This window comes from Gossypium hirsutum, chromosome A08, assembly GCF_007990345.1.
Source record: "Gossypium hirsutum isolate 1008001.06 chromosome A08, Gossypium_hirsutum_v2.1, whole genome shotgun sequence".
Lineage (NCBI taxonomy): Eukaryota > Viridiplantae > Streptophyta > Magnoliopsida > Malvales > Malvaceae > Gossypium > Gossypium hirsutum.
Genome location: NC_053431.1, coordinates 114,118,683 through 114,190,771, shown reverse-complemented (window position 1 = coordinate 114,190,771; position 72,089 = coordinate 114,118,683). Strand labels below are relative to the sequence as shown.

Here is a 72,089-nt window from a genome sequence, read left to right as displayed (position 1 = left end):
ACATCAATTCAAGTTTATTCCCGTGTTTTGCAAATCCAATTATTCGATGGATCTTCTTTAGTAGTGTAGGTGTTAGGACTCTCATAAAAAATTATTCTGAAAATTAGATAATTGAAACATATTGACATATTTTATGAGTAACAAGCCGAATTATGGGTATCAAGAAATAGACTAAATTTGACTAGGGACCTAAACATTACTCAATTAGTGATAGAGTTAGTGATAGAAATACCATTATACATTTTATGACTATTGATACGGTTTCTAACATCCATTTATCTTCTTTGATCATTGATAGTTGAATACTCCTCCATAGTATGACTTTTAGGTTATTGAAGAACATATTCCGAAAAGGCAATAAGAGGATGCTTTAATTAGCATGTCTTGGAAGCAATTCTCAACATTACAACCCACAATATATTTTATTTATGTAGGACTATTCCTAGTTGTTTAATTTCCTTTTTTACTAATGATATGCAAGCAAGTGTATTATACCGAACAATTTAGTAATTTCGGTTATGGCATCTAGTTCCTTTATTGACCAAAAAATATATATTTTGGGGAATCAATAACACTATATTTGGTTCATTATAATGGAATAGAACTGTAATATAATAGGGTTATAATGGAATAGAACTATAATCAATGGAATGGAATAGAATTATTAATAGTATTCTTGTATTTGGTTGAATGAAATAGATAGTGTAATAGCACAAGGAAAAAAACTGAAATGATCAGAATACCTTTAGCAGAATATTTTTTAGGTTGATAATTATTGTTATTGTTATTAAATTTTAATATAATTATTATTAAAATATAATTTAATAAAAAATATTAAAAAATAATATATAGCCTACTTTATTATTTTTAAATTGCAATGCATATTTAATGTACTAGAATGTCATTAGCGAAACAAATAATTTAATTGTCCCCTAAACTAAAAAGCAAATATTAGAAGTAATAAATAGTTTGAGAATTATATTTTACATCCAAACATAATGTTCATACATTAACAAAAAGTTACATAATGTCATTAGCTTATATGTCATAATCTATATGTTAAATTTTACAGCATCAAAAAGTTACAACAGCATGTGATATTCTATCATGTCATTATACCATCCAAATATTACATATACTAAAAGTTACCAAAACATCACAAACACAATTCAACTCTTGCTACCACGAACCTATTGCTCGACTGATATTACATAATTGCAGTACCATTGTCCAAACTCTTTTAGAATGGTCAAACTCAAAGAATATGTGATTCCTTAATTCATTGGCACAACCACTGAACAAGCAACAAGTTTCCACACTCATGCCATGGGAAAGGAGTTTGTCTCAAGTAGGCAATCTATTAATTATATCCATCCAAGCAATAAGCAAGTGCTTTGGCACATGCAAAGTAAACCATAGAAGCTTATGCCAAGCCACTCTACTGCCTTTAGTTCTGATAACACCGCATAGTTTGGAGGTAGAAAGTTGTCCAGCATGGAGATTAAAAAGGGTAGAAAAAGCTAGCTCTTCTAACTTAAGCAGCTTTTTCCAATGCCAACCACTAGAGGGCTAAGTAAAAACATTCCAAAATTCCCTACCTTTCAAATTAAATAAGACATTTAAGCCACCTTTAAGGCCACCTTTAAGGAGCCTTTAGCAGCAAGTAAAGATAAATTTACTCTTTCTTATAAGAATGAAACTGCATGATTCACCGTCAATTACCATGAAGCATTTATCCAATACAATAACCATTTTTCAAGGAAAAAGATAAGTTTATTTATGTAGTAAAGGCATAAAGCCAGGTGAAGTAAGTAGAAAACTTAGTTTTTTGTAGTTCTTCTTGTGTCAAAGCTTGAAATACTAGGAACACGAATAAACATGAGAAAACCGTATATAACATGTCATATATCTTGAAAAGGATAAAAATCATATCCGACAGCCAAAAACCTGAGATTTAGGATTGGAAAAATGCATTTGGCCATAAAGTTAGTAACGCATCGACAACATGCTCTTCATTAATAACAGTATAATTCTCATCATCGATTCCATTCAGCTCTTCAACATTGCTCGAAACCATTTCATCAGTTACCCATACCCACCAACTCGATTCATTTTGGTTAACATTAATAAGAATTTCAACAGGATGCTTATCATCCCCTTATTTAAAATCAAATTAAAAAAAAACCCATGGTAACGAATCAATTAATATCAGCATTCTTAACAATAAATAAAAGGAAAACGAAAAAAATTGCATCAACATTATTGTCACATTTATTAATCCAACTTGATGCAGTGATAATTTATCAATTCGATTAAGAAATTCTTGTTGCATTCCCTTCATTCATGGAAAAAGTTATATAAGATGTCAGAAAGTTCAAATAATTGATATAAAAATAATAATATAAGAACCTATAGTTTCTTGGAAAGGAAACTCAATTTTAGTATTAGATCCATTAAAAGATTTGAGTCAAAGAAAAAAGTCATTAGATTCCATGGTAGATATCAATTAAGTATAGAGCTACAATTAATTAAATAATTAGGTCTAGAAATTAAAAAGAAAGAGAAAATCAAACATGAATAAAGGGTTATGAAATTTATGTACGTTAGGAGGATAATCATTTAAATAAGCAGGAGATTCATAGAGATTGTTGAAGAGTTTGAGGTTCTGATCCAAAAGATTATTGAGATGTTGATTTTCGAATTTTAGGGTTTTCAATTGTAACACCCTTAACCCGTTTCCGTTGCCGATCTAGGGTTATGGAGCATTACCGTAAAAATCATAACAATTAACATCTAAACAGTTTAATAATGGTATTTAATATTATTTATTTAAATCTTAACAAATCCAACAAACATACATATTTGGGCCTTAAATTGAACTTTTGAGGCATTATAAACAGTTCGAAATCAAAAAGGGACTAATTTAAAACAATTCAGAAAATCTAAGGTGTAACACCCCCTAACCCCAAGCCGTCACCGGAATAGGGCTACGAGGTATTACCGGACTTATACACTAACATTTATACAAAACCGAGTCATAAACTCTACATTCCAGATCAATATTCATCAAACTTCATCATAAAGTCCCTAATATGGGCCTACAGGGCCCAATATATGTTTTAGAAGTGATTCGGGACTAAACTGACAACTTTGGAAATTTTTCCTTGAAGACAGTGGCACACGCCCGTATGGCCTGGGACATGCCCGTGTGGCTTGGGACATGGCCGTGGGGCCAGGTCATGGGTAGATTCTGACTTATTCACACGGCCTGGGCACACGCCCATGTGACTTGGTCATTGAAAACATGATTTTTGACCATTTTTAAGCTATTTTCACATGCTAAACACATCTATTTCATGCCCAAACATTTACTAATAGTTCTTAAATCAAATATCATTCATTATTCCATTCAAACTTGGCAAATATTCATTCTTTCACATCAATACCTCAATTCATATCGAAATTATACTAAGTTATCATACTAGTCAAACTCATGTAAGTTTAACTTCCAAAATATTCATATTTCATACCATGTTTCAACATCTTTCATACTCATTCTTTTCAATTACAAAATAAAATCATATTCAGCCTAGGTACATGCCATTTTACTAGAAGAAAAGTACTTCACCACTTTGAGTTCGGGATTGGCTTGGATGCTGAGTCCTTAAATTTTTTTCGTGCCTAGTCCTGTGCACGGAAACAAACCGTACGCTGAGTATACACTCAGTGGTATTTCTATAAACTAATGTTTAAACAAATATTAAGTTATGTATATACATTGTAACTTAAACTTTTTACTTTCATAATCTTAATAGTTTCGTCTCTTACATTCAATTTATATCTTTTACATTTCATTCAATGTCTTTCAACATCGTATATCAGTCTCAGTTACACAAACAATAACAGTCAGTCTTCAGTACTTTTATTTACCCCTATTAACATGACTCGGACCTAAACGGATACACCGATCCAACCCAGACACCAGGGATAATATACAGTGTTTCATCAGCCGAAACCGGAATACATCGTAGGGTAATAGTAACAGTAACAGTAACAGTCATAGTCAGGTACGAAATACCTCTTCGAAACGAATCCGGAACAGTCACAGTAGTCGACACATATAATGTCTCATCGACACACAGTCGGAATATCCCTGAACACTTCCAATCCTATGGCATGCGAATTATATCCGACTAGCACGACACTGTTAATAGGGTATTCAAATCATATCATTATAATATAGAAACAGTAACAGTTTCTAGCATATCATTCATTATACATTCTAGCTATTAAAAATATCATTTACATTGTATTAAAAACATTAAGCATAGTTTATAGAAATACAAACCGAAATTCTCGAGTTTACTCGATATCCTCATTCACTTTCTCTTTTCCCCTTTTTGATGACGTTTCCAGTGCTACGTTAGCTACATAAAATTTAACATTTAAAATTATCAATATATATTATTTAATAACACACTCTTGTATTTCCATGTATCTTTTACTTAAATTTCAATTTAGTCCTTCTACCATAACCATTCTTTTTCTCCAAAATAAATCCTATATTTTCATTCAATTATCATTATAAACTATTCCAACTCTTAAATTTACAGCATAAAAAATTAATTATAACATCTTCTCAATTCAATCCCTATTATTGCAAGACCTATATTTTCTTTTACAATTTAATATTTCTCCCACTTCTAACTTGAATTTCCATCAAATTAACACTTAATTCTTCCATTTATTCAACTTAATCAACATCTAAAAATTCAATAACTTTCTAAAGTTCAATATAACCCAAAAAGTATTTCTTCCTAGGATTCCATAGACACCAAAATTACAAGAAAAGGGATCAAATTGACTTACCAATTAAGCTTGAAACCTCAAAGCCCTAATTTTTCCTTTCTTTTTCTTTCTTTCTTTCCCTGTTCTGTTTCGTCCCTTTCTCATTTCTTTTTCTTTATGTTTTATTCCTTTTATTTTCTTTATTCTATTATTATAACATATATATTATTATATTATTAAATTATTATAATTATTATTTCTTATTAAATAAGTAAATACTTATTTATACATACATTTGTACCAATTAAAATAATACAAATGTATTCATACATACCACACACTTGTCTCCTAAGGCTTATTTGCTAATTTAGTCCCTTGAATTTTATATAGTTTATAATTAAACTTTTACACTATATTCAGTCTAGTCCTTTTACTAAATTAGCCTTGATTAAGCTAAATTTACTTAATTAAAATCTAATTAAACTCTCACTTAACTTTATAAATATTTCTAATAAATATTTACGAATCTAATTTTCAAAATCGAAGACCCAAAAATTCACTTTTCCGATGACCTAAATATTTGGGTCATTACATAAGGAAAAATTAGAAATTTAGAAAACAGGGTTTACACGGCCGTGTGACATAGCGTAGACCGTGTAGCGTTCAAATAATGAGACACTCGGCTGTGTCCCAGCCCGTGTCTTAAACCGTGTAACTCTCTGACTTGATACACGCGATCTTGTCTTAAACCATGTGATAATTATACCTAAAATAAAAAGTGACACATGGTTGTGTAACTAGGCTGTGTGTGTCACACGACTGTATGACAGCTCGTGTCCCAAGCCGTGTGCTCCACAATTTAACCCTATAAACTGTAACACCCCTATCCCGTAACCGTTGCCGGAATAGGACAAGATGTTACCAGAAATTAGGAATCGGATCAGAACAGTAAAATTTTGAACCTTTTCTTAAACAAAAGATCATTTATTTATATAACTAATAGACACAAACAAAGATCGAATTTAAAACTTATAAAAGTAAACTTCCATAAGATGCCATATTCGCATGGCTTATATACAATAGTCAAAATATCATTCTACTTATAGTCTATCCCATACATGCCATAAGCTAAGTCCAAATCACATGATTACCACAATAGTAGATAGTGTGACGAAGTGTTGACGATCCCCGAGCTAATAGTAAGAGTCAACGATCTACAAAATAAACAGAGAAACATAACATTCAAAGTAAGCTTTCATAAACTTAGTAAGTCTTATGCAATTTAAACAGTTGAACTTAAAAAAAAAACAAACCAAATGTTCGAAATCACATAACACTTTCTGAGTACAACACTATTTGGCCGATTATGCACAAACACATATCATTTTACTCCGTTTATACTCAAACTCATATAAACATAGTATTTACAAGCTTCCGGATTAACTTTAATTCTTTCAAATTTCACTAGTGTATCACTTCTTACCCACACTTACTTTCAACATTCATAGTTAAATGGCATATCGAAAACTATCTTGTAACTTTGCATAATAACTGAATGCACACATATACAAATATACATATGAATTTACAACATCTTTTCATATGCTTCTCATTACACATTCTTAATTCCCATCAGATCAATCTCACATATATAATATATATATCACATACCTGAATCACTTAATGTGTAATACGAGTTCAATTTATCATTTTAGCATAGGATCTCGTAGTCATATACTTTATCAAATTCACTAGCACTTGGCCTGCGAGGTATAAAACCCGAACATAACACCAGCACGAAGCCTACGGAACTTTAAACCCGGATACAATCTCAGCACAATTTATTTTATATACTTTTTACTAACTTTGGCCTCATCAAATATCTAATAATACACACTTTTCACAATTGGTCATTCAGCCACATTATATACACATAAACATATGTACATTTCACACTTGCCCATTCGGTCACACCACATACGCAAGCACATATATAAGATAATGCTTTTATCATTACTTGCTAATACATCATATACTTTGCTTTCATTTAAATAACCACTTAGCCATATTACATTTCTAAGTAACCATTCGGCCTCACTATACAAAGAAGATAGCACACATTTTCATAAAGGCCATTCAAATAACTTGCACACATTTAATAATAGCCATTTCGGCCTCACCACATATACATATCTTGTACATCAATTTCGTCATATCAAAATCGACTAGATATACTAGTTATTCATGGCTTATAGCCTCATTTTAATATGGATTCTGTACTTTGATTACCAATATTCAATCAAACATGTTCTTAATTACAATTATTTAACATTTTATTTTACATTCGGCAATGACATGTTCATCTCCAATAATTCAATACTTATAAACTTATAATTTCACAAATTTTAACATCAAAGATCCATCTAACACTCATATATCATTTCCTAACGTCACAATTCAAAATTCACATATGGTTTTAATCAATATCTTATAAGCAATTCAAACAGTTTTATCAATGTTTACAACATAATCAGAAATTCACTACAAGCTATCTTCCTGAGCAATAGTCATTAAATTATTTATAATTGGAGCTACGAAACTCCAAATCAATTGCCATAAAATTTTTAGAATTTTTAGTTTGGCCAATCAATACCAGATTTTTCTTAAAGTTTCCCCTGTTTCATTGTTTGACTAGTCTGACCACCCTTTACTACGAATCAAATTTCTAATTGTACAGAAGTCAAAATATATTCTCATTGATTTCATTAGAAACTGGACTCATTAAGCTTTAATTACATAATTTATTCAGCTTCTAACTCCACTCCCACAATTTATGGTGATTTTCCAAAATCACATTATTGCTGCTGTCCCAAGCAGATCTATTACAATTTACTCTTAAATTTCCAAAAGTTCAAACACTTAAGAACTTACTAAGATCTCAATTTCCCTTCTTCAATTTCCTAATCACATTAATAGTTTCACTTACTTTGTAACATTAATCCACAATCCATCTCATAATTCATTCAGTAATTTCATCACATAATTTATTAAAATTCCATTTCCTTATATTGATTTCAAATGCATTCAAGAATTTAAAGCATAATTTCATAGCCAAATGTATTCACTATTCGGCATTTACAATAAATTCATAGTATTTTATTCACTTCTTAACTCATAATGCTTTCGGTTATTCCATCTTATCTCATGTATTCAAAATACCATTCACACATATTAGTTCATAAGACATTTGGCTATCACACATAGTCCTCACTAAATTCATACTCATTCTATTTACCATTACTTAACCGAAACATAGAGATCATATATCATTCTCTAAAACTCTTTTAGCGTATACCTCATTTCCATGCACAATTCAATCGAGTAAGGTAGCCATTTTCGGCTCATATTATGAACATTATTAATCATTCGAAAATATATATATTTATATATCACATATACTAAAACTTTATTCTATATTCATTTAATCTCTAAACAGATAAATTCAACTTAATCGTTTAAGAGCTTACCTCAAAAGTTATCGTACGGCTATATCGACTACACGACTACCTTCGTTTTTTCCTCGATCCGAGTTTGTCCCCTTAAGCTCTTGATGCTCAATCAACAATTTTAACTACTCAATTTACAAACGGCAATGTCATCACTTTACATAACAGAAATTAAATTTCATTACTTAAACTATCCACGGCAATCACCTTCCGAGCACCTTAATTTTCTTTAAGCTAAACCACCTCATAGCATACATATACACATTCGGCTAATTATAAAACAAAATCAGCACTCATAACCGAATCATTAACTAAAATCACATTTGGTAATATGCTTAAATAATCTTCAATATTTAATAACATCTAAAACTAATTTGCTTGAGGTGCCATGAATTATTCAAATTGGCCGAATATCATTGAATTTCTAAAATCATGCTTATAACCACTTGGCCGAATTTCACATATCAAAGTCACTTATATATATTATTCAAAGTATTTAACAACACTTAAAAGTCCAAAATCGAATGTTCATTATGCATTTCCTTAGTTCTAGATTCGGCAAACACATGTATAATTACTAAAACTTTATTATTATTATATTTTTTTATTTTTATTTTTTTTAAAAAAATCCAAAACCATAAAACTCAATTCATATAATACCAAACTCAATGCTAAATCACCCGAGGCACATTCGGCACTAGCACAAGCACACACACATTTAACTTTTATAAAATTCAACTTTTAACAAGCTCCCTATGCTTCCATGATAAAAACCGAATGCTCATCTTACCACCAACATGCATATTTAATTATCTCAAGCCTCTCTTAATCAATTTTATTCATAATAGCATGAACTCAACAATCCATTACTCATACAAAACAAACATAACCGAAAATCCCTTCATGAACTAATCACTCACATGTAACATACTTTTCAAAAACAAGCTCATAAACGTATGAATTTTGGTATCAAATTGTCCATTGAACATTCGTTTACTATCTTCTATCCTCAACTCAAATTTCCTCACTCATTTTCACTAAGGCCGAATCTAAAATGCCTCATAAACTAAATTTATCAAGTGGGTTTCAGCTAGAAAAAGAAGAGAAACACAAATTCATCAACAATTTACAAAACCACATCAAATTACCTTCAAATTTGCCTCCAATTGACCGAACGGTCCCAAAACCATCCTTTACTCTTCTTCTTTTTATGAATTTCAGCTAGGTGAAGAAACAAAGATGAGTTCTTGTTTTCTTCACCAAATTTTTATTTTATTTTTATCAATAAACTATATAATAATGAATATATCAATAAACTACTTAAAAAAAATATCAATTCATTATTATACATATAAAATATGCTTATTTTGCTCATCAAAACCATCATGGCCGGCCACTAACATTAAAAGTGGCAAATTGACATGCAAACCCACTTATTTGCATCATTCAATAATTAATCACTTAAAATAAGCCACACACATATTCAAAGCTTTTCACATAAGTCCTTTTTATTTAGAAACACATTCAAATTGACAAAAATCAAAGCATTCAAATTTCACACATGCATGATCACATATTTTACACATAAAATATTATATTCAATTATTTCTGCGACTTGGTTTAGCAGTCCCGAAACCACTTCCCGACTAGGGTCAGAATAGGGTTGTCACATAAACAAAACATTTTAAGTCCAAAACTATCCCAACCATCTACTCCATTTGTTCATACATTCAATGGACCTAAAAACATTTCAAACACATATAAACATGCCAATTCATTCAATCTAATTCTCCTAACCAGTATGCCATTCAAAGGCACCTCATTTATACCGTAACAACTTCAATGAAAACAAATCTATAGTGCCACAACTCAAGCACAAAACATAGTCAATTTAGCTACCTAATGGCATCAATTGTCAAACCATTCACCTTTCATAAAAACACACCAAAATAACCATATTCATATGGCTTTTAATATATAAACAAACCAATTACACCAAATATTACAATGTATTTGAAAGTGACAAAAGGACATAAACTTTCCAAAACACCATAAGTCCACACAAACAAAAAGCATACATAAAAGTCATATCCATACCAAATTGATCATTAGCATATTCAAAAACTAGCATTATATAAAATCCTACACGTGCCATTTATAACATTAGCCAAAATAACTCAAAAACTACCGAAATGATTGCTGGATAGTGTGATAGAACTCCGACAAGCTTCCAACTGATCGAGCTTTTGGCAATCTACAAAATAGAGGAAAATAACTACGTAAGCAACTAGTGCTATAAGCTCGTATAAACTCAAATATAAACTTACCCTTCTTAAACTTATTTTATGAAATATGCATAACATCATTACCATACTCATAAGCTTAATAAAATCCCATATACACCACCAAACTCACAAGTTAGTAAGCTCATGTATAACACATAGAAAATCAACCATATCATAAGTAAATCTCCATGTACACATCATTCGTCACACCCTTATTTTGTTTCATTCAAATCATTTGCATTCATCAAATTTACCTTTTTATAAGATTATGATCAATTATCCAATTGTATACATATCTTGCCATTAACCCTTACTTACCAGTTGAACCATCTAGAATTTCATTAGATACTCGAGAATGCTCACACATAGCGTGCCTTTCCAAATAACTGAAACCTTTCCTTTTCAATAGTGATCACACGAGCTGTGAAATGGGTCTGCTCACACGAGTTGTGGGTCGGAATGTTAGCTACATGATGCTGCTTACACAAGCTGTGGAGAATACGCAACAAATGCAAGACCTCAGTCATCGGTAAGACATTCAAGATCAGCACCCAAAACATGAAATCCCTAATGACATGTCATTCGTATCTTAAGAATTCTTAACGTTCGACGGGATTATTTAACCGTAAATTATTCAAAACAACTATATACATATTCAAGTCAGTTTATAACTAACATAATAAAAAAGATAATCAATCAAACTATCATTAATAAGATTATAATTCATTTTAACTTACCTCGATAACTATAGTCTCCAAAAGTAGAGTTGAAGACTATTCCAAGACTTTTTTTTCCCTGATTTAAGTCTGATTGTTGCTTATCTTAATCTAAATAGATAATTTTATTCAATTAAGTACTTCAAATAACCTCAAGTATTCAATTCAATCTATAATTCATATTATCATGAAATTACAAAATTACCCCCTATTTTAACTTTTTCACAACTTAGTCCTTAAGCTCGTAACTTGAAATTTAACCATTTTAACTTAAACCCATGATAACCAATTCTTCCCTAAGCTTAAATAATCTACATTTTTCCATTATTTCATACAATATACATGAAAATCTTCAACTAAGTAATTTAATCCCTAAACCTTACATTCATAAAAATCCATTTAACAAATCATGGTAATTTAAAAATCAAAATTAATAAAATATCAATTAACATCACAACCACATCAATTTTATTCATGGCATATCCCTCAACCTTAAATAATTTTGCAATTTAACCCCTGGGCTAAGTAGTTTAAGTTAAAACGAGCTCAAAAACATAAAAATTACTAAAAACTGGACTTGAATGCATACCATGCAAGTGAATTAAGAAAAAAAAGAAGCTTTTCTCCCCCCTTCAATAGTGTTTTCGGTTGAACAAGAACAAAAAAATAAAGAAGATGATAGGATTTGTTTTATTTATTTCATGCTTATTTAATTATATACTCTTTTGCTCATATGTTATAACTTGAATACTAGCATAAACATGTCCATAATTGTCCTCTATCAACATATATGATATAATTACCATCTAAGTTTATTAACTTTCCTTTCCATAGCCAAATAACCCATTAAACTAATAGAATTCAACTTTTACTTCTATTACGATTCAGTCTTTTTTACCTAATTAACTATTTAAACTTCAAAACTTTTTAAAGAAACTTTAATACAACTTTAATATAACCCCATAAACCTTAAATAAATATTAAAATACTTACTCACTCGTCGAAATCGTGGTCTCGAAACCACTATTTCTCACACCACTAAAAATGGGTTGTTACATCAATTCTTTTTCAAAATTGAAAGCGTCATGATTTTTAGAAGAATCATCGTCAGGCTTGTGAATGTAACACCCCCTAACCCTTATCCGTCCCTGGAATAGGATTGCGGGGCATTTCCAATCAAGACAATTCAATTACGGACATTAATTAATATAATTGTTTACACTTATCCTAAATTTAATGTATCGTCCCTTTAATAGGCCCTCGAAGTCCAATATGAATAGTAAAATCAATTCGGGACTAGTTTAAAATCACTACGAATTTTTCTCAAAATTTTAAAATTTTCCTATCGAACAGTACCTACACGCTCGTGTGGTCTAGGGGACATGTCCGTGTCCTTTACTCGTGTAACTCTCTGACTAATTACTTATGAACAAAATAGTTTCACACGGCCAAGACACACGCCCGTGTGTCAGGCCGTGTGGACTTAAAATGAGTCTTACAATTCAAGTTTACCAATCTTGCAAATCATAAACCACAAACAACATAATTTCTAATCTTTTAACTTACTCAAATTACGATCAAACACATCTAAAACATATTAAATTGACCATCTTAAGTGTCTAACCAATGTACCTTCATTGGTACCACAATTTTTATCAACAAAACCTAGCGTTAATTTACTAATCAAACCTATTTATAATTATTCCCAAATTTGCATCTTTATACCAAACTTAATTACGCTATGTACTCAACCATTATCATTTATACCAACATTTACAATAACTTTCCAAAATGACCACTTTTGACATCCTAGGTACATGACATTACCAATAATGAACATACTTCTCCACTTACAATTTGGGATCGGTCTGGGATGCTGATTCAACGATCTGACTTTAACTTATCCTGCGCACGGAAACAAACCATACATTAAGTATAAACTCAGTGGTATTTCTATAATCTAAACACTTAATAACATAACATACACTTAAAATTATATAATGATCATAAATATTCAATTATTCATTTCATGGATAAATTCTTTGTAACTCATTTAATCTTTATCATCTATTAACCCAATTAGCTTTTCAAAATAAATTCACAAATCATTTAAAACAATAATATTTTCCATTCATATGTCTCACTTACACTTCTGTTCACTATTCAATTTCAGTAAATAATATTCAACTATTACATTTCATTCAGTAACCCGTTTAATCCAAGCTCAATATTAGCCAATATTTTTCTGTGTCGCTCAATTTATCAGTTTCACTTAGTAACATTCAATTATTCAGTAGCAATTAGTTATTCAGTAATAATCATTTGCTCCGTAGCAATCAGTTATTCAGTAACTATAAATTATTTAGTAACAGTCAGTCATTCAGTACTTTTATTTACCTCTATTAACATGACTCGGACACTGACGGATACAAGGATCCAACCATCACACCAGTACAGTACGGCACATAGTGCCTCATTGGCCAAGCCGAAGTAAACAGTAACAGTACGGTACAGAGTACCTCATCGAAATTAATCCGAAACAGTAAAAGTAATAGTACGACACTTATAGTGCCTCATCGACTCAAGGTCGAAGTATCCCTGAACATTTTCAATCCTATGGCATGCTAACTATATCTGGCTTAGCCCGAATACTGTTAATAGGGTTTTCAATTCACTTTCAATTTTTCAACCAATACACATTTCAATTAATCACATATATTTTCAATTCAATACAATTCACTTTACTTTTCAATAAAAAATATTCAAATTTCATAATAATCACAAATTCATATCAATTTAATTTAATAATAATTACTAATACTTACCTTAATTACTTACCATAACATTTAATAAAAATAAAACAATTAATAATTAAATTCACCTTTCAATTCCAACCAATGTTTACTCCAATTCAAATAATCATCTCAATGCACTTAACATACATATTAAATAATAATTTCAACAATTATATATTAAGTTCAGATTATAGAAATACAAACCGTGAATTTTTCTCGAGTTTACTCCTCTTCCACCTTTTCTTTTTCTTTCTTCATAGATGCCTTGGGTGCGATGTTAGCTATGAAAAATTAAGATAATTTATACTATTAATACAACACTAATTTATATTGAATAATTGAATTTCTATTCAATTTATACCTTATTTTCAATTTGATCCTAACTAAGTTCACTTGCTTTTCTAACTCAATTCATACTTTATTTCTACTCAATTTTCTATCATATTCAACATAAATATCCAATGTTCATGATAAAACCCTAATTTCAAATTTATTCCAATTTAGTCCTTCAAACACAAAACTTATAGCTTACTTTACAATTTAATTTTTTAATCAATTCTAAATAAGAATTCTATCAATTTAATCCCCAATTCAATCATTTAATCAACTTGAACTATACTAAAAAACCTAAGAACTTTCAAAATCTCAACTTAATTTCTACAAAACTTTGTTCTAAAACTTCTAAAATATCAAAATTAAAAGAAAGGGCTTAATTGACTTACCTATTAAGGCTTAAAGCTCCCAAACCCTAGTTTTTCCTTTTCTTTTTTTCTTTCTCCCTTTCTTCCTTTCTTTCCCGTTTGTTTTTCTGTTTTTCTGTTCTTCTGTTCTATCTTTGTTTCTTATTTCTTTTATGCTTTATTATTTTTTTAACATAATATAATATTAATATCATATATTAAAACATCTTTGCTTTAATATTAAGTAAATTAATAATTATATAACAAGTGTACATATTTATATTTATTACAAATGTATGGTCTCATCACCAAACATTTGTCATATCTTAATTTATTTATTACATAAAAATCTTGTAATATAATTATTTAATTAATAAATATCTTTTACTTAATAATAAATATATATTTACTTAAATAAAAAGTAATTAAATAAATTTATCACAATTGTACAAATATAATTTTTACACATTTATATTTTTATTACCATACATTTTTCTTTACTTTAATTTATTTCATAATATAATATCAATTTAATAAAAATAACATTAATAAATATCAAATATAAAACCATAATAATAAATAATAATAATTTAATATACATATTTATGCATAAAAATCAAAGATTTTTATGCATTTGCCGCCTCACTTAGGACAAATGGCATAATTTTCATTTTAGTCCTTTTTATTTTCTTTTAATCTATAATTAAACTTTTACACTTTATTCAATTTAGTCATTTTTCTTAATTACTCTTAATTAAGTTAAATTCACTTAATTAAAGCCTAATTAACCACTTGATTAACTTCATAAATATTTTTAATAAATATTTACGAATCCATTTTTCAGAAACGGAGACCCGAAAATATATTTTTAGATAACGGTAAAATTCGAGTTGTTACAGTGAAGGTGGTGGAAGTGGTGCAACATTCCATGGTGGTCCAAGTGATGTCGGCGACTTCGAGAACTGTCTTGGCAACCTCCACAGCTTCATGGCCAACCGTCTAGGAGGAACTAATGGCTTTAAGGTAATATCAAGTGAGGAAAGAAAATGAAGAAAGAACAGAGGATGATAACTTCAATCGACTGACGTGAAAGTGCGGAGGAATGAAAGTGGCTGGAGGCGAATCAAATAAGGGAGGCTGGGTGAGAAGGGCTATCGTGTTGAGGTGAGGTTAAAGACTAAAAAGGGAAAAGACTCATATTCAATGCGTATTCAGTGGTGAGGAAAGGGAATGGCCATGCAGCCTCTTCCCTGAATAGGAATGGATTCAATGTAGGTCGTAATAGGCCATTATAGACAACCAAACTTTAGTTTGATGGTGAGCCTGCCGAATTAGGCTGTAATTTATTTCTATTCCCCCAACTAAAAATGATATAAGTGTCACGTGTAGAATGAAGGCACATTACACTCACACGAAAAGAATTCAAATTGAAATACTAAAAATGATATTGTTAAAAAATATAACTACAAACCCCGAATAAATTAATTTTCATTTAACATAAAACGAATATAGAAAATACATTTATCATATCAGTTTTTTTTATATTAAAGAGAAAACTTACAATTTCTCTTTCAATAAGTAACAACCTACCGTAGCCTTTTGAATATATCTTATGAAGTTTTTTTCAACCGTAGTAGACCATGTGAATTCTTCCAAAAAAATCCCTTAATTCCTCTAAAAATATTATTTTGATTTCTGGGTTTCCATTACAACCGATTTATAATTCTTTCCTTTTATCCATTTTAATTAATTTACTAAAGTAATCATCTAATTACGTTCCATCCCAGCGTTTTCTTAATTTTCCTATTTAACTTATTCAAATTCTACGAGAATATTTTGCAGCTTTCTTCAACCCAAAACTTTCCAATTTTCCTAATTTCTTATAGGTAAGATATGAAAATAAATTTAACCTTTTATTTTTATACATTTATTTAAATTAACTTCTATTCTTTTATTAAAAGCAAATTAAAAATTTATTAAATTAACTTAATAACCAAAAAAATATTTTAAAATATTAAAAAAATTATTAAAAATTTGTATTTTATAAAAAAAATAACAATATCGACCCATTAAATTTTAATGGTTATAAACTCTTTTATAGAGTCAGTATTGATATTATTTAATAAATATTTTATAACCATTTTGTACATATAATTGCCTATATTCAACCTTTCTATTCTTAATTCCATGAAACCGAAGTTATACCCTCTTAAATATGCACATGCAAATAGATGATGATGATCATGTGGAGAATGACATATGCATTTAATATTAATTATTTTGTCGGTACAGATATTTAATACATTACTATATGAGGATGATCATCTTTCACGTCAAGGTTTGAAAGTTGAAGTTTTGAAAAACAGTCAAAATAATGAATAAAAAAAGAAAAAAGAAAAAAAGGAGAGAGAGCGCAGATTCCTTACGGGTGCATTTAAGTAGCAATAGATTGACATGAAGCAATTAGCAGACAAATTCTTTAGTTTTAATTTAACTACAAATCTTTTGCATTAGTTGGTCATGGATTCTGTGTTGTTTAATCCATTCAAAGTTCAATAATAAAATTATAACCATTTGAAAATTAATGTTTAGTCTAGGCCGCAATTTTTGAGACCATGGATTACCAGCTTCTTGCTTTAAGCCTTTTTCGTTTTAATACAAACGTAATGCAGCTGTTAATTTCTTCATTTCAAGATTAACGGCTGATTCACACCTGAAATTTATTCATCAAATCGAAATCCATAAATAAAATAAAATAAAATTTCATTCTGCATTTCCTATTAATCTATATTATTTAAAAAAAAATTTAGTCTTAATTGAACAAATTTAGCCCTCAACATTTATACATTTTGTCAACTTGGTCTTAGTTTAACAAATTTACACATTTTATCAATATTTACCCAAAATATGTAAACATCAAAAACTAAATTTGTTATTATATCAATTAAAATTAAGTATAATTGACATAAAATATTAACATTATGATTACTTATTTTTATTTACTTATTTTTAAAAGTGATAGAAATTAAGTTATTCCAATTTTTTTTAAGAATGATCAATTTACTCAAATTTAAAATTGATACAACTATTTAATCCTTAAATAATATAGCATTAATGTACTAAAAACCTCAACAAATGACATCAAAATTCAGTCCATACATGTAAACATCACGTCATAATTTACAATAGTTATATGAAATTGATAAACTATACTGTTCATATTATTTACTTTTGGAAATCTTTCATTCAGTTGCAAATTAATGGGAAGAAGTTTAGTCATCGGTCACGGGTCATGACCAATGATAAGATCAAAATATAAATATATAATTTAATCAGCATTTAATATATATATATATGAAAAAAAGAAATGCAACTTAGTTTTTTTTTAAAAAGAAAAATTAAAGAACATGCACAACTTGATGATTAAATAAAAAAATGTTAAGCCAAAAATCTAGATTAGAATTGTATTCAAAATAATAAATAGAATGCATGTGTGTATTTTAAAGTATTATAGCTAATGTGTAATTTCAAAGACAAAGAAGGATGCTGTTTTTGTCGTGACATAACATAAATAGCAGACTCAAACATTGCGGTGTGGAATGTAGAAACCCGCACGTGGGGATGTCTGGCACGTGGTGGCCACATAGAATGCTTCAAAGGTTAAGATATAATGGAAAGCGGAGATAAAGTTAGAACAAATTTTTAGATTTTAATTTTTTATAGTTTATATTTTTATAATTTGTAAAAGATTAAATCGAAATTTTATAATTTTAAGAGGATTTAAAGTATAATTTTATTTTCACTAATTTAAAATTTTTAAAAAAATTTAAAGACAAAAATAATTTAGGGCTAGGCTCATGCCATGCCCTGGCTTCGCCCTTGATGGAAAGCAGACTTTTCTTGTTGTCAATGGTCTGTGTTATGACCGAACAAAGTTTGGTCAATATCAAAGGTTATATTTGTAGTTTGGTAGACGAGGTGGGCGTTGCCACTGTGAATAATCCATAGTCTCAATTCCCATATAAAAATATCTTTACACTACTTTGCAATGAATGATACAGTGAAATCCCTTTTTTCTTTCTACTTAACTTCAACTATTTTAATTATTTATTTTAACTAAAAATACAAAATTGGAATGAAATTTTTTATTATCAACATAAAAATTACTAAAGTGGTAATGCCAAACCAAACTAAATCTTATATCAACACATTAAAGTATATCTAACTCAATTACTTATGTTATAAAGATTTTATAATCTAATTTCTTTTATATTCTATATTTCTTAGCAATATCAGATGAATCTAACGTTTTAAACTTGAATATGTTTTCAACCATTATCAATATTTAAATATCACATTTATATTTAAGTTTATAATTCGAGTAAATTCCATTCGATTGAAGTTTACATTAGACCTAATTGTGAGTCGGGCTAGATCGATGCTAAAATTTAGTCTTGTTTTTTAAGCTTAGATGGACTCAAAAAATAGGCATAAAATTTTATCCAAACTTAGCCCAAATAAAAAATACTAAACTTGAGTCCACTCTTCTCACCCGTAATAAATTTTTTTAGATTATTATTATTTTTATATAAAATCATATTTAAAAAATATAATACATCAAATATACTAGAAATATTAAAATAAGTTTTTCTCAACAAATTAAAAGTACATTAAAAAAGTCTTTATACTTAAGATAGTTACTTGTTAGTAGATACATGCCTCTAAAATAGTAGCAAAATTAACAATAAAATAATAACAACAAGATAGTAGCAATATAATAGCAAAATGACAACAAAATAATAACAAACATTAATAAGGAAAAAAATTAGACAAATTCAAGACGAGTCGAGTCAAGATAAAAAAATCTTATCCGAAAGCTAACCCATTTAAAAAACAAATTTTAATTTTTGTTTAAGCTCATTTTTTATCTATATTTCTACTTTAAATACTCTTTATTTTTCAAATAAATTTTCGAGTGGTGACACCAGAGTTGTCTAAACACATAGCCGAGCATAAAGGGATAAAAGATGGGGTTGTCTATATCTTAGATTCTTGGGTAGTACTAGTTGGCATCAGTAAAAAGGCAATCACATTTTAGATCCATTGGTGCACAATAAATCTATATAAAATGATGCTAATCCCATTAATCATCAATACATCAGCAGCCAATGGGCAATCAAAAGTATCTCAAAAAGAAAATGAAAATTTTAAATAAAGTGGAGATTAATTAAGAGAGAATGCTTAATTAAGTGTAGCCACAGTATAAACTCACCTTCCTAGAAGGAACACACAAAGGGAAAAGGGAATTAGTAGTGCAAATTGAGGAATAGTGGGTCCGTTTCTAATATTTCTTATTGACTTATCCAATCTTATTATTATTTTCTATTATTTTACCATTTGTTTTGTCTAAGACCAATGTATCAGTTTTGGACAAGGAAAGTCAAATCTCAATCTTGTCCTGTCATTTTGTCCTTTATGCTCCTTCATTATAATCAATAAATTTAAGTTTTCATCTTACAAACTTTTAATTTTTTTATATTATTTTTCTATATCTTCTATGTTCCATTTATTCATAGAAATCAATGTTTCATTTACTAGTTCTTTTATAAAAAAAAAAATACAAGTGCAATTTTTAACATCCTTTAAGTTATTTGGTTTAAAATCTTTGAAGTTGCCCAATCTTCAATTTTTTTTTTCAGAATTAAAATTGATTGATTTTTGTTTTGTAATTTTGTATTTAGTATATTTTTTTAAAAATTTTTATAACGCACGGCTATTATCAGCCCATCAACTTGAAGAGGGAAGAGCAAGTGGGCAATTAGGCATGACAATGGATAGCCAACAATTTGTTGCTATCAAAAGGATGACGTCATGGATTTTTGGAAGTGAGCAAATAAACTTTTATTTATTAAGTAAATTATGTTAATAGTGATTGGATTATGATCACTTAATTATTCATTCAACTTTATTTTTTTTCACCAATTGATTAAATGTAACAGCTTTTAAAATTGACATTATTTTAACTTTAACCCTCAATATTTATATAGTGTGTCAATTTAGTCTTAAATTTAAAAAATTAACCTTCAACGTTTACACACCTTGTAATTTGATTTATTTTTTTACAATTTTTTTTTATAACACTTTCACCTAAAAAGATTAAAAAATAATTTAGCTGATAAATTTGATTGAAAATATACAAAAAATAAAAACAACAAAAAATTCAAGTTTATCTCTTCTCATTCTTTTAAAATTAGTCTTTAACGTCATTAAAAAACAAAACTGAAAAAAAGTACACAATGTGTTATGTTGAGGATTAATTTTTTTAAAAAAATTAAAATTAAATTAACTAAATTGACATAATTTATAAATGTTGAGAGATAAAATTACTATTATGCTAATTTTAAAAAAATAAAATTAAATAATTAAATAATTATATTGTAACTATAAAAAATTAAATAATAAAAAAATTTACTAATTACATTATAGACAATTATTTATCACGTGTATGAAATGAAGTTTCAAGGAAGTTCGTCCCTTAAAGGTATCAATCAACAATTTTGAAAAATAACAAATAAAACCCACTATTATCAAATGAAGGAAATAAAACCCCATTATTATTGTAATAAAATAAAAATTAATAATAACAAAAAGGAAAAATCCGCCAACCCAAATTCATGCATCTGATTTCCCTATATAAACCCACTTCCCCTTTGCCGTACGAAGATTCAAACTCCTCATTTCTCACATTTCCTCTTTTTTTTTTTCTTTCTTTCATTTAATCTTTTACCTAAAACAAAACAAAACGAACTCCAAATCCCACGATCACAAACTTACTCAAGATTTAACAGGTTACGTTATGGAGATGTATCCGAGTAGCAATGATTCCGACTTAGCAATGTTGGACTCAATTCGGCGACACTTACTCGGCGAGCCATCAGACTTCCGACTCGATGCATCCACTGATTGTACCACTACTACCACAACCACGGCTCCCCCCATGGTTTGTAGGAGCTCAAGCTTCAACCGCTTGTACCCTTGTTTGACTGAAACCTGGGGTGACCTCCCTCTTAAAGAAAACGATTCTGAAGACATGCTCGTTTTCGGGTTCCTCCGAGATGCTTTAACCGTGGGATGGGCACCCTCCGATAACTCTTCCATGAATTTCCTGCCTATAAAACCAGAGCCGCAAGAGATTTCATTTGAGGCACCGGTAAGGAAAGTAGATAGGGCTGTGAACACGGTTGTTCCGGCAGCGGTTCCCGCCAAAGCGAGGCATTACAGAGGAGTTAGGCAAAGGCCATGGGGGAAGTTCGCAGCTGAGATAAGGGACCCGGCTAAAAATGGGGCTCGTGTTTGGTTAGGTACATTTGAAACAGCTGAGGATGCGGCTTTGGCTTATGATAAAGCAGCTTATAGGATGCGCGGCTCCAAGGCTTTGTTGAATTTTCCATTGAGGGTCAATTCCGGAGAGCCTGATCCAGTGAGGGTAACATCAAAGAGGACATCACCTGAGCCGTCTAATTCTTCATCCTCCGGCTCAGAGAACGGATCGCCGAAAAGGAGGAGAAAAGTGGCTCCCTCGGCTTCAGTTGTGGCCCAAGCCGGGTTAGATATGGGATCAGGAGTAGAAATGAAGTATGAAATTGGATCGTGTACACATGACAATCAAGTGTTATTCAGTTAATGCTGACGTGGTAGTTGATTAATGAAAACACGTGTAAGTTACATACACTCCCCAATTTAGGAAAGAGAAAAAGGGAGGTTTCAAAGCATGATGAGCATTGAGACTTGTTGGCCTTAGTGTATACAAAGAATTTGTCATTATTTCATGGATGTTTTGTTAAATGGAAATTTTTGTTTGTTTTTGGTTGGAGTAAGCACATTTTAATGGAAAATGTGACCTCTTTTTTTTTTTTAAATACCAATATTTCTCTCCATTTCTTAAATTAGAAAAATAAGCATATGTGGAAAATTGAGCTAATTTTTTTTTTAAGATTTAAGAATGTGTACAACTTCATGATTAAATACAAAGTTGGATATTCAAACTTGAGAGCCGAAATATATATATATATATATATATTTTAATTTTAGGGAGATTTTAACCATTAGGTGGGACAAAACCTACAATAGGTTAAGCTCCTACCTACCCATTACCTATGTTCTCGTTTTAAAAGGCATCAGAATCATGTGCAGATTAATATTTGATATACCGACCAATATACAATTTTTTATTTTTTAAGCTGTCTTAAATATTACTTATGAAATTTATGGTTAAATTAGTCATATATGTCAAAAAAAAAGCTTATTGGTCGAATAGGCTTTTCTTTTTAAATTAGAAAAATATGTCGTCTTTGAAAGAGAGTGAAAGCGCTTGTCTAACTAGATACACTTTTCCTTTAAGTTGCATTTTCTAATTTTTTTTAAATATAATTATTTTATTTAGTCAAATGGTTAAATATTAGTGATTTTACCATTAAATCTCAAGTTTAATTCTTCTCACACTTACATTTATATATTCTTTATTTAATTTTGTTTTAAGTGTTTTATATTTTTAATTAATGTTTTTAATATATTAGTTCGTTTGGTTAAATGGTTAAATAATAATGATTTCATCCTTAAGACCCTGATTCAATTATCCTCTTTTAAACACATTTTTAATTTTTATTTCACGGTGTTTTAAGTTTTTTTAATTGATAAATATATTTTTTTTTTCAATTTTTTATTTTCAATTCAACTTTTTAATTAGTAATTCTTTTATTCATAAAATCAAATAATAAATATGTAATTATATAATAAATATATATTTTACATATATCATTATATTAAAAAAATTTGAAATTAATAACTCCTTTATATATAATATAAACATCAACTAATTTTTTTGATATATTTTTCTTTATATATAATATTTTTATATGTCAAATATATATTTTCTCCACATATATTGTGGGTATAATGATTTCTAATAATATAAAATGAAATAATTATTTCAAATATAATTATTTTAAATACACATACAAAAATATATAATACTAAAATTTATTATAGTCATGATATGGATTGAAAAATAAATATACACATATAAAAAATATATTTACTAAAAATAATCATATTTTTAATAATTATTTGATTTTATGAATAAAATAATTATTAATTAAAAATATGAATTAAAAATAAAAAACTGAAAACTATATATTTATTAATTAATTAAAAATAAAAAAAGTTTGAAACAACATGAAATAAAAATTACAAATGTGTTTAGATTAGGGGAATTGAACCTAGGTCTTAAAGATTAAATCATTATTATTTAACCATTTAACTAAAAAAACTAATATATTAAAACATTAATTAAAAATATAAATAGCTTAAAACAAAATGAAATAAAAAATATAAATATGAGTGAGAGAGGAATCAAACTTGTGACTCAATGACAAAACTACTAATATTTAATCATTTAACTAAAAAACTAATTATATTAAAAAATTCAGAAAATACAATTTAAAAGAAAAACGTGTCCTGAGTGCGCTTTACCACACTTTCTCCAAAAATGACATATTTTTCTAAATTTTCAAAAAAATCAACTTATTTGACGAATACATTTTTTTTGACATAAATAACTAATTTAGCTTAAATCTAAAAACTCTATTAATAATATACCAAATATTTTTTTTATTATGCGAACAAAAATTTAATATTTTTTAAATACTTAGTAACTAATTTATACCGTTGAATAAATTAATGGGTTGAATTAAAAATGTTTTAGGCTTGCACCTCCATTCGCTTGTCATCTTTTGCGTTATTGACAAATTGAAACTTCCTAACTGATGATTTTCGCTACTAGATTTGCTGGTATTGTCGAACTATTCATCTCTCATTCGTGCAACTTTTTCACATTTTTTGTGATTGTTTTGTTAAAATTAATAATTTTTTTAATCGAGCTATGAGCTCGGGCTTGATGCACAAACGAGTTTAAGCTTAAATATATTGACTTTATTTTGAGTTTGAGTATAAATATAAATAAAAAAATTTAATTAAGCTCGAATTTAATTATAATTGTCTGATCAAGCTCGAGTCGAGTATCAAGTGTTGAATTTCGAGTTGAACTTAAATTTTGTAGTATTCGAGTTTAACTCCACTCGGCTCAATTACATCCCTTACTACAAATATGACTAATGAATTTGAAACTTGGAATGAAGATGAGCGTGAGAATGTAGATACTAATTTTGAGAATATTGGTACTATACACGTTGAGCATAATAATATTGGTTTGGACAAACTAATAGACGAAATTACTAGTGGTTTGTTTTTTAATCTTTTTGCTTGAGAAGTAAGAAATCTTTCTTCTCCAACTTTTCTTAATTAAAATATATAGGTTGAGTAAAGTGAAAAGAAAATAGTTTGCTAAGGTACCACCAGTTGGATTTGGTGCCTTAAGTATAGTATATTCGTTTGTAAATTTATAAATTTTCAAATAGTTTGGTTTAATAAAATTATTCATGAATTACATTAATAGCCTTTGTATATTGTCCTCGATAATTTTTGCATGCAAAGCAAAATAGAGGTAAATATTAACTCACCAGTTATCTAATGTTTAGCTAATACTAAGCAGTATTACATAGTTAAATCGTAATACGGAAAGACAATTTATATTAGTAGATGAACCTAAACATATCCTTACACAAATCGAAAATGAGCAAACCGATTGAAAGACTAATATGCCGTCTATCAAGTCTAATTGGGGAAATGCTTTGTCTTAAACATCAGAGCGGATGACTCCAAGAAGATAGAGACATAGATGTGATTGACTATAATGACAATACATCGGACAGGACCCAAGTAGAATAGATCCTGAATCTGTTTATGGATTTATTCACTTGCGACGTTTATAGTGCAGCATACCTTAATCCTCAGTGGATGATAGACTATGTATGCATGACTCATATACTTTAGTGTAAATAAAAGTCTAAGTTCAAATAGATAAGGAACCAAAAGATGGTGCGTTGGGTTTAAGACTTTTGCAATATGTAGCATCATTCATAATAGTAGAATACATAGCCCAAGATATGGATAAATGATATCTTCTCATTGGCATTACATGATAAATGAGAACTAAACATGGCTACGGGTCCTTTGTCTTTGTGATGAATGACTTAATTACTATTTGATAGTATTTGACTTTTCAGGAAGAAAGATGTAATGGTTACCATGAGATAAAATATGATCATATTGGGAGAATAGATTTATCCAAAAAATATTAAATATATCCTATAAGAGTAACACACTTATGACAAGGTCATTGGACGAGCACTAATCGAGTAACTTTCGTAATAGTATGTAATTGGAGAAAGCTCAGTCGCGATACTATAGTGGAATGACTTCATGATTAAATGAGTTTCTAATTAATAGGTGAAAATCTGGAACTTAATTATAATTCATTTGAAACTTAATTACATATGTTCAATCAATCCCTTTGCTAGCTTGTTGAAACCAGAAATCAATTGCATGTTGAATTAAATGAACAGAAAGGATAGAAATGCTAAAATTTCTAATAATTAATTTAATTTTTTCGAATTATTATTTAATTAACTGAAGTTCGAAATGAAATTAAATTAATTGATCATTGTGAATCCGTTGAATGTAGAAATTAAATATGTTTTCTTATAGATTATATTACAGTAAAGTTGTCATAATTTTAGCGGAATTAGAATTGAGTTGAGAAAATTATTTAATTAAAAAATTAATTTAATAAATAATATTTATTTTTGGAAATAGAAAAACATGTATTGAGTTTGATTGAAGTATAAAATGTTGAGTTAGAAGTCCAGGAAGCAAAAATAATTGGAGACAATATAGGAGAGACACAAATCCCCTCATGATGTCTATAGGGGATCACAAATTTAATATTTTTTGCTAGGGTTTGTCGCCCCTTTGTCTTAGTAGTAGTAGGACACTTGTTTTTCTATTAAATAAATATTATTTGTATTCTACTAGCTAAACTAGGATTATTCCATCTATCCCTATAAATAGATGGCACTAAAAGAGCTTTAAGGACACAACAAGAAAAACACAAGTTTCACATAAGTTTTCAATATTGTTGATAAGTGCTAAAAGTAACATGTTTTAACCTCACTTTTAATGCGTTTTTGGGTAATTATTTGATGTTAGTTGTGAATTTTATAGCCTAATATTTTAAATTCATGTTTTAATGCTTGATAGAGCACTTGAGAGCAAAAGGAGTGAAAAATGAGTGAAAATCGAAGTGTTAGAGCAAGCTATAGAAGCCACATAGGCTGAACCATTCTATAAGACCGGATCTCATGATCAAGTCGATTTTACGGAATTACATGCCAAATTGCAAAAAATCACGATTTTTAAGTTTTTCGGGCATTCTAAAACATATATATGACAATAATAAGAAGATAGAAGTGAGCCGTCATAGAATATTCAAGAAAACAACTTGAAAAACACTATTGAAGCTAACTTGGAAGCACATTTTCGTCAAGATTGAAGATTACCAATTGACTTCTTAGGAAGTTATCATTAGTTTCTGTATTTCTTTTGGTTATACTATATTTTGGATGTTTTTATTTTCAAACATGAACTAATTTTCTAATTACCTAAGGTGATAAATCCTATGATAGATTCTGTCGTTTGATTTTTATTTTATGCAATAAATACTTAATTTCTTGTTATCAATTATGTGTGCTTAATTATTGGTTTGATATTTCTAGATTATTAATCCATATTTGATATGCTTAAATCAGACCCCGTTTAAGAGTAGATCTTGCTTAATTAAGTGGAGTTTCATGCAATCCTAGAAATAAGACAACATAAATCTATCAGATTAGAGTCAAATCTAATAGGGGAATCTATAACACGAGTTAATGGGATAATATGAGTTTTAATCAGAAAGAAATTTCAATTAATCCATATAGAGTCAATTGCTCTTATGCTTGAAAGACTCTTATGCACGAAAGAGATATTACTATAATTTAAAGATTTCTATGGATCAATGTGCTAAGTAAAGAAACTGCATAATTTAGATTGACAGTGACAGATGAAATCTAGGTGGATTATTTCCTGTGTATTGATTCACTTCTTAGTTGTTAGTCGATTATTTTTGTGATTTTTTCTTTTTCGAGCTCTTTAGTTAATTAATTTAGTTAATTTTAGTTTTAATCAATCACTCGAATTATTCAGTTAAATGATAGAAAAACGATAATTACTAGTATTTTTAGTCTTCATAGGAATGATATATTTGCTCACCATAACTATACTATTATTTGATCGGTGCACTTGTCTTAGTCAAATTTTTAGTTAGTTCCGTGGACATTTTTGCCAGAAAGTAGTGGAAATTTATTTCCTAAGAATAAATTCTATTTTCTAATAATAATAATTCTAACGACTTCTATTGAGAGAGATTTACATTCCCACTGAAAGTAAAGAAAATTATTTCTGGTTTTGTGTTTGATTCAAAACTATTTGAGCTTACACTCGAAGCAGTTCATTATATGAGAATAGGGGAGAAGGTCATTGGTTGAAAGTTGAGAACATCCAAAATCCTTCTCGCTCAAAGCATAGGTATTATTTCAGGAAAATCGATTTTGAACTGGATTTTTTCCAACACCACCAGTTGTGACTACAAAGCCAAACACAAAGAAAAAAGCATGCCACTAGCCTTCCCATTCAGAGTTGAAGATGATCTTGGAGACATTATACCATTTTCTAATCTTATGGAAAAGACTAATACTACAACGAATAAGGGCAAAAGGCATGCCAAGTCACCACACCACCTGCAAAAATTATGAAAAAAAAAGATGATTTTTGAAAAAAAAAGCACTAATGTTCCTTAATAAAACTTGTAGAAACAGATTGTGCTATAACAATCACATCTTATTTAAGAGAAGAATATTAATGATAGCATTGTTCAAGCCTTGTAGAAGATAAGACTCCTCAAGACTACCAAATTTGGGGAATTATATCTTAAAGTTGTTATGATAGAGTTTTATACCTTTTTAAGGGGGGACATTGTTGAGCTAAGATCTAAGCACTACATGAAGGTTTAATCCATCCATCCTCAATGAGTTTTTTTAAGGTTTCTAGTTGGAAAGATGGATTTATTCTCGAATGGAATAAAACTGCAATAGTGCTTACAAGTGAAGTAAGAAAGACTTGGAATAAGAGGACTAATACTTCAAGCTCACATATCAACATGTTTTATGTAACATTACAGAAACTTGCCATATCCAGTTGGATGCCCACATTTCATGATGCTTTAGTTGGAAAATGATTAGGCATATTATTGTAGAAAAAATGCATTGAAACCAATGTTGTAAAAATCAGACTAGTGGTTAAACTGATTAGACCACCGATTATTGGTTGAATTAGTTGAATGCTAGTTCAACTATTATAATATTTAAAATAAAAAATAAAAAACTAGTAAAAATTATAAAAAATTAAATACAAATAAACAATAATAGAAACATAAGCATTCATGTTATAAATTATAAAAAAATTAAATTAAATATTTAAACTAACTTAAATCTAGTTCGAATGGTTTCTTTTAAATGGTTTTTACCTAGTTCAATTGATTTTGTCACACCCGATTTTATTTAAGTCCAGAAATTAGGAATAAGTGGGGGTTAATTTGAAAGAAGCCGTAAGTTGGCAATCTTTACTGAAAAATTAGAAAAATCTAGTGACTGAATTTGACATGGTTGAGATCCAATTCTGGTTCGGTTGGATTAAAACCAGCTAGTTCCTTAATGGCGGACAAAATGATTACCAACGGATGGTTTCTGTAGGTTGATAACCGAGTGTGAAGGGCTATAAATAACCAGGAAATGACTTCCCATGGAGAATTCTTCTTAAATTTGTTTCACTTTCTCTTCTTCTTTATCTTTTTTCCTTGGTTACTCCGAAAAAGAGATAGTTGTGGGAAGCTGATGTGTGTGATAAGTTTTATAGTTATGATTGATCGTACTTGAATACTAACTATTATCACGATAAAGGCAAGCGCACCTATCGAACAGTAGTATAGCTTATAGCAAGATAAGAATGTCGAACCTACAGGAACTAAAAGTACTAGTATTAACCTTCTTTTTATTATCTAGCCTAAAAATAAGGGGATTTGCTTTGTCTAAACTAATTAACTAAACTAAGAATGCAAAGGAAGTAAATTGGGGAAATACTTTTTGGAAAACTGATTGATTTAGACAATACCCAAGAAAGAATCCACCTAGACTTCACTTGTTATTTGACTCTGAATTAGACGATTTATTCACTTGACTCGATCCGTAAAAATCCCTAATTTATATTATTATCTCTCTCGAGACTAACAACGTCTAACCCTAGGTTGATTAATTGAAATCTCTTTCTAATTAAAACCCTTAGTGTTGCATTAACTCGATCTATAGATTCCCTTATTAGGTTTGACCTTAATCCGACAGATTTATGTCGCCCTATGTCTAGGGGTGCAATTAACTCTGCTTAATTATGCTAGATCTACTCTTAGACAGGGACTTTTGCTGCTCTAAATAAGCACATCAACACTTGAATCAATATCCTGGAATATTAAAGCAAGAATTAAGAACACATAATTAAGAACAAATCAAGTATTTATCATATAATTCAGAAAATAGTAACAAGATCCGTCTTAGGTTTCATCCCCCTTAGGTATTTAGGGGATTTAGTTCATATGTGTAAAAGATAACATCTCAGAAGAATAATAATAAAAAAACATAAAGAAACCCAAAAACCCTTGAAGGAAATTGAAGGGAGATCTTCAGTCTTGAAGGAGACTCTGACTTCTGAGATGGATCAATCGGCTTTCTTCGAGTAATTCCTTGCCTCCCACTCCGTGTCCTCTTTAATCCTCCTCTAGGGTGTTTATATAGGCTTTAGAATGCCTCAAAACCTTTAGAAGTGGCCTTTTCCGAATGGAACTAGACTTGGGCTCGACTGAGACACGGCCGTGTGCCACGCCCGTGTGCCAGTGCTTCAGATCATGTTAAAGTCTGTTAAATAGGCACGGACGTGTGGTATACCCGTGTGAGGAAGTCCAGGCTGTGTTGATTTCCCACGTTGGCCCATTTTCTCCGTTTTTGGCCCGTTTTTCACTCTTTTTACTCTCCTATGCTCACCTAAGTATAAAACATGAAATTAAAGGATTAGGAGCATCAAATTCCATAAATCTAATGATAATTCATCCAAAAATGTGCTAAGCATGGAATAAAAATATGTATAAATTATTACTTATCAAATACACCACACTTAAGCGTTTGCTTGTCCTCAAGCAAAATCCTCAATTCACAGTTAAGAATTCATTTTTCTCAACTTATAATTCCTATCAATAATATCTCAAAATAATCCATAAGTAATCATACATTAAAAATTCAACTAGAAGAACATCAAAGTTTCAAACATTCCAAGTTGAGCATTTTATCACGAAAACATAGGTGTCTCCCATCATCTAAGTAATCACCTTTGATCCAAAATATCACAGAGTTTAACATCCTCACTAAAGACTCACTCAAATCACTTGAGGTGTTTAAGGACAACAAATTTAGCACTCAGCAGTCACTATGAAAAGTTATTACCATAGGCTTACGTGAAAATTAAATCTCCACCACTATATATTGAGATGATACATCAATCAAAAGGTATTTAGAGGGTTGTAATGTGGCTTTGGTTAGGGGGTGTGGTCACAAGCTGAAAGAGAAGGTTTGAATCGAGATTGAATTGAAAAATTACCTAACTAGAAAAATACTAAAAATGACAAATTTCATCCCTAATTAGATGATCCTAGAGTTGAGCTTTTCTTCTCAGAATATGGAATTAAATACTTAAGCTCAAAAACAAAAAAATTACTACTAATATGTATGTATGTATATATATATTTAAGAACAAATCAAGTAACATAGAACTTTACTAACTATCAAAAATAAACATAGCTAAGCTATTTATTCAAATCAAATATCGACAAAAATAGGGATCAAATTAATTGAGGGGATTTCAACAATAATGGGTTATGAGTTAGTATTGAGGTTAAATCAATGAATGGCTTGTTAGGCTCAAAGGGGTTCACTAAAGATTAAATTTGAAGGTAGACATTTAATGGAGTGAGTGCGTTAAACCTAAGTGGCTTTATCATCTCGCCATATCAAATCAAATGATGTGGTCTTGACATGCATAATCAAAGCAAGTTCTAGAATAATAAATCAATATTGACGCACTCATAGCAACAATAAAAGCGAGCATGAAAGAAATAATATATGTTCTAAAGGCTCAAGATCTTACAAAAATTATGCCTTTTTTATGTTAACTCTGTGAATTTCAACTTCAAGATAATACCTAAACTTGGGGAAATAACCTAAAAATTTTTAATTCTCAAAAATCAACTTATCATGCTTGATTCTCTAATTACTAAAGGTTTGAAAAATCAATGCATAAATGCCTATGTTTTAATTCAAGACATATTAATAAAAATCATAAATTAATCAAAATTCATTCTAATAGTGATATGAGTGAGTCACGTGAGAATAAGATAAAATTTAGGGATATTTCTGATAATGATATAAATAAGCCCCTACACTTAATATGTACATTGTCCTCAATGTACAAAGATAGATTTAATGAAAAATATAAATATAAGTTTATAAGATAGGGAGAGAAGTGAAACTTCCTAAATGTAAAATGAAATCCTTAAATTAGAGTTATGGAAAGTAATCGGCTAAGGCAACGGTGAGATTAGAGGAGGATACTCTGGTGGTCGTAGAGGTTGGGTTCCACAACCACAATGTCCAGCGAAGAGGTTATCGTGGTGGTCGGTGTCATGGTCGAGCAAGACATGGCAGTCATGGAGGACCTTTCCCAGTAGAGTTGCAAATTCCTGCGTAATAACTGTGACAACTCTTAACAAAATGGCCGAAAACATAAATTGCTTAGTATAAATTGTAAAACCTAAAGATGATGTAAAAATAGTATTAAAAAGAAATAGGATAAGAAGTAAGTTAAAAAGACAAATAAAGATAAAAATAAAAATAAATAAAAGATGAATAGTAAGGGTTTATAAATATATTGGGGCAAACGGCCGTGGGGCACACCCGTGTGCCTTTATTTCAGCCCATGTGTTTCATGGTTTTCAAATCTGGGCGTGTTAGTGTACACGACAGTATTGCACGACCGTGTCATTTTGACAGTTTCGACCACGGGTGGTAGGTAGGGGCGTGTCGCACACCCGTGTTAATTTGGCAGGATTTCCCACTGCCATATCGCACGACCGTGGCAACATATCGAATCCCGTGTTTTGGGAAAAATTTTACTCTATTTTCACAAGGCCATATCACACGGCCGTTTCGCCCCTTGTGGTATGAGCACGGCCTAAGACACTCCCGTGTTCCTGGCCGTGTGGATTTGGAAAACCTGTGTTCAAGGACTAGTTAATGATTTAAATGTTAAAAACTAAAATTTAAAGAAATTAACACCGTTAGTGCTCGGGTTGCCTCCCGAAAAGCGTTTATTTAGAGTCTAAGCTCGACTCTACCTTGTGGGTATATTCAGGTAAGTTCGTGGAGCCGTAGCTCCTCTTTATCGTCTTTAAAATTCTCTCTGTTATAAAGTTTGAGACGATGTCCATTTACCTTGAAAGTGCCTTGTGATGGATGACTTACCTATACTGTGCCATATGAAAACACAGTTTGGACTACGAAAGGACCTGGCCATCGTGATTTAAGCTTTCCAAGAAACAATTTGAGCCTCGAGTTATATAACAGGACAAGATCTCCAACTTCAAATTGCTTACGTTGCCTCAAACGAGTGTCGTGGCAGCGCTTCGTTGCTTCTTTGTATAGGCGTGAATTTTCATATGCATTGGTTCGCCACTCATCAAACTCGTTCAACTACATTAACCTATTTTCACCAGCAAGTTTGGGATCAAATTTTAGAAATTTTATAGCTCAAAATGCCTTGTGTTCTAACTCAAACGGTAGATGACAACTTTTTCCGTAAACAAGTCTGTAAGGGGATGTTCCTATGGGGGTCTTAAAACAAGTTCTATAAGCCAATAAACCATCATCTACTTTCATCGCCCAATCCTTCATGTTTGATTCTACTTTCTTTTCTAGGATACATTTGAGCTCTCGGTTTGCTACTTTGACTTGTCCACTAGTTTGAAAATGATAAGGGGTAGCTGTTTTGTGGTGAACTCCGTATTTCTTAAGGGTCTTATCAAATTGGGCGTTACAAAAATGAGTACCCTTATTACTAATAATTGCACTAGGTGTTCCAAATCAAGAGAAGAGTTTCTTAAGGAATCGTACTACCACTCTAGCATCATTAGTAGGTAAAGCTTGGGCTTCCACCCATTTAGACGTATAATCAACGACTACTAATATGTATTTATTCCCAAATTAGCTGAGGAATGGACCCATGAAATCAATACCCCATATATCAAATATTTCACAGGAAAGCATGTACATTTGGGGCATTTCGTCACATTTAGAGATATTACCTGTTCGTTGGCATTTATCACAAACAGCAACATACCTGTTGGCGTCCTTGAAAAGTGTAGGCCAATAACAACCTGATTCGAGTATTTTATGGACGGTCTTATTTCTACTGTAATGTCCTCCAGTCGGTCCTGAGTGGCAATGTTCCAAGATATTCAATGCTTCTGACCTTGTAACGCATCTCCTAATGACTTGATCTACACATATACGGAAAAGGAAAGGGTCTTCCTAAAAGTAGTTTTCCACATCAGTAAGGAATCGTTTCTTTTGCTGATGTGTCAACCCTTTTGGGATAATGTTAGCGGCTAAAAAATTTGCAATGTTTGCAAACCAAGGTACCTCAAAATCAGATATAGCAAAAAAATTTCTTTAGTAAATGAATCATTTATTTCAACTTCATCTAGCTCTTTGGTACTTGAATTTTCTAGCCTGGAAAGATGATCAGCCGCGAGATTTTCAACTCATTTCTTATCCTGAATCTCCAAATCAAATTCCTGCAATAACAGAATCCATCGAATAAGTCAAGGTTTTGCATTAGTCTTAGTTAAAAGGTAGTGAAGAGCAGAATGGTCAGTATAAAAAACAACTCTAGACAATATTAGATATGGCCTAAATTTATCAAATGCAAAAACCACAGCCAGCAGCTCTTTCTCCATGGTGGTTTAGTTTTCTTGTGTTGCTGTCAAAGTTTTGCTAGCATAATAGATAGGTTGAAAATGCTTGTTTCTTCGCTGTCCCAAGACTGCACCTACAGCAAAATCACTCGCATCGCACATTAGTTCGAAAGGTAAAATCCAAGCAAGTGCGATTATAATTGGAGCATTAATCAATTTATCCTTTAAAGTATTAAATGCCTCTAAAAATTCCTAATCGAAATTAAAAGGCACATCTTTTTCTAGTAATTTAGTCAAAGGCTTAGTTATTTTAGAAAAGTCTTTAATAAATCTTCTATAAAACCAGCATGCCTAAAAAGCTTCAACAGCCTTAATCGAACTAGGGGGAGGCAGTTTTTTAATGGTTTCAATTTTGGACTTATCAACTTCAATCCCTTTACTAGAAATTTTATGTCCTAACACAATACCTTCTTGAACCATAAAGTGACATTTTATAAGTACAAGGTTCATTTCCTCATATCTTATTAAAACTCGTTTCAAATTTTTAAGGTAAAGATGGAAAGAGTTACCAAATACCGAGAAATCATCCATAAATACCTCCATGATGTCTTCTACGAGTTCGTCAAAAATGGCCATCATGCAGCGCTGGAAAGTAGTAGGAGCATTACATAATCCAAAAGGCATTCTACGATAAGCAAACGTACCGTATGGACATGTGAATATCTTATTTTCTTGATCTTCAGGAGCTATTGGGATTTGAAAATAACCAGAGAGTCTGTCTAAAAAGCAGTAGTACATATGCTCGGATAATCTTTCCAACATTTGGTCAATGAATAGAAGGGGGAAGTGATCTTTTCTCGTGACGTTATTCAGCTTCCTATATTCAATGCAAACTCTCCAACCTGTGACTATCCTTGTTGGGATTAATTTATTCTTCTCATTGGCTACAACAATCATGCCTCTTTTCTTAGGAACAACTTGTACTGGACTTACCCAAGAACTGTCAGAAATAGGATAAATTATTCCAGCATCTAGGATATTAATTACCTCAGCTTTAACAACTTCTTTCATGTTGGGGTTCAGTCGTCTTTGAGCTTGCACACATGGCTTATAAAATTTTGTGGGTGCAAAAAGAAGGGCTGATCCCTTTAATGTCAAAAATTTTCCAAGCTATGGTTTTTTTATGTTCTCTTAACACTTGGAGCAATTCCTCTTTCTCCTTGGGTTGCAAGTTAGAAGCAATAATCACTAGTAATGTAGAATTATTCCCAAGGAATGCGTATTCCAAGTGATTTGGTAATTGTTTAAGTTCCAGTTTGGGAGGTTCTTCAATAGAGGGTTTTTGCTTAAGTTTATTGTTTACCTTAATATCCTTATATTCTGCTTGTCTTGGGGAGGGTTCATTGGAATTTAGTTCAGCCTTTATCTTACTGATCTTAGAATCATCATCATCTATCTCCTCTCTTTGGGCAAGACACAGTTCCAACGTGTCCTTATGTACGATTTCTTGAAAAGAATCTTGAGTAGCATGATCAATAGAGTCAATAAAATAACATGAGTCATCTTTTTCCCTAGAAAATCTTATGGCATCATAAATTTTAAAAATAATCTCTTTGTCACCTACTCTAAGTACCAATTTACCATCACCCATATCAATAACAGCCCTAATAGTGGCTAAAAATGGATAACCTAAGATTAAAGGCAATTCAACATCTTCATCCATGTCAAGCAAAACAAAATCAACAAGGAATATAAACTTATCTACTTTTACAAGTACGTCTTCTATAATACCCCTAGGGTATTTAACAGATCTATCAGCTAGTTGAATACTCATCCTAATGGGTTTAGGTTCCCCAAGACCAAGTTGTTTAAACATTTTATATGGCATCAAATTAATCCTAGCGCCTAAATCATCTAGTGCCTTATCAACATTCAAACTACCAATTAACTAGGGAATAGTAAAACTTCCTGGATCTTTTAGTTTGGTTGGCTATTTATTTTGGAGTATGGCCGAGCACTCCTTATTAAGTTCCACTGTAGATAGGTCTTCAAATTTCCTTTTGTTTGTTAGAAGCTCTAAAAATTTTGTATATGTAGGCATCTGCGATATAGCTTCAACAAAAGGTAAATTAATATGCAGTTGTTTATAAATTTCAAGAAATCTACCAAATTGTACATCCATGCGGTCTTTCTTCAACTTTGCTGGATATGAGATTGGTGGTTTATATTCCTTCGGCATTGGATTGTCATTGTTTTCGGGTTTTACTTCCTCTCCTTCATTTCTGTCAGCTTCTTGTGGTAACTTCTTTTCAGATTCAGCTAACATTTTCACACTCCTTAGTGTAACTGCTTTTACATGCTCTTTTGGATTGGGTTCAGTGTTACTAGGTAGACTTCCTGGTGGTCTTTCTAAAATCAGTTTAGCAAGCTGGCCTATCTGAGTTTTGAGCCCTTGGATCGACACTTGTTGATTCTTAAGTGTTGTTTTGGTATTCTGGAAACGAGTTTCTAACACCGAGATGAATTCCGTTAGCATCTCTTCAATTTTCGACTTCTTTTCCTGATTGTAAGGTGGTTGTTGAAAACCTGGAGGATGTTGTGGCCTTTGATTTCCTTGGCCACCCCACGAGAAGTTGGGATGGTTCCTCCAACCTGCATTATAAGTGTTACTATAAGGATTATTTTGAGGTCGAGGGTTATTACCTATGTAATTCAATTGCTCGTTTTCCATGTTGTGGCCATAGGGTGGGTATTCTGAATTGCTTGTTCCACCTCCATTTGCATCGTACTGCTTTACTGGATGAGCTTGTGAAGAAAGTAAACCATCAATTTTTCTATTCAAAAGTTCTACCTGATTAGAGAGCATAGTGACCGAATCGATGTTAAAAACGCTGACCGCTTTCATCGAATTTGTCCTCATGACTTGCCACTGATAATTATTCAGTGACATCTCTTCTATAAATTCATAAGCCTCTTCAGGTGTCTTATTATTGATAGTCCCACCAGCAGTTGCGTCAATCATCTGTCTAGTTGAAGGATTCAAGCCATTGTGAAAAGTTTGAAGTTGTAGCCAAAGTGGTAACCCATAGTGGGGGCACCTTCTTAATAGATCATTGTATCTCTCCCATGCATCATAAAGAGTTTCTAGATCTATCTGTGTAAAAGAAGAGATATCATTCCTTAATTTAGCCATTTTAGCCTGCGAAAAATATTTAAGTAAGAATTTTTCGGTCATTTGTTCCCAAGTAGTGATTGACCCTCATGGTAACGAGTTCAACCACTGTTTAGCATTATTCCTCAACGAAAAGGGAAACATCAAAAGGTGAATGACATCATCAGAAATGCCATTGATCTTAAAATTATCGTAAAACTCCAGAAAATTTACCAAATGAGTGTTTGGATCCTCGTCCTGCAAACCATCAAACTGAACAAACTGTTGTATTATTTGAGTCGTGTTAGGTTTCAGTTCAAAATTATTTGTAGCAATAGAATGTCTAACTATACTCGATTTAGCTCCTGTTAAACTAGGTTTGGCATAATCATACATAGTACGAGAAGCAAGATCCTGATTTACCGGGTTTGCAACAGCCATAGGAGGTAGCGGATCATTATTATAATTATCAGCCATCTCCTCGGTTGTGGTTTGAATATCATCCTCTTGCCCTTCTTCTATGTATCGTAGGCTTCGCCTTATCTCTCTTCGACTTATGCGTGCTGTGCTTTCGATCAAACTATCAAAAAGTAGAGGTCCTGACGGGTTTCTTCTAGTCATAAACTATAAAAACCTGCCAGAAGTAAATAAAAGAAAATTTAGTGATAAAATTAAATTGCAAAAAAATAAATGGCTAAAGTAATAAAAATTAAACGTTCCTAATATCTTAGTTCCCTGGAAACGGCGCTAAAAACTTGATGTGTGTGATAAGTTTTATAATTATGATTGATCGTACTTGAAGACTAACTATTATCACGATAAAGGCAAGCGCACCTATCGAACAATAGTATAGCTTATAGCAAGACCGGAATGTCGAGCCCACAGGAACTAAAAGTACTAGTATTAACCTTCTTTTTATTATCTAGCCTAAAAATAAGGGGATTTGCTTTATCTAAACTAATTAACTAAACTAAGAATACAAAGGAAGTAAATTGGGGAAATACTTTTTGGAAAACTGATTGATTTAGACAATACCCAAGAAAGAATCCACCTAGACTTCACTTGTTATTTGACTCTGAATTAGACGATTTATTCACTTGACTCGATCCGTAGAAATCCCTAATTTATATTATTATCTCTCTCGAGACTAACAACGTCTAACCCTAGGTTGATTAATTGAAATATCTTTCTAATTAAAACCCCTAGTGTCGCATTAGCTCGATCTATGGATTCCCTTATTAGGTTTGGCCCTAATCCGGCAGATTTATGTCGCCCTATGTCTAGGGGTGCAATTAACTCTGCTTAATTATGCTAGATCTACTCTTAGACAGGGACTTTTGCTGCTCTGAATAAGCACATCAACACTTGAATCAATAACCTGGAATATTAAAGCAAGAATTAAAAACAAATCAAGTATTACTGGATAAAGTTTTCGTTTACCATCATCATACGGTATTATGTTTTAAGAACACATAATTAATTAAGAACACTTAATTATGTTTTAAGAAATGAAGTTTCCGTTTACCATCATCATAGGTATTACCGGATGCAAACCGTTATATGCGAAGTTTCAAGCCTTGCAGATGAGACACTGCGGTGTTCGAGCATCAATGTTAGAAAGGGCAGAGGTGTGGATGAATAAATAAAGAAATGAAATTCCCTTAAGATTCTGTCATACAATATTGTTGAGTGCAAACCGAGATGTGTGGAGCTCCGGGCCTTGCAGAGGGGACATTGCAATGTTCGAGCATCAAGGTTAAATTAGAAAGGGAATAATATCTATTGGAACTCTAGAGCGACATTGTGACAACAGTAATTAGGGGTTCCATAGAGCAATACCTCGACGAAGGTCAGCATGCTCTATGGGGTGACACCGCGGCAGCGATAAGGTCCTTCGAGGCGACACCTTAAAGAGGTTTAATGTGTAACACCATAACTCAGATATGGCAACCAACGGAGTCCTCCAATATATTAAACATGAGGAATAATGTGTAAGACCATGACTTGGCTATGGAAATATAGAGGGTCTACTAGGACAATAGAAACGAAAAAGTCCGCCAAGATGTTAAACATATGGTATATGTTAAGACCATAACTCAGCTGTTGCAATATACAAAGTCCATCAAAATATTAAAAACGAGATATTCCACTGAGACAGTAAACATGAGGAAGTCCACCAGGACATTAAAAAATAAAGTCTGATGAGTAAGACCGTAGCTCGACTATGACAGGATATGTAGCCCATCGAGACAAGAAACGTGAGGTAGTCCGTTGGGATATTTAATGTAGGGTAAACTGCCAAGACGATAATTATAAAAAACCACAAATATGGAAAAAAAAATATTAGAAATAACTGACAGTGCTAGTGAGCTATAGTTAGCAAGTGGATTCAAAGGAATCTGTCGAACAAGGCAAATGTAGTAGAAATGGGAATAGGACGCCAAAATAGTAAGCATGGAAAGCTGGTAAGGTATTTGGGTGTTAACCCAACAGTAATCTAACATGGGAAAAAGATGTTTCAGTAGTGCTTGGTGTATAATCAAATGACATAAGATTTATCTGACGATCGCAGATGATGATCCGCCATTAAAAACCACCAGAAAGTGCTTAGTGAAACTTGGTAAGCTAATAGGTTCGATCGCAAGTACCCTCGATAGTCTATTTAATAGAGATTGGTCAGTTAGAACCCATTGACATGAAGAGGTATTAAGAAGGATAATCCATGTGACAGATATGTATGTCAAAACTTGATGATCGTGAAACTAACTAAAAATTTGACTAAGGCAAGCGCACCTATCGAACAGTAGTATAGTTATGGTGAGACCGGAAATATCGTATCTACGAGTACTAAAAGTACTAGTAATGACTATCTTTTTTATTATCTAGCCTAACAATTTAGAGAATATTTTAAACTAACGCTAATTATCTAATGAACTAAGATTACGACAGAGATTAAAGTTGGAAAATACTTTTGGAAAACCGATGAAGAAGACAATACCCAAGGAAGAATTCACCTAGACTTCACTTATTACCTCTGAATTAGACGATTTATTCACTTGACTTAATCTGTAGGAATCCCTGATTTATGTTAATATCTTTTTCAAGGCTAAGAACAATTGACTCTAGGTTGATTAATCAAAATCTCTTTCTAATTGAAACCCCAATTGTCGCATTCATTCGATCTATAGATTCCTTTATTAAGTTTGACTCTAATCCGGCATATTTATGTCGTCCTATCTCTAGGATTGCATGCAACTCCGCTTAATTATGAATGATCTACTCTTAAGCAGGGAGTTTTGCTCCACTGAATAAGCACAACAAAAACCTGAATTAATATCCTGGAATATTAAAGTAAGGGTTAAAACTCACAATTAAGAATAAGAACAAGTATTTATCATATAATTCAAATAGTAATAAGATTCGTCTTAAGTTTCATCTCCCTTAGGTATTTAGGGAGTTTAGTTCATAATAATGGAAAACATCTCAAAAATTAGAAAACAACAAAACATAAAGAAACCTAAAGAACTTCTAGAAAATTTGATGGAAATCTTCAGTCTTGATGTAGATCCTCCTTCTGAGATGATCCCGATGGCTGTTCTTGAGTGTTTTATGCCTTCTATTATCTGTGTCTCCCTTGATCTTCTGCTACAGTGTAAAATAGACTTTTGAATGCCCAAAATAGCCCAAAATTAACCTTTTCCAAATAGAATTAGACCTAGGTTTAATAAGGACACGTCTATGTGCCACGCCCGTGTGCAATTCTGACTTAGTTTAGTGTCGACACGGCCATGACACACGAGCGTGTGGTCTACCCGTGTGTCACACACGGGCATTTGGATCACCCGGGTAGAAGTGCCTAGACCGTGTGAAATACTGAATTAGGCCTATTTTGTCCATTTTGGCTCGTTTCTTGCTCTTTTCGTCTTTCTATGCTCACCTAAGTATAAAATATGAATTTAAAGGATTAGGAGCATCAAATTCGATAAAACCAAGGAAAAATCATCCATAAATTTACCAAGCATGGGGTAAAAAATATGTATATATTATGGTTTATCAAAACTATTCATCTTTGAGGACAGCCCAATGCAAAAGTATTTGTTATAAAGTTTGTTCCACCGGGAAGCATCATATAAGGAAGAATGTAAACTCGAACAATTAATAGTTTTTTGTAAACTGCAAGTCAAAATGGTCTACTGTAGGCGGACTTGAAGCGCCTTAACAACAAGGGATCATAATTAGAATGGTTTACAAGAGTGTAAGCCAAATAACATTTAAACCCGAGTGTAGGATTGAAGTAGAAAGGATGAAATAAGGTTAAGACTGCCAGTGTGACTTGACCCTTTTCTAGTAGGCCTTATAAGTATAATGTCAGTTATGCACCAGACTTATGATATGTTTACGAGACAGGAAAGTAAAATGGATGTTCATGATAGAAAGTGTAAGGAAAAGAAAAAGGAATAAGAGATGTTATGCGCAAGGAAAAGTGAGAATCTGTAAGTGATGTCTACGAAACTAACTAAAAGTATTTCTACGGTGAGCAAAGATATTATTCCTACAAAGACTAAAAGTATTAATAATTATGGACTTTCTATGATTTAACTGATAAATTCGAGTGATTGATTAAAACTAAAATTAACTAAATTAATTAACTATGAATGCAACATAGAACAAAACATGAAAATAATCGAGTAATAACCAAAAAAATGAATAATACCCAAGAAAGAATTCACCTAGATTCTATCTGTCATTATCAATCTAAATTATGGAATTTCTTTACTTAGTAACTTGATCCATAAAAATCCCTAAATTATGCTAATAGCTCTTTCTAGAATAAGAGCAACTAACTCTAAATTGATTAATTGAATTTTTTTTCTAATTAAAACATCTATTATCGCATTAACTCGTGCTATAGATTCCCCTATTAGATTTGACTCTAATCCGGTAGATTTATGTCATCCTATTTCTAAGATTGCATGCAACTCCACTCAATGATGCAAAATCTACTCTTAAACATGGTTTATTCCTCCTTTGATTTAAGCACATCAAATATGGATCAATAATCTAGAAATATTAAACCAAGAATTAAGCACACATAATCGAGAACAAGATCTAAGTATTTATTGTGTGAAATAAAAATCAAACGACAAAATCCATCATAGGGTTCATCTCTTTAGGTATTTGGAAAATTAGTTCATGCTTGAAAATAAAAACATCCAAGATACGCACATACGATGGCAGAATGGGGAAGAGGAAAGGATCTTCCGACCTTCTAAACGAAAGAATCTCCTAAAAAGGTCGATCTATTCATTTTGAAGGATTAAAAGGTATGGAATTAGGACACAAAATGCAAAAAAGAGCACCGATTTTTCATTTATGAGAATTATAGTCACCAAACTTGGAAAACTAAAAAAGAATGACAAATGAATAAAGAAAAGAAAAATGAGGATACAAAGTTGACGATGATTTTGAAGGTCTGAGTCCGAAGAAGAAAGAACAAGGCCTCCGAGGAGCTTAGTTAATAGAAGGAACTGTGGGAACGAAATATAACAGCCTGTTTTTTAGTGGTGTCAAAAACAGTCGTTTTGGGGCCACTAAATTCGACAAGTAAGTTTGTAAATATTATTATTTAATATTTATGAGACAAGTGTGATTTTTAAAAATGTTTTTGATTTGATAATTTATGTTATATAAGTGATTTATTAAGTTCAAGTGGTTTTAGAAAATAAGGTATTGGGACCTTATTTTTATAAACTGAGTCGTAAATATTTTTATAAATATTTACGGAGTGTCATTAAGGTGGTATTAAAGTTCCGTTAAGAAATTTTAATGTTTCGAAAATAAATTTTAACGTTTCGATAGTTAATTAAATAAAAAGACCAAATTAAAAAAAATGCATTCTTGGGACCCTGTTTCCATTAATCGGACTCGTAAATATTTATAGTTGTGAATTTAATTAGGTTTTGGTTAAGTGAATTTGCTTAAATTAAAAGTAATTAGGAATAAGGACTAAATTGCATATAGGGTGAAAGTTGAATTATAGATTAAAAAATTTAAAGAGACTAAAGAAGCAATTATGACATTATTCTTAAATGAGGCCGCATAAGGATAAAGATATTTATAAACTTTAAAATTAAAAAAATATATGTAATATTATAATAAACTTTAATGTTTAAGTATATATTATATTATATTATATTATAATAATCAAATAAAAAGAAAAAGGAAAGAAAAGGAGAAAGAAGGAGAATTAGGGTTTCAAGGGTTCAAAGCTCAATTGGTAGTTAATTTAGTTCCTTTTTCTTGTAATTTTTATGTTTTTAGAATCTCGGTGTTAAATACTACCCAACCCATGTCAAAATTTTAGAAATTATTGAGTTTTTAAGTGTTGTCGATGTTGAATAATTTTAGTATTAGGGGCTAAATTGATAGATTTTTAAGTTAGAAACGAAAAAGGATTAAATTGTAGAACAAATAGTAAATTTTGTGTAATAGGGACTAAATTGTGAAAAATTTGAAATTTAGGAATTTATGTGAAAATAGGGAGTTGAATTTAGTCTAAAATGAAATTTTCATGAAAATAAATAATTAAATGTGAAGAATAAAAGTTAGTCTCGATTTAGGGACTAAACTGGAATTTAGGAAAATATTGAATAAAAATTTGAAATATTCAATGTGAAATTGAATTGTATTGTCTTGATGAATTTTAATTGTTTTAATTCCGTAGCTAATGTCGTACCAGAACCATCGACTAAAATGGGAAAATATAAAGTCGACGAGGAATAACTCGGAATTTCCAGTTTGTATTTCTATAATCCAATCTAGTTATTAATTGTTGAAATTTTTTATTTAATGTATATGGTAAGTGTTGAGGTGAGTAGTTGATAATTTGATAATTGATTGAATGAATTGAATTAGTAGATATATATATTGAATGGATTGATTTTTGAATTGAAATGAATATATGTGTAATTATGTGATTATATGAAAAATCAGTATTGGATATTGATTATATCTGAAATGTGAAATTAAATCCTATTAATTGTATCAGACTAAGTCAGATATAGATGGCATGCGATAGGATTGGAAGAGTTTAGGGATTTCTTTGACTTCGAGTCGATGAGACAATGGGTGTCAATTTATTACTTTGGATATATTCGATAAGGCACTGGGTGCCAATTTACTTCGGTTTAGCCGGTGAGACACTGGGTGTCAAATTATTACTTTAAATAATCCGATGAGGCACTGGGTATCAAATTGGTGAGTTTTGGTTGGATCCGTGTATCCGTTCGAGTCCGAGTCGTATTAATAGGGGTAAATGAATAATAAAGTTTTATTATTCATATTGAAATGGTATGGTATGAGAAAGGGGAGTGAAATAGTGAATTGAAAATAAAATGTGAAATATGTTGCAAATATATAGAATATATGAGTTATATACTCAAGAAATGATTATGAAATGGATAATGCAATTTTATAATGAAATGTGAAATGAATTGTGAAAAGCTATTTATATAGCAAGTATGAGAATTGAGATATTGTGAAATAAATGAAATATGATATGGTTGTTGTAAAAAATTAAATATTAATGTGTGTTTATATTTCAATTGTATATTTGTAATTTCTTATCTTAATTTATTCAGATTATAGAAATACCACTGAGTTTATACTCAGTGTACGGTTTTGTTTCCCGTGTGCAGGTTAGGTACTTAACTTTTGATCGCCAATTCAGCATCCAATAACGATCCCGAACTCAAATGTGGTGATGTTTATCCTTTGTGTCGGCATGTACCTAAAGTGTCTAAATAATAGTTATTTTGTGGTTTGATTGTAATTGAGGTTATAAGTTTAATTTTGGTTGGTTTTATACATATAAATATGTGTTTGTTTTTGAAGCCATATTATGGCATGGTAAATTGAACTAAATCTAGATAGGTACATTTGAATTTAATTTTATATTTAAGTACTCATGAACTAGGAAAATTGATTTGGATTTGGTAGGTTTATAATTTGGATTAAAATGATGCTTTGATGACTTGTTTTGATGATATGAAATGTTTGAAATTTCGGTCTGTTTGATCTGAACACTTCGGTAATACTCCGTAACTTGGTTCTAGCGAGGGATATGAGTTCGGGGTGTTACACGAAAATTGTTTTAGCACAAAATCTTGTGGTTTCCAAGTTCCCAAACAAAAGAAAATCTTCAACAGATGCAGTTACAAATGAGAAGGGAAGGGGAAAAGTTTTTTGATTTTAGGTTTTCCCTTGTTTTATTTTTATTTTATTTTATTTATTTGGATTTGAATTGATAAGCGTTGATTCATGTGAAGTCTAGGCATCAATTTAGGGAGTAGGATTTGACTGCCCAAGGCATCGCCTACAGGATGCAATGAATGTAGAGATAAATGACGTGATTTAGGAAGCTTCGTGGCTGCGTAGGAAAATGTTCTATTTTTTTCTTTATTTTGATATAAATTTCCCTAATTAATGCATAATGGAAGATTAAAGTTTAAAAAAAAATCCAAGATACAGTATAACCGAAAGAAATAAAGAAACTCGTGATAATCTCATCAGAAATCAAATGGGAATCTTCAATCTTTATGAAATTCTACTTCAGAATCGGCTTTAATGGGTTTTTTTTAGTTGTTTTCTTGAGTCTTCTATGACAACCCCCTCCTATCTTCTTATTTTTGTCATATATTCATCTTTAAAGGTGTGCAAATTTCAGGTAAAACCAAATTAATTCGTTTAATCGACTGAATTCGATTAATCAATCGATTAACCGAATTAATTCGGTCAAGGGTCGGTTAATAATTTTTTAGAAGTTTGGTTAATGGTTAATTCGGTTCGAAATCAATTAATTAACCTAATTATAAATTTTGGTTCGGTTAACGGTTAAGAGTTTAAAAGGGTCGATTAATTCGGTTAATGATAGTTCGGGTTGGTTCAGTTAACCTACTGAACACCTTTATATGTCTTAGAATGCAAAAACAAACCTAAAAACTCGATATCCTGCGATTTAGGGTGAAATTTCGTGAAATCAACATGGCCTACCACATGACCGTGTGATAGCCCGTGTGGGCACACGATCGTGTGGAATAGGTCAGCCCGTGTGGCTCCTGTAACTTGTTCCAATTTTCTTGTTTTCGCTCGTTTTTCTCTCCTTTTACTCTTAAATGCTATATTAAGCATAAAGACATTAATTTAAAGTATTAGAAGCATAAACTTCACAATTAAAATCGACTAATCACCCAAAAATGCATTAAGAATAAAATTAAAACATGTTACCTTTAGCACTTATCAGTAAGGATGATAAATCATCTAGAGCCCATCAAAAATTAGTTGAAGGGTCATAAGCTTGACCATGTAATGTTCGCTTAGCGATCAATCCACCAATAAAAGAATATGGAAGTCAGATCGGAGTCCGACACTCTAGTTAAAACGCGAATGTCCAAGAAAATTAGGGAGTTAGAGTATTTTATTTTCTTTCAAGTTAATACCTCAACAAAAAGGGGGTTAGTTAGATTCACATATGTGGTAACAAGGAAACTCACTAAGATCATTTGAATTTGTAAAAGTTTTGGCCTATGATTGCATGATTTGTTAAATAAGGAACTTTAGGCAGGACCAAGCCAGACCTTGTGGAACCAAGGAATTTCGTCAGTAATGTAACACCCCTAACTCATATCCGTCACTAGAATGTGGTTACGAGGCATTACCGGACTTATACACTAACTTTTATACAATATCGAGTCATAAATTAGCATTCTAGATCAATTCTTTTCAAATTTCACCATAAAGTCCCTAATATGGGTCTACGGGGCCCAATACATGCTTTAGAAGTAGTTCGGGACTAAACTGGCAACTTTGAAAATTTTTCCTTGAAAATAGGGGCACACACCGTGTGGCCAGCCCGTAGGCAGATTTGACTTGCAATTTCTTAAGCATCCGAGGGTCACACGGCATGGGCACATGCCCATGTGGCTAGGCCGTATGGTATACTGATTTTTCACCATTTTTAAGTCATTTTCACATGTTTTTGACACACGACCGTGCTTAAAACCCGTGTCCTTCACACGGCCGTGTCTTTTGCCCGTGTACTATCCTGGCTTCACATTTAAGGATGCAGGGGACACACAACCTAACAACACGCCTATATGCAAGCCGTGTGTCTCACACGATCTGGTCACACGCCCGTGTGTCAAACCGTGTGGGCTCTAAATGAACTTTAAAATTCAAATTTACCAACCCTGCAAACTTTAAAAAACAAACAATCTAATATTCAAACTTTCAACCAATCTAAAATATGATAAACACACTTAATACTCATTAACCATCATACCTTTCAACTCTTATTATTCAATATAAAACATCAATTCTACAATTTAAACAATTTAGTCCCTACTATAACAAAACTTATATCTCTCTTTACAATTTAATCCTTCTCCCACTTCTAACTTGAATTTTCTATCATTTTATCTCATAATTTACTGAATAATTCAACTTAATCAACATCTAAAAATTCACTATCTTCCTAAATTTCAACATAATTCAAGTAGGGCTTTGTTCCAAGATGCCAAAAACATCAAAATTACAAGAAAATGGATCAAATTGACTTACCAATCAAGCTTGAAATCTTAAAACCCTAATTTTCCCTTTTCTTTTTCTTTCTTTTTTTCCTTCTTTCTTTCCCTGCTCATTCGTGCCTTTTCTTTTCTTTTTCTTTCTTTTTATTTCTTTTATTCATTCTTTATTAAATTAATATTTTATAATTATATATTTTAATATAATTTACTTTTTATAATTATTTACTTATATAATAAGTAAATTCATATAAATACATACATTTGTACCAATTAAAATATTACATATATATTTTTAATTACCACCCACTTGTCTCTTAAGGTTTATTTGATAACTTAGTCCCTTGGCTTTTCTTATAGTTTATAATTAAACTTTCACACTTTATTCAATCTAGTCCTTTCACTAAATTGACCTTAATTAAACTAAATTTGTTTAATTAAAATCTAATTAACCTCTCACTTAAATTCGTAAATATTTCTAATAAATATTTACGAATCTCATTTTCAGAATAGAAGACCCGAAAATTCACTTTTTCGATGACCTTAAAATTTGGGTCGTTACATTTCTCCCCCTTAATAAATTTCATTCTTGAAATTTACCCAAAAAGAGATTGGGGTACTGTGATCTTATTGTATCTTCTGGTTCCCATGTTGCTTCTTCAATATTATGACTTCTCCATAACACTTTTACTAAGGGAACTCGTTTATTGCGTAATTATTTTACTTCATGTGCGAATATCTTAACCGGTTCTTCTTCATATGACAAATCAAGTCGAATCTTTATATCTTCAGTTGAAATCACATAAGATGGATCTGATCGGTATCTTCTTAACATAGAAACATGAAAAACATCATGAATCTTCTGTAATTTAGGAGGTAGAGCTAAACGAGATGCCACCGGCCCAATTCTTTCTACAATCTCATATGGTCCAATATATCGTGGACTCAATTTACCCTTCCGACCAAATCTCAAGATTTTCTTCCAAGGTGAGACTTTAAGAAATATTTTGTCTCCAACTGAGTACTCAATGTTCTGTCATTTCAGATCTGCGTAATATTTCTGCCTATCAAAAGCTACTTTCAATCGTTCTTGAAACTTTCTAATAGTGTTTTCTGTTTCTTAAATTAACTCTGGACCAACCATTTTTCTTTCATTCAATTCTTTCCAACACACTGGTGATCGACATCTCCGACCATATAGAGCTTCATACGGTGCCATTTGAATACTTGATTGATAACTATTATTATACACAAACTCAGCCAACGGTAAATGCCGTTCCTAATTAGATTCAAAGTCAATCATGTAGGTTCGGAGCATGTCTTCCAAAATCTGTATTACCCGTTCAAATTGTCCATCAGTTTGCAGATGAAAAGCTGTACTGAAATGAAATTGAGTACCAAGAGACTCACGAAATTGCTTCCAAAACCTCGACGTAAACCGTGGATCTCTGTCAGAAATTATTGATTGTAGAATACCGTGTAACCTTACAATTTCTCGAATATACACCTCCGCAAGTTTCTGTAGTGACCAATTAGTTCTGACAACTATAAAATAAACTGATTTCGTAAGTCGATCAACGATTACCCAGATAGCATTCTTTTTACTTGTAGACAGTGGAAACCCAGTTACAAAATCCATTGTTATTCGGTCCTATTTCCGTTTAGGAATACTAATAGGGTAAAGCAACCCTGTCAGAACTTGATGTTCTGCCTTTACCCATTGACAAGTCAAACATTTAGCTACATATTCAGTTATATCCTTTTTCATTCCTGGGCACCAATAAAATTCTCGTAAATTACGATACATTTTCATGCCTCCGGGATGTAAGGCAAACTGACCATTGTAAGCTTCTTGAAGAATTAATTCCTTTATCTCAGAAGTAGTTGGAATACAGAGCCGATTCTGAAATCTCAAACAATCATTTTCGTCAATGCTAAACTTCCCTGCCGTATCGTTTTGTACCATCTCTCTTTTCTTCATTAATTTGTCATCTTTCAACTGTACTAATCTAATCTGATCAAACATTACTGGTTTCACTCTTAATTTGGCCAAGAGTCCTCCGTCATCAGTAATACTGAGCTGTGCAAACATCGCTCTCAGTTCTATTGTAGCTTTTCTACTCAGTGCATCAGCTACAACATTAGGTTTCCCTGGATGATAATCTATGACACAGTCATAATCTTTCAAAAGCTCTATCCATCTTCTTTGCCTCAGGTTCAATTCCTTTGGAGAAAGGAGGTATTTCAGACTTTTATGATCAGTATAAATATAACAATTTTCACCGTATAGGTAATGTCTCCAAATTTTTTAAGGTAAATATCACAACTGCTAATTCTAGATCATGTGTCGGATAATTGTGTTCATGATGTTTCAATTGCCGTGAAGCATAAGCAATTACCTTTCAGTTTTGCATTGGTACACACCTGATACCATTTAAAGAAGCATCACTATACACAACAAAATCTTTTCCCGACCCTGGCGAAGTCAATACTGGTGCCTTTGTCAACATTTGCTTCATCATTTCAAAACTTTTCTGACACTGCCCACTCTAAAAAAACGGAACATTCTTTTGCAGTAACTTTGTCATCGGTAAAGCTATTTTTGAAAATCCATTCACAAACCTTCGTTAATATCCAGCCAACCCAAGGAAACTACGTACCTCTGACACATTTTTGGGAATTTTCCACTGAAGTATGGCTTCAATCTTCTTCGGATCTATTCTTGTCCCATCTGCTGATTCTACATGACCAAGGAATACAACCTCCATTAACCAAAACTCACACTTACTTAATTTCCCATATAATTGTTTCTTTTGTAATATTTGCAAAACAATTCAAAGATGCTGCTCATGTTCAGTTTCAGACTTCGAATATACTAGAATATCATCTATAAAAACCACTACAAATTGATCCAAATATGGCTGAAAAATTCGGTTCATAAGATCCATAAAAGCAGCTGGAGCATTGGTTAACCTAAATGGCATCACCAAAAATTCATAATGTCCATACTGTGTACGGAATGTTGTCTTCGGTACATCGCTCTCTTTTACCTTCAGCTGATAATATCCCGACCTCAAATCAACTTTTGAAAATACAAAAGCTCCTTTTAGTTGATCAAATAGATCATCAATGCGAGGTAACGGGTATTTATTCTTGATAGTCACCTTATTCAACTGTTGATAATCAATACACAACTGCATCGAACCATCTTTCTTTTTAACAAATAACACTGGAGCTCCCCACGGTGACGTACTAGGTCGTATAAAACCTCGATCCAATAAGTCTTGTAGTTGTACCTTCAACTCCTTCAACTCAGTAGGAGACATTCGATATGAAGGTATTGACACCGGATCCGTACCCGGGTATACTTCAATCACAAATTCAACTTCCCGATCAGGAGGTAATCTAGGAAATTCTTCAGGAAACACATCAGGAAATTAACATACAGTTCAAACTTTACTGCACTGACTCTCAACTGAATCAGAATTAATAACATATGCTAAGAAAGTAGCACATCCCTAATTAAGAAGCTTACTAGCTTTAATTGCTGAAATAACACGAACAGTCCTACTAGTCCGAATACCCTTTACTTCGATTTTATCATTATTTTCATTATGAACAGTGAATTTCTTTTTTATAACAGTCTAAAATTACTCCATGTTCTGAAAGCCAATCCATACCCAGTATAATATCAAAGTCGCCAAATGGCATAATCAACAGATCAACAGAAAAGGTTTTATCCTGAATCATTAATGGACATCTTCGACATATCTGATTCACTAACATAGTTTGCCCCAATGGACTAAACACTTCTATCGTTACTTTAGACAATTCAGGTTTTAAGTTTCCCGTCTCAACCAGTTTTGTATTGATATAAGAATGTGACGATCTTGGATCTATTAAAACATAAACGGGTTTTGAATGTAATAAGAATATACCTATTACCACATCATGAACATCTCCCTCATCTCGAGTTTTTACAACATATGCTCGGGCTGGAGCTCTTACTTCAGATTGTTGTGTAGCATTTTTACTAGTTCTTCTACTACCTCCTCTAGTAACTAGACCATTTCGACTTGAACCTCAACCTCTAGATGCAGATTCTGATCTCTGAGAAACCGTTGGTGCTGCTTCATTAAGCTTCGGATAGTTCTTTACAAAATGATCAGTGGATCCACATCGGAAACAAAACCCAATTAACTTTCTACATTCTTCCCTATCTCTGTTTCCATAAAATTCACATTCTGAAATGTCAGTGTTCTGAGCTGGGCTTCTAATACTGCCAATAGAAACAGTAGTTTGTCTCTTTCGACTTCTGTCTCCCCTTTCTAATCTTGAACTGAATCTTCCACTACCACGAGATTCCTTTGATCATTTGAATTACGGACTTGAACTAGCAATTCTAGGACGTTTTCCAACTAAACGGGTAGTTTTAGACTTTTTACTCTTTCTCAGCACTTGCTTAATCATTTTAGCTCTTTTTATTAAGTCTGTAAACTCTGTAATCTGTAGAGGCATCAATTGTAGTTGGAATTCATCTCGCAGTCCTCTTAGAAATCTCTTACATCTGTCAGCTTCAGTCGGTACAAATTCGGTTGCATATCTACTCAGTCTCAGAAATTCCCGTTTATAATCCACTATGGACATATCTCTCTGTTTCAGCATCAAAAACTCCTGTTTCTGGTCTTCCATATGTGTCTCTCCCAAATACTTCTTCTGAAATTCCCGTTGAATGAATTACCAGTTTACCTGTTCTTTCAGTATATTCTGAATCACTGATTCCCACCATATGTAAGCCTCTTCTTGTAACAGAGAAATAACGCATACTAAACTTTCCTGCGAATTGCTTCAAAATTTTCTTGGCAGTCTCTAACCAATTTTCAACTATTGTTGAATTAGTTCCCTTTGATCCCAGAAATTTTGTAGCTCCATACTTTTGCAGTCACTTAATAGGGGCTCGTCGGGTAGCAGGGGTAGAAGTAGTAACAAGCATACTTCCTACCGCTTTTTGAAGAGTTTCAGCAATCATTCTAAATATTTCTGTATTATCCCTTCCAGTATTCGGTGGTTGATTACCTACCAGGTTTACACTTGAGGTTGCGGATTCAGATTCATTTACATCACGTGATTCATCTCTACTGTACATTTCTTGATCAGTACCCTCGATACTTTCGTCAGACATCTTTTACTCACTATAAAACAGAATTAATTTATCAATATATATATATATATATCAGCATCCAATCCCGACTCAATTTAACATAAAAATGACATGTACCTCATGGCTCCTTTTAATACTCGACCTAATCCTAGAATCGACTAAACTTGGTTAGTTCTGATACCACTAAATGTAACACCCCTAACTCGTATCTGTCACCGAAATAGGGTTACGAGGCATTACCAAACTTATACACTAACTTTTATACAAGATCGAGTCATAAATTAGCATTCTAGATCAATTCTTTTCAAATTTCACCATAAAGTCTCTAATATGGACCTACGGGGCAACTTTGGAAATTTTCCTTGAAGATAGGGGCACACGCCCGTGTGGCCTGGGACATGGTCGTGTGGCTAGCCTGTGGGGCTCTCATGGCCGTGTGGCCACCCCGTGGGTAGATCTGACTTGCAATTTCTTAAGCATCAGAGGGGCACACAGCCTGGGCATACGCCCATGTGGCTAGGTTGTGTGGTATACTGATTTTTCAGCATTTTTAAGCCATTTTCACATGTTTTTGACACATGACCGTGCTTAAAACCCGTGTCCTTCACATGGCCAAGACACACGACCGTGTCTTTTGCCCGTGTACTATCCTGACTTCACATTTAAGGATGCAGGGGACACACGACCTAACAACACGTCTATGTGCAAGCCGTGTGTCTCATATGGTCTAGTCACACGCGCGTGTGTCAAACCGTGTGGGCTCTAAATGAACTTTAAAATTCAAATTTACCAACCTTGCAAACTTTAAACAACAAGCAAGCTAATATTCAAACTTTCAACCAATCCAAAATATGATAAACACACTTAATGCTCATTAACCATTATACTAAAGACTAACTCTTATATTTAATCACCCTTAAACAAACTACTTCAAAATTTGCACTTAAATATCATTCAATTTAATTCAAAAAGGACTATATTATAACACACACATTACATTAATTAGCTATCTATTAACATTCTTCACCAACATCACTTATAAACAAAAAAACTTCAAAAATAATCTAGGTACATGCCATTTCTCAAGATTAGATACATCAGCGAGTATTTGAGTTCAGAAGTTGGCTTGGATGCTAAAACGATATCTACTCCGTACCTAACCTGCGCATGGAAACAAACCGTACGCTGAGTATACACTCAGTGGTATTTCTATAAACTAATACCTAAAGCAATAAATAGTCATATACATATTTGGACTTGAAGTTTCTATTTCCATCATCTTAAAGGTTCTTTTACTTATCTTCATCTTATAGCACTTAAATCGTGTTAATCACTTTCAGTATACCTTTCATATCATTCGATAACAGTCAACATTTAGTAAAATCACTTAATCAATAATAGTCAGTCTTTAGTACCTTCATTTACCCTTATTAACATAACTCGAACTTGAATGGATACACGGATCCAACCCACACACCGGGATATCATACAGTGTTTCATCGACCGAAGTCAGAATACATCGTAAGGGTAACAGTAACAGTAACAGTAACAGTAAGGTACGGAGTACCTCTTCAGAACGAATGTGGAACAGTAACAATAAGGTGACATTTATAGTGTCTCATCGACACAAAGTTGGAATATCCCTTAACACTTCCAATCCTATGGCATGCCAACTATATCCGACTAGCCCGACTCTGTTAATAGGGTTTTCATAATTCGTTAATAAATGTACTTACCTTTATGTTCATCTACTATACATTTTATGGATAATAATAATTATGCATTAAGTTTAATTTATAGAAATAAAAACCGTAATTGCTCGGGTTTACTCGATATCCTCGTTTGCTTTCTCCTTTCATTTCTTTGATGTCGTTTCCAGTGCTACGTTAGCTACGGAAAAATTAACATTTAATACCATCAATACATATCATTTAATAACACACTCTTCTATTTTTCCATGTAACTTTTACATAAATTCCAATTTAGTCCTTCCACCATAACCATTCTTTCTCTTTAAATAAATCTCATATTTTCATTTAATACCTACTTTAAACAAGTTTCAACTCTTATTATTCAATATAAAACATCAATTCTACAATTTAAACAATTTAGTCCCTACTATAACAAAACTTATATCTCTCTTTACAATTTAATCAGTCCCCCACTTCTAACTTGAATTTTCTATCATTTTATCTCATAATTTACTCAATAATTCAACTTAATCAACATCTAAAAATTCACTATCTTCCTAAATTTCAACATAATTCAAGTAGGGTTTTGTTCCAAGATTCCAAAAACATCAAAATTACAAGAAAATAGATCAAATTGACTTTACCAATCAAGCTTGAAATCTTAAAACCCTAATTTTCCCTTTTCTTTTTCTTTCTTTTTTCCTTCTTTCCCTGCTCATTCGTACCTTTCTTTTTCTTTTTCTTTGTTTTTATTTCTTTTATTCATTCTTTATTAAATTAATATATTATAATTATATAATTTAATATAATTTACTTTTTATAATTATTTACTTACATAATAAGTAAATTCATATATATACATACATTTGTACCAATTAAAATATTACATATGTATTTTTACTTACCACCCACTTGTCTCTTAAGGCTTATTTGCTAACTTAGTCCCTTAGCTTTACTTATAGTTTATAATTAAACTTTCACACTTTATTCAATCTAGTCCTTTCACTAAATTGACCTTAATTAAACTAAATTTGTTTAATTAAAATCTAATTAACCTCGTACTTAACTTTGTAAATATTTCTAATAAATATTTACGAATCTCATTTTTAGAATCGAAGACCCGAAAATTCACTTTTTCGATGACCTTAAAATTTGGGTCGTTACAAGTAAGGTGTCATGCACATCGAAGGGGGTACCTCCATAGGCTACGCCTCAAGGTCAAGTATATTGTAATTAAATAGTTTACTTAGAGTTTGAAATTGGAGATAGTAAGTTTTTATTTAATTTAAGATTTCTGTTGTAAGAAGTATTTATTGGTAGTTAATAAAGTCGGTCTTACAAATTGTAAGTTTAAAATTTGTGATTAGTCTAATCCAATCAATTTGTGGCATCCCATACTCGGATCCAGCAATCAAGTCGAGTGAAGGTGTTACAGATTTGATATTGGTTTAATTTTCCTTTGATTTTATGATACCTATTAAACTAGTTTGGCCATGTTCTCGGTCAAACAATTCAATTAGCTAATCTAGTTTGGTTTTGAAAACATGGGCTAAAATAAGAGTTTATTTTGGTACTTTAATTTTTAACCATATTTGGAATATGAGACAGATGATGTTTTACAATAATTGCCCTTCCTTTCCTTAATTTATTAAATACTAATAAGGTAGAAAAATATTGCTACTAATGATGATCACTTGGAGCCTCCACCACATGAGTAAAGTATAACACTAAGTTTGATGTTGGAATCCATGTAGATGACACAATTCAACCTACTGCACCAATAATTGAAGAAGTAATTGAATAAGTTGTTGTTGATGATATTGTTGTACCCACAACTATCGCCATAAATACTCATTCTATGAAATAGAGAGCTCAAATGTTGAACCATCTTTGCAATAAATTGTCTTTTCTAAACTCTCGGCTATTGAACTTCAATCAATATAATCTTAAATTTTTGCAATACATTCAAGATCTTGAAGCTAAGCCCCCTTAAAGATCTTCTTTGGATTTTTTCCAAAAAAAAAAAGTAGAAAAAGAAGATGATGGTTGTTTTTATTTTGAGAGGAGTTTGCTTTATTTGGTGGGAGTTTATTACTGCAAGTCAAACTTTGAACTTTTGTTATTTGATATTGTTCAAGCTTGTTTTGTAAGGGAGACCTGAATTTCTTTTAATAAATCTCTCGTCTTATTTTAGTTGTAAGATATGATTTTTACTGCTAGTTTTATTTTGTCAAAAATGTTAAAGGCTGAGATTGTTAGGATACTGAATTGTGTAGAAGTTGTGCTAATAACATCAATCATAACATCTTATACAATATTATGCAGAAAAAACATAGTATGATGTCAAGTCTTTTAAACAATTTATGAAAATATCTCTTATGAGGTAAGAAGACAAAACATGAAGAGTCCTCGACATCACAAAGGCCACACTTATTAAGATGATAAGGTGTACATTCCAAAAGAAAAATATAATAGGCTTTCAATATCAAGGATAAACATTAGAAGAATACTCATCAAAGTTATGGTTCACTATTCAATGTGTTGCATATTGGTGACTTATTGATGATGAGTTTTAAGTTTTTCATATTTGTTTAAGTTAGGAACAGTTTATTTTTAAGAGTATATTTATCAACTTTGAATGACTTAATTTACCTAATAGGTGATTGTAATAAAAAGTTGTGAGAACTATACTTTCATATGATTGAACAAAATATATATATACACACACATAAAGGTGAGACTACAACTTGAGAGTTTTAGATTTGGGCTTAAATCATTATCATTTGTACTGAGGTTATTTTAGTGGATTAATTCTCTTAATAAGACTCGTAGATATTAATAATATTAGTATTCGAAGTATTTTTTATACAATTACAAGTGTCTTAATTTATTTTACGATTTAAACTTAGGGCCAAAAATATATTTGAATAAATCCTTCTAAACAATATTGACTTTTAAATTATAAATTTAGTCAAACTTGAACTTCTTCCGAACAGTTACTGATTAGTATTCAAAGTTTTATTATTGTAACGTAACCAATTTTGCATTATATGCGCATAGTTTTTAAGGAAGAAATTTTCTGGTTTATATTTTATAGGACAAAGAAGGATGCAGTTTTTGTCGCGTTGAAGGAAAAATTTAGAGACTCAAACATTGCGGCCGAAAGTCGAAACCCGCACGTGGTGATGATTGGCACGTTGTGGCAAAATACCCTGCTTTAAGCTTAAGATTTGCTTTTTATTGCCAAAAATAGAAAGCAGACTTTTCTTCTGTCGATAGTCCAAATTGATATAATGACAAACCTTTGGTCAATTTCAAAGTTTCTTTAAAAGCTTTCTTGCCTGATGATATGGATTGAAAGCAAAACTATTCATGTTTCCCCTTCTAAATTACACCATTTTTTTTTGTAACATTATCTATATCCTTAGAAGTGTGTATGTTCTAACATAGAAAATATTTATTGTAGTATGTAATCAACGGTGGCTTAGGGGAAAAATCAACCATTGATGGCCATTCTCTATACAAGTGATTACCATAGTTATGTACATAGTTTTTTTTTAATTTCTTAGTATTTAAAAAGTCATATCAAATTATGATTAAATTTAGAGTTGAATTGAGTCATTTTTAAAAAAGCAAATTCTCTTATGTATTATTTTTTTCATTTAAAAGAATTAAACTCAAAATATTATTTAAAAAATATTTTCGAGATATAAATATAAATATTAAAATTTTAACATTGAATAAGTTAAGATATGATGAACCGATAAAGCTAGAATATATAATAATATTGGTAATTAATATATTTGCAACAAAGGGTGACATACACATTATAGTAGGTGTGATTTAAAGTCTTAATTCATGCTTGTAGTATGTGTATATGCAAACTTCTACCCGAATGTTGAATTGAAAATTGAAAATAAAATTTTATTGATAATTATGAAAAGAAGATATAATCTTGGGGTATTTTTTAATTATTGAGAAAATTTTCATTGGTTTTTCTCTTTAGTTGAGATTCAATTTAAGGGTCGTTTGATTTGATCTTACATGAATATGAGTTATTTCAAGTGTGGTGTTGACTTAGATTGGAATACAATTTTTTTTATTCAGAAACATATTTTGACTTTCTCTATGCGATTGAACTAGATCAAAAAGTGATTTTCTTCAAAAATAATATAGAATTTGTAAAAATTTCTTCATGTTGTTTAATTTTTTTTTTCAAAGATTTTTGAACTTTTTTCTTCAGTCACTTGAATAAAAGAGGGATATTGTAGAATTTAATTTGTTCTACAAGAATTTAAATTTTTTTCTTTATTATTCAATCTTATATTAATTTAATTGATTAAAGATTAAAATAATTATTTAATTATTTTATTTTTAATTAATGATAATATACCATTTTTAGTATCTATTAATTAATTTAAAAATGAACTATGACACAAATATGATATATTGTGACCCTTAATAATTTTGGGTTTGACCTATCATAGTTGGTGGCACGCACTTTATAAATAGTGTGAAATTATTTAAAAAGGATTAGGAATATGATTGTATATTATAAACATACTAATTAAATATTCTTTTATCATTTTTAAAAGATAAATGCATATGATTTAGCAAAAACAAAAAAAAAATGCATATGATTTGTGGTGTGTTTTGCGTGTTATGATTCAACATTTTATATAATTTGTCGTGATCTAAAATTATTTATTTGAGAATTGTGATTACAACTACTATACATTAACGTAAATGTCATATTCCAAATTATAATCTAATTTTTTTCAAAAAATATAATAATAATTTTTTTAATACAAGATGATGTTAATACAAAATTATGTATGACGTGTCTAAGAAGCTGGTTCCCTAAATCCTATTAATCCATACAAACTTGAAATGTAATAAAATTAAGCCCCACTATTATTATGATAGAAAAATAATAATAAAATCAAAACGGTAAAATTCGCCAATCCAAATTCATGCATCTCATTTCATTTCCCTATATAAACCCACCTCCTCCTCCTCCGTCTTTGCCAAACAGGGTTTCAGACTCCTAATTTCTCACCATTCCTCTTTTTTTGTCTTTTTCTAATACAACACGAACCCCGAATCACCAACTTGCTCAACATTTAACAGGTTTCGTTATGGAGATGTATCCGAGTAGCAACGATTCCGATTTAGCAGTGTTGGACTCAATTCGCCGACACTTACTCGGCGACTCATCAGACTTCCGACTCGATGCTTCCATTGATTGTACCACTACTACCACTGCCACTACCACCGCTCTCCCCATGGTTTGTAGGACCTCAAGCTTCAACCGCTTGTACCCATGTTTGACTGAAACCTGGGGTGACCTCCCTCTTAAAGAAAATGATTCTGAAGACATGCTCGTTTTCGGGTTCCTCCGAGATGCTTTAACCATGGGATGGGCACCCTCCGATAACTCTTCTATGAATTTACCTCCAATAAAACCGGAGGTGCAAGAGAATTTATTTGAGGCATCGGTGAGGAAAGTAGATAGGGCTGTGAACACGGTTGTTCCCGCGGCGGTTCCCGCTAAAGCGAGGCATTACAGAGGAGTTAGGCAAAGGCCGTGGGGGAAGTTCGCAGCTGAGATAAGGGACCCGGCTAAAAATGGGGCTCGGGTTTGGTTAGGTACTTTTGAAACAGCTGAGGATGCGGCTTTGGCTTATGATAAAGCAGCTTATAGGATGCGTGGGTCAAGGGCTTTGTTGAATTTTCCATTAAGGGTGAACTCCGGGGAGCCTGATCCAGTGAGGGTAACATCAAAGAGGGCATCACCTGAGCCGTCTAATTCTTCATCCTCCGGTGCAGAGAACGGGTCGCCGAAAAGGAGGAGAAAGGTGGCTCCCTCGGCTCCGGTTGTAGCCCAAGCGGGGTTAGATATAGGTTCAAGAGCGGATATTAAGCATGAAGTTGGATAGTGTAGACATGACAATCAACGATTAGTCAGTTAATGCAGACATGGTAGTTGATTAACGTAAAGTGTAAAAACGGCAGTAGGTTCCGGACATTTCCCAAATTCGGAAGAATAAAAAATATGAGGGTTTTAATTATTCTTCAGAATTGAGGGTTGTTTATTTGTTTTTGGTTTCTTCTATAAAATTGTGTCAGCATTGCTGTTAGACGAAGCACATTTCAATGGAAAATGTCAAGATTACCTTTAGTTTTTTTTTTTAAAAAAGTAGAGCATCTGCACAACGTGATGATTAAATAAAAAAAAATCTACGGCCAAGAATGTTGAATTGAATTCCATTGAAGATAATAGATTAGGGGATTTAATAGGGTGAAAATTGCTGACTTGCATACCAATATATAGACAAGTGTCGGAATTTGATAATATATTTATTTAATTCGTATCTAAAATTGAAAATAATAAATTAAAATGGTAGCTTCATTAGATACTTGGTTAACTTCGTTATAAAAATATTACTTTTATCAAATTATAAACAATCAATTGAGTTATGTCATGTGTATTAGAACTATTACTTTTTTTCCTTTTTATTTTTTAATAATTATTTTTCAATATTCTGAAATTGAATCAAAGTTGGGATTCATCTCTTCTATCAACTCATCCGGCCTTTTCTTTCAAAACTCATCATACTACTTTCTATTAAACTCTTCATCTCATGTTTCATTTCTTCTTTTCCCGTTTTCAATCAAAATTCTATCTCCATTTTACTTAAATACGAACAGACGCACGCTTCAAAAAATAGAAAGATTTCAATAAAAATATAGACTTGAAAAATGAGTTTGAGAAAAAAAATAAGGCCTATTTTTTAAATGGGCTGAGCCTCGGGTAACTTTTTTTTTCCCGAGCCTAGCTTAAATTTGTCTAATTTTTTTTCCTTATTGCCATTTGTTGTTGTTTTGCTGTCATTTACTATTATATTACTATTATTTTGTTGTTATTGTTCAAATATTGTATAGATCTTGTTTTATTATTAATTTTACTACTATTTTATAGGAATTTGCTTGCTAATTTGCAACTTAGTGTTATTTAGGTATAAAGACTTTTTTAATGTATTTTTAATTTGTTGAGAAACATTTATTTTAATATTTTTAGTATATTTGTGTATTGTATTTTTTAAATTTGTTTTTATATAAAAAAAATTTATACGATCAAGTCGGGCCAAACTCAAATTTAGTATCTTTTTTATTAGGGCTAAGCACAAGCAAATTTTAAATTCATTTTTTGGATTGGGCTAAATTAAGCCTAGCAAACAGACCTAAAATTTTGATTCGACCAGACCCGAACTCAACTCGACCCAACCTATAATCAAAATGATTTCATCTACCAACATACCATAATACTACTACTTTATCCTAATTTTTCAAAATGATTTCATCTACCAACATACCATAATACTACTACTTTATCCTAATTTTTCAAAATGATTTCATTCATTACCTTACCAAAATAACTTCAAAACATAGATATTCAAACATACAAATATCAATACTTCATAACTACATCTTTCAACGTTGTCCTATACATGCCATATAAATCAAAAGTTGTATTCAAAAGCTACCGGTGTAACTCTGGATAGTGCTTTCTGATGTGTTAATCCGATCCACTAATATCACACAAATCTACAAGAACCATTAACACACAAAGTAAGCTTTGGGAGCTTAGTAAGTTCAAGGTTCATAATAACAATCTTACCAAGCATTCACAACCAACTCAATAAATAATATTAAACATTCAATTCCTGCCAAATACAATTTCAAACAATGAGTTCACTTAATTGAGCTCAATACCCAAATATCAATTCATAGTTCAACACTTAGCCTCAAGTATCACATACCCACACATATCAAATTAAGGGATGGCTTAAGGATTTGAGTATGTCGTTTGCTCAATGCCATGATTCACAACTCAAAATGGTTAATACCATACTTACATTTTTCAACTCAGTATGGAAAATACCATACCTATGTATTATAGCTCAGTATGGATAATACCATACCTACGTGTCATAGCTCAGTATGGATAATACCATACCTACGTGTCATAACTTTGCCATGGATTAACCACAGTCTTATCCGTCAATTCATCACCTATCACAACACAAACATACTCAATCATGTTTTTTCCTCAATTTGAACTTCCAATCCGATCTTTATAATGTTTCACATTATTAACATTACAATAGCAACATGTAGATGACATCAAATCATTTCAAATTTAACAAATAATCACACAATTCAACTATACGAACTTACCTGGACCAATTTGTAAAAATTGTATTATTTCAGGGACTATTCGACAACTTTTCCTTTTTCTCGTTTATCTTCTGATTCTTGATCTAGAATATAAAATTATTTACTCATCAACATATACTTCAATTCCAATTCAATTCATGCTTTATGCCCTTTAATTTTCAAAATTACACATTTACCCCAAATTTTATAGTTTTTTTATAATTTAGTCCCTGCTCAACTCACCCCCCAATTAAGCTGATTTTTCCTCAATTAATACTTTATTATATCATCTTAAACTACATCACAACCTTTGAAAATTAGAACTTCAGCATCAAACCTTAATTCCCAACTTTTCACAATTAAGTCCTAAAAATCGATTTCTACACAAAAACATTTAATAAACCCATCTTTTAATAAAATTAAAACTTCAAACCCATGTTTATTCATCATAAACTTCCAGTACTCAACCATTGTAACTTTCAATCTCATCCATAAAATCAAAACTAATGAATTTAATGGTAGGACCTAGTTGTAAAAGTCACAAATCATGAAGAATTTTAAAGAAATATCAAGAATTGAACTCACATGGTATGAGAATATGAAAAAAAAACAGCTTGTTCCAGACCTCCTATGGCGTTTTTTCTGATGAATTATGAAGAAATCTCTAGATTTTTTAATTTAGTCTTTGTTTTATATGTTTAATTTGCAAAATTTCCAATTTTGCCCTTGTTTCTCCTTATTTTCTTGCTAATTCTTATGCCCAAACCATCCAGCCCATTTAATTTGGGTCTAATTCCCTTTTAAAACCCTCATCATTAGTCACTTAAGCTTTTTAATCACTAATTAACTAATTTTCACTCTTTTCAATTTAGTCCTTTTAACCAATTGTCTATCCAAACATTAAAATTTTCTAACGAAACTTTAATACTATTTCACTGATACTCCATAAATATTTCTAAAAATATTTATGGATCAGTTTATGAGTTTGAGGTCTCGATACCTCGTTTTAAACTAAATTTACACTTAATTTCTTTTAAAATTACAAAATTTACTAATCCGGAAATTCTTCTTCCATCACACTTGACTCATATGTATTTATTTAATTAATTTTAAAACTCATTTTTCAGATTTAGTGACATCGAATCACTGTTTCCGACACCACTGAAAATTAGGTTGTTACAAATATTGACTAAAATGTTAAACTTTTAAACATGATAGCCTGTATAGCAAGCCATATGTACTTCATGGTTTTTTTTGAAATTTTATAAATTTTTTATATAATTTTTAAAACTATTATAATATTTTTATAATTTTTAAATTATTTGTTGGCATGGCATATAAGATAAATAGTGTAATATCCCGAATTAGGGCCTAATCGGAATAGTGGTTTTGTAACCAAAAATCCGAGATAGAGATAATTATTTTATAATTATTTTGAGGTCTATGATATGATTTCATGATTGTGTGAAAATTTCGTGAAGAAATTCTATGCATAAAGTGCTTAATTTGAAGTTAGGGACTAAATTGAATAAGTTGCAAAACTTGCATTCTAGAAGTTTCTAGTATGAAATTACTTTTAAATACTAATTAGGAGGTCTTAAATAGAAATTTTTCCAATTTCTAAGTTTATGGACAAAAATTTGGACATGGATGGAATTTTTTGAAAGTTTAGTAAGGAAGGGTATTTTGGTCATTTTGATATTAAATGAAATAAAATGGGAAAAATAACACAAAAATGGTCATCTTCTCCATATGTTGCTGCTGAATTTTTCTCTCTCCATAGCTAGGGTTTCTTCAACTTTTAAGCTTCATAGTAAGCGATTTCAAGCCCCGTTTTTAATGATTTTTATGTTTTTGAAATCACGGTAGCTCGATTTAGCTTATGCTAGCAATAATTCAACCTAGGTTTCATAATTGGAAAAATATCCATAGGTGAAATTTGTGTATTTTGGTGTTTTATGATAGAATATGAGGTTTTAAATTATGTTAGACAACTTGTGCTACTCGGTTTTAAGTGAAAACGAGAAAAATGGCTTAATTAGTAAAAATACCTAATATTCATAAGTACATGTTAGAGTGAGAACTTGATGTTGCCATAGAAGGGAAAAATAATCAGCATGTCATAAAAAATAAGAAAATAGGGTGAAGTTTAATTTCCGAACCTTGGGGAAAAAGTGCAAATATGCAAAAGTTTAGGGGAAAAAATGAAAATTTGTAAAAATATGATTTTTGGATCTGTATGAATAGTGTGACTAATTATTAGGCTAAATGTGATATTATAGATGAAGGAAATCGAGATTCTGGCTTAAATCGGAAAAATATAAGGTTGTGGACTAAAATGGTAAATTGTCGTTTCTGGATCGAGGTAAGTTCGTTTGATAATAGTAATAATAATGCAATGTTATGTTTGAATTATATTTCTTACTACTATTGCATATATTGTATGATTTAATATATTGGAAAAGTTGATGGAATGGTGTTTATGATGTGGAAATATGACATGAAAGAATGTTACATGAAATGCAAGAAAATGATGATACATTTTATGTGATATATGTTATGTAAATTCTTAAAAGCTGATTTGATATTTGAGTTGTGTCTTATTATACTATGAATGGACAATTGGTGCTATGGATAGTGAGATCGACACTTCGAGTAAGTTCGTACATAAATAATCTATCGATTCTTTTTATGTTATTATATTTTGATATCATATGAAATGTGGCTGCCTACCAAATGGTTATTTGATGTAAGTTATGAATTTAAATTGACTACGGACAATTTAGTAAAATATTGAAAAGTGAGGAATTTCTCGGTTGAACCTTCGGAATAGAAACGATACAAATGAACTATTGTGAGGTCACGTGTGTAGTACTAAGTGCAGGCTACTACGTGTACCGGATAATTGGTCGCATGTGTAGTACTAAGTGCAGGCTACTATGCGTACCAGATAGCTTCGGCTACAAGTGTGGAAATGGGAAAATGTGCAAGCAATTGTGTATCTGTTATTATTCTGATGAGTTCAACGGGAAATCGATTAAATGAAAATACATGTGAAAGTGATTATGTGATGAACAAGTGCAAGTATATGTTTATTTGAATTTATGAGCAATATGCTCGATATTTGAGCGAACCTCGGTAAAATGGAATGGATTAAATGAATTGTGTAAAAGTGAACTTTAGTAGTAAAACAGTGTTGAACAGCAGCAGTGCATGACTTTGAAAATTTACCAAAAATTGTGTAAGTTGAATTAAATTTAAAAAAAATATATGGAATTAAATATTAATGAGTCTATTTTCATATAAAAGAAACAGGGGGAGCAAAAGAGTTATATATTATGTGATATTATAATTTTTCTAAGACAGTGTCAGAATAAATTCGAGATCCCCTGTTCTGACTTTAGAAATTCACCATAAATTGTACAAAAATTATTAAGAGTCATACCTTACATGTATGGATTCCTTATTGAGTCTATTTTTAATGGAAATAAATGTAATGGTCGTTGAAATTCTGTACAGGGAGAAATTTGGTTCGTAGTACATAGGGGTCAGAGTAGTCGTACCCTGAAACAGGGGAAACTTTAATGAATAAACTGTACTAATTGGCTAAACAAAAAATTCTGAAAATTTTATGGGAGAAAGATATATGAATCTAGTTTCAAGTAAAATTAACGAAACTAAATTTTGAGTTTTTTAGCTTCAGATATGAATGATTTACTAACTGCAACTCGATAACACAGCTTAACCTAAACATGTGTAATTGTACAATTATAGTGTTTTATCTTGAAAAGCGTGGTAGTAATTGCTTATTATTTTCATATGAACTTACTAAGCGTAAAGCTTACCCATCCTCTCCATTTCTTTAGTATTGGCAGGTCGGCTCGGGGTTGGAGATCGTCGGAGGCAAAATCACACTATCAAACTATCATTTTTGGGAGAATTAATTCAAATATTAGAAATATCAAGTGAGTGGCATATATAGGAAGTTGGTTTGTGATATGTATTTTTATTATGATTTTGACCATACGTATTAGTCTACATTGAGTTATCGTATATGATCATGAGATGTAGTCCTTATCCATTATGGTTTATAAGTTTAATTAATTGTGTCATGTCCTATGTTTTGATGTGATGATATAGTTAGCTTTGTTTGTTATGCATGTATTCGAAAAGTTTTGAATTAAATGAAATTTTATGGCCCGGTTTTCGTCTATGTGTATTGTTAAGTCTGGTTGTTACAGGCCAATTTTAGGCCATTTTACAAAACCTAATTACCTAAAATTAAACCCAATACCCCCTAAACCCGAATGGCCCTTTACAATACTCGGAGCCCAATATCCCTAACCCACTAAACCCACTAACCCACAAAATACCAACCCATTACACCTTAAACAGATCCCTTAACCCATTTTACAACCAAAACCCAGAAGCCCAAAACCTCAAATTCTAACTTAGAGTTTCAGCTTCTGAAACCCTAACCCACTCAGCGCCGCAACATCCCATCGCCACTAGCACTGCTACCACCGATGTCTGCCATGCCCACCTACTCCACCTGCTTCACCGGCCATACCTGCAGAGCAAACAGAGCACGCAACATCAACAAAGAATATGAAATAAGCAGAGTAACAAATAGGCTATAAAAAGCCAAATAGAAAACGATTGGAAAGGAGGGGTTTTTGTAAAAAAAAAATACAAAGAAATCAAAAAAAGAAAACTAGCCATTCTTCATCAATACGAACAACAGATTTTTAAACAAAGAAATCAGTCCAACACGAAGGAAGAAAGATAGTAAGCAATAAACAGATTCAGTTCAAGGTAGCCAACGTTTTACTATTTCATACACGCATCTATACATTCATATATACGTGAAGATTTCATTTTTATACTCGAATACATATGTAAAAATAAAGAACGTAAAAAAAATAAAAAAAAAGGAAGAAATTTTTACCTGAGGCGATACGGTGGCCGGCATGGCGGATCCACGGTGGGGCGATGACCGGACTAGGACCGGCGCTGGAGCCCCAGCAAAGAAAAAAATGAGCTCCATTTTCTTATTTTTTCTTCAACACGCACAAATGACTGATTTTTCAAAAAAATTTAACTTTTATAGGGGTCCGGAACGGCGTCGTTTTAGGCCCTGCACTTGAGCACTGAAACGACGTCGCTTCACTTAGCCCGACCCGATTCAACCCGAACCTGCTTCAGGATCCGCGTGTTTTTAACTCAGGGGGCTATTTGCGCAATCGATCCTTCCGCATTTTTGGTATTTTAAATCAGGTTTATATGTATTTATAAATTGGCCCTAAAATTTAATCTGGTTTGTAAATTAATCCCTCCTACTGCGCAGCGTTTTGAAAAATTCGTAATATTGCGTTTTTGATCCCCCTTGGTGTTGCCTGTGATCAAATAGGCCCTTTCTCATTATTTTGTTTTTAAATCTGCCCTACAACTTTGTTTTTAATTTAATTTTAGTCTTTTTTTGTTTATTTTCATTTCTTCGTTAAATATTCTTGTTTTTTTTATATACTATTATTATTATTATTATTATATGTTAGTGCATACTCTTATTATATGCGTATATATACGTGTATTTGTATTTAGTTTTTTTTATCCACTTTATTGTAATATTTTATTAGTGCTTTTATATTTCAATATTATTATTATTATTATCATTATTATTATCAATATTTGTATATGGTTTTAGTATATAGGTATATATATATATTTTTTACGTATAGGTTAATTTTTATTATTTTATTTCAATATCTTTTTTTTTGTATTTGTTGTCGTATTTCAATATTACCCTTATTATTATTATTATATAAAAATGTGTATTTTTGTTTATGTATATAGATTTATATATGTATTATTCTTACTATATTATATTGTCCTTTTTTGTATTTTAATACTATTACTATTATAATTATTATTGTTAATATAGTGAATGTTTTTTGTCATATGTGTATATATTTTTATGTCATCCTTGTTATTGTCATTAACCTTAGTATATGTCTTATTATATATCTTTAATATATATATAAGTATATATTCATGTAATATTGTAATAGTTTTCTTCAACGTCATTATTTCCAATATATAAATATATATGTTATGTAAATATTTTAGTGTCGTATTATATATGTATTTTTTATGTATTACGTGTGCATACTTTTAATATTGTATTTCTACATTTCATACGAATACTAGATTACATTTTTACATATTATATCATGTTTATATATTTTTCATATATGTTATGTACATACATTTTCAATATTCATTTTATACATATATATGTATATATTATGTATATACTTTAACATTACTAGTTACTTATATATGTTTTTATCACTTCATGTATATTTTAAATAATATATATATAGTATATTTCTAACATTATTACTAATTATATTTATATATGTATAAGTATATATTATGTACATACTCTTAATGTCATTTTACATATGTATATTCATCGTTTTCTCGTATTTGATACTATAATTATATTTAATCTTGCATGCATTGTTAGAGTTTTTAATATTGTTGTCTTATTTGTTATTGGCTCCAATATATTTCTAGTTCTTCCATTTGTTTTTATTTCATCTCAATTTTGCTTTGCATTACTTCGAAGATCATATTCTTGTTTCCTAATTAATAATCAAGGTAACGAACCGATTTAACACAAAGTCACTGATTTCATCGCTATGTTGGGTGAACATCAATCGACTCGTGTTAAAACGGTACGTCCTTCTAAAAAAAATCAAAAAAGATTGAAAATTCTTGTCTTTTCAAACAGATCACGATTAAATCTCATATTGAACTCGTATTTTTGAAAATCAAGACAACACGTGTTTACAAGATACCAATTTTGGGCGTCGCGAGGGTGCTAATACCTTCCTCGCGCGTAACCGACTCCCGAACTCTAATTTTTCTCTGGATTTTAACGTAAACCTAAACTCAGCCTTTTATTTGTTTTAATAAGAGATCTAATAGGTGTTTGATCACACCTAGGAAAAAGGATCGGTGGCGACTCCTTGTTTATTTCAAAAAATCAAACGTCAACTTTCAAATTTTTAATAAATCGCTACAATTAGCGACCAAGCTAAGCCAAAATTTTTACGTCGCTACAGCTGGCGACTCCACTGGGGACCCCTTCTTGAGAGTCGTGTCTGGAATTAAACTCGTGTTGTCAAAATTTTCAAAATTTCTTGTTCAAATTAATATTTAGTCATGATCCTCAACTTTTGTTTTCGAAAAATCATACATTCGCATTATGTTGTAAATATCTCCTAATTTGTTTCATCTTTTGTTTCTCAGCTTTAAGTTTTATAGTTTTAGTTTTGTAGTTTTTTTTAAATAAAACATAAAGGTTTGTGAGTTTCTCCCCATACACCGTGCATGTGCATTCTTGCATAACATGAGCTCTATACCCGGGCTCCGTCCATTTAAGTGAAAGTAAACGCTACGCCTTCGTGAGTTAACTCGTACCTCCGCATAGGCTAGTGAACACTTTCGGGTTACATATGACTTATGCTTTCATGAGTTAACTTGTCCCTCCGCATAGGCATAAGTAAATGTAATCCCTTGAATTGAACTCGTGAGCCTATGATGGGCTACAACCGAGGCTTCGTACTAATCTTAGTAGATGACAGTACGGACAATTCGAGTACCTATCTAGAACCGAAACCTATAGTGAACCGTACGAGCCACCTAACTAGAGCCATGCCGAACCTCCGTCCGTTAATGGTCACCAAAATAAGTACACGGGAGAAACGCCTCTTGTCTCTCATTTTCTTTACATTTACACTGTTTATGAAAAAAAACTGAATCGGGTAACTTAATTTGTTTCTCAATTTATAATTGTTGTGGTTACTAACCAAGTTTGTTTGTTTTCATTCTTATTTTACATCATGCATTATAGGCATCATATTAGGAAGGTGTTGACTAGAGATTTGGTTGCCAAAAAATGAGTTTCTAATGGAAGAGTTAATTATACAAACAACCGAGAAGAATGCCGTGGTTCGGGACTGGTTTCTAAAAACTCAGAAAGGAAAAGGGGATAGTCTAGTGGAGGGATGTATTGCTAATCTGCCCGAGCACGTAACTGTGAATGTTCTCCAGAATAACCTTGAAGATTTGGTTCGGGTTTGGAATCAGTGGGACTCGGACACTAGGGGTATCTTCACCGAGAGATATGGAGACATAGCCAATTTGATTGCTGTCAACGTAGACGAACGATTGATCCAAGCCATGGTCAGATTCTGGGATCCGGCTTACCAATGTTTTACCTTCAATCTAGAAGATATGACTCCGACTATAGAGGAGTACGTTGCTTTGCTTCGTGTTGAAAATGCGCAATTCTATAAAGTATACGTGAAAGAGCCTAAGCCGATG

General features: G+C 31.3%; 2 protein-coding genes and 1 non-coding gene across 3 annotated transcripts; all 3 read left to right on the top strand.

The window, feature by feature from the left end:
* The first annotated feature begins 21,485 nt into the window (after positions 1 to 21,485).
* LOC121204625 (ethylene-responsive transcription factor 2) lies at positions 21,486 to 22,635 on the top strand. The gene has a single exon (XM_041074842.1). The coding sequence runs from the start codon at positions 21,627 to 21,629 to the stop codon at positions 22,452 to 22,454; it is 828 nt and encodes a 275-aa protein (XP_040930776.1). The 5' UTR covers positions 21,486 to 21,626; the 3' UTR covers positions 22,455 to 22,635.
* A 15,337-nt stretch (positions 22,636 to 37,972) lies between these two features.
* On the top strand, positions 37,973 to 38,079 carry LOC121205583 (small nucleolar RNA R71). The gene has a single exon (XR_005900659.1). It is a non-coding gene; the product is annotated as a small nucleolar RNA R71 (small nucleolar RNA).
* Positions 38,080 to 60,505: 22,426 nt separating this feature from the next.
* Positions 60,506 to 61,656, top strand: LOC107939703 (ethylene-responsive transcription factor 2). The gene has a single exon (XM_016873069.2). It carries the CDS (start codon positions 60,614 to 60,616, stop codon positions 61,412 to 61,414), a length of 801 nt encoding a protein of 266 aa, XP_016728558.1. The 5' UTR covers positions 60,506 to 60,613; the 3' UTR covers positions 61,415 to 61,656.
* The last annotated feature ends 10,433 nt before the right edge of the window (positions 61,657 to 72,089 follow it).

Coding starts and splice junctions, on each gene's coding strand:
- LOC121204625 (XM_041074842.1), top strand. CDS start 21,627: ATGGAGATGTATCCGAGTAGCAATGATTCCGACTTAGCAATGTTGGAC.
- LOC107939703 (XM_016873069.2), top strand. CDS start 60,614: ATGGAGATGTATCCGAGTAGCAACGATTCCGATTTAGCAGTGTTGGAC.